Below are 72,089 nucleotides of genomic sequence, written 5' to 3' on the forward strand. Positions count from 1 at the left end.
GAAGCTTTAATATTTAATGGAGGTCTTCGCTTTATTGCATTTTGCTTCGATTATGAAAACAAAAGATTTATTTCTCTTATAATAGGGGCTCATTTTACAGCCTAGTATAAGAGGGATATGAAAATTGATGCGTTTTTTCCGTTCCCCTTAAAATAAAAATAAAAGTTAAAAATAATATTCTAAATAGAAAATAATGCTCATTTTACAGCTATGAGAGGGATGTGAAAGTTTATCGGTTTTTTAGTTCCCCTTGAAAATAAAAATAAAAGTTGAAAATAATGTTCTAAATAAAAAATAATGTTAGCTATAATAATAAAAAAAATATGTTGTAAAGTAATTAGAAATAAAAAAATGTATGAATAAGATGTTTAAATCCTATAATTTGGTTAGTTATAAAATATTTTAATATTAATTAATATTGAAATATACTTAAAAATATGTTAATAATAAAAAATCATTTTAATTTGCGTCATAAAATATACATGTTAGGTAAAAAAATTAATGTCAATTGCGTATACATTATATGTCATTTAAAAAAAAATGCGTTTTTTCCGTTCCCCTTAAAATAAAAATAAAAGTTAAAAATAATATTCTAAATAGAAAATAATGCTCATTTTACGGCTATGAGAGGGATGTGAAAGTTTATCGGTTTTTTCGTTCCCCTTGAAAATAAAAATAAAAGTTGAAAATAATGTTCTAAATAAAAAATAATGTTAGCTATAATAATAAAAAAATATGTTGCAAAGTAATTAGAAATAAAAAAATGTATGAATGAGATGTTTAAATCCTATAATTTGGTTAGTTATAAAATATTTTAATATTAATTAATATTGAAATATACTTAAAAATGTGTTAATAATAAAAAATCATTTTAATTTGCGTCATAAAATATACATGTTAGGTAAAAAAATTAATGTCAATTGCGTATACATTATATGTCATTTTTAAAAAATTATGTTTATATCATTAACAAATTATGTTTTTTTATGGTTAAAAGGTTTATTTGGTTGTATAGATATTTTATTTAGCATTTAAAAATTCAATTTAAACAATGAAAAATAACATATTATATTTTACACTCTAAAGAAGTTTTCATGTGAAGAAATTTGATCCTTCTCCACTCATGTTAGATCTGTACATAAAATAGATTCTATATTAATGATTAAAAATGTCAAGTCACATTAAAAAGTTAATGTACCATTAAAATCACTTCAAATTTTTATATTTGTGGATAATTCTTTATGAAAAAAATTGTGTATATATTTTATTTGGATATGGTCTATGTATTATGTTAATATTTACTCAGAAATTTGTTCTAAGAGGAAAAATAGCTACTTTCGAGCTATATAATATAGTTAAGAAGATATTTCACAAATAGTATTGCCTAAGAAGTTATTCTTTATAGATTAGAAAAACATAGAAGCCCTCCAAGTCTCCTTGTTAATAGTAAAATTATAAGAAATTCGTATGTTAAAATTTTTTGGAATAAATTTTGATGTGAAAATTAAAATGTTAAAGGTATTTGAATAATTTTTAGCCTAAATGATCCATTGATGTTTATAGTTACTGGATTATGAGCATTCGTCTTACTAGTAACTCACATACTTTACTGGAAAAGGGGGAAAAAAGGATCATATGCATATCTTTATAAGCAAGAAAAATGGATTATGTTCATATCTTCTTGTTATTTTAATTCTAATAAATTATTGCCAGTGTAATTGAGTTTTTTTTCTTTGAGTTTTCTCTCTTTTTCCCCTCTCACATCTATTCAACTCAATGGTCTTGTATTTGATCTTAGATAGCAAGCAAGATTTTGTATTCAGACTTTTTTCAAATGGATTTAGCTAAGGGCACTCCACTCTTCTTTTAATGTTTTTTTGTTATTCATTAAGAATAAAAAAAGAGAACATACATATATTGTTTATTGTAAGGTAAATTCAGTCCACAAAATTGTCAAAAACATAAGACAACATTTTTTGGCAAAGTTAAAAATATATTTGTCCAAAAATGAGGAATGTAATTAGCAGGAAATTGTCCATATAGAAAGCTTGATAATAGAAAGCAACATTAAAGGGTTAAAAATACAAAAATAACTTCCATAACTTGAGTGATTCAAAGTAGCAAAGTAAGGTATTCCCAAGATTGAGAGAATCTAATCCAATACATAGATTTTGTTGAAAATATTTGAGTACTAATATTAGTATAAAACCACGGAATGTGCACTTTGAAGAACATTTCCAACATATTATTCATAAACTAAGAAGCTAAGTTTGAGACCTCCAACTTTATCTTTTATAACAACCAATCTATTAGACATTTAGAATCTCCAAAAATTTGTAAACATCTTATATTTTTCAATTTTGCAAGATAAAAAAGAGGCCAACAATAAATCAAGTATGCTTTTGTATTTGTTCCCTTCTCTATACCAATTCTAAACTAAAAAGACTTGTTGCCTATCATTTTAATTATTTTGTCACCTCCACATCTATCCCCTTGTGTAACCCCATCAAGGAAACCCACTAGGTGGCATTGCGATAATCTAGGGAGATTGATCCTTCTTTGATTTTCTCCTTTCTGCTTTAGATTATATTCCCTGAATGTGCCAGAATCCTAGAGGTTTGAATAATTATATTAATACCTAAGTTTTTTAAGATAACCCTATTTCTTAATAACCACATTCCCCAAGTCACAAAGATTGGAAGGGAGAAATGTTTTTTGAACTTATCATTCCAACTATGAAGAGCATCCTTAAACGAGATCTAATCTATCTTCTCTTTAAAGCCTAAAAATTATAATACATAGAGCCATATTTCTTGTGTAATCCTGTAGTAAACGAAATAATGATCCACCAATTGTTCATGGGTCTTGCAAAGGCTACGAAACATAGGGCCTAAGAAACCTCTTTTCTAAAGGCTTTCCTAGGTTAGGATTTTATTTTGTAAAACTAGACATGTGATACATTTCACCTTGCTTGGAATGTTTTATCTCCAAATTGAATTGGTCCACCAAAAAAATCTCTATTCAACGACAGTGTGCTATGGCTTCATAAGCATGTTTTTCTCTCACCTTGCCAAAGGAATTATCCCAGCTCTAGATAAGTGAATCATTTGTGTTAGATAATCTGCTATCATTGTTATATAAATCCTTTATGAAAATATTCAATTCTTCAACCAGATAACTAACTAACCCCAAATCAACAAGAGTCATCCAGTAACTAATTAAGAATTGTGTGAACTCCATTTTATTGATATTGTTTATAAAATGGTAACCTTTAGAGTTTAGGATAACAACTCTCAAGATAATTTATAGCAACTAGCTCCTCCTACAATGAGGTCCTTACCAAGAATCACTTGTTTTCCATCCCCAACTTTCGAGGCTAACCAATTAAAGAGGAAAGGAAAGGAGTCCATAAGGTCCTTCAAAACAATAGAGCCTCTTGAGTCTGGCTTAACAAAAACATTTCTAAGCTAATAAAATAAAAACATATTTATGAAATAATTGTTCCTTATTACTTGACTCCATCAAATTTCACCAAAAAATCCTCTTTGCAATATTTTTAGATCGAAGGCCTTACCAAACCAAACCAAGTTCTTAAAACCCCACCATCCAAGCCTCTTTGGCCTCAATAATAATTCATAGCTGGCAAGGTGAATCCCGTCGTTACTTTTCTTGCTTATCCACAAAAGCTAAACATCCTCTTCCTTAATTTATTCAGAATTGATTTGAGAATCTTAGATAAAGACATCCATAAGACTAGAATATTTTCTAGTACACATTTTACTAATATCATACTTCCTCCCAATGATAGCCAGTTATAACACCCTAAACTTATATAATTCTCAACTTTTCCAAGTAGCCACATCTAGTCTTCTTTTTTATAACCATTTTTCTTAAGGTATAATCCCAAATACTTGAATCCTTTGAATACTTGAAGCAATTTGATTTGCAAATTTCACAACTTCAACTTTATCACCAAGAGGCACCCAAATTGGTATTAGAAAAGGACAAGGACAAGGAAAAAAAGGAATATTAGGTTCCTCCTCTAAAATTAGAGGTGTCTCATGATTTACAAAAGTCAGGGAAGCAAAAACATGAGGGGGTTCAGATTCACCATGAAAAGGGATATTAACCAAGCACTCAAACTTTCCTTTAAATAAATCTCAATTTGTATCTTCCCTAGGAAACTCATAACATAGGTGAAGGAATCGATTAGAAAAATCCTCAATTGATTCATGAGGGTTCATTCTTAGTTGATCCATCCTTTTAAGGACATCCTAGTAATCATGCTTATTGAAGGCTAAATGAAGCTTCTTGATGAAGTGTTCAAAAGAATGAATGCAAGTGGGTGGTAGGGTGTGACTCCATTGGTTAACTTGACATTCAAAGGTGAGGAAGAAAAGTATAAAATAAACATCTTCAAAATTCGCTACATAAAATTCACAAAAATACTGAAGATTACAAATGTGCCGAGCTATGGATATTTCACCCTCGCCATCAAATTTTAATTGAGACAAGTTATAAAGAGGTTCATTGGGGAATAAATTTTTACCATTAGTTCTATTGGAAAAACACCCGTGGAGTATGATTTGTGGATGAGACATTTAAGATATACTAGTACAAAATGGCTAATCAGTTACTAAAAAAATGACTAAAATTTGCACATAAATGACCATTTTGTCAGTCGGTGACCAATAGTAGCTAATTTACAATATCTTATAACGCGACTAACTTTTAGTCATTTTTAGCTCATTCATTAATTAGTTGTTTCAATTTCATCGTTTACTAGTATATTTAGTCATAAAGTTGGTCATTAATTTAGTCATTGATTTAATCATTAATTGGCACAATTAATGAACAAATATATAACAAAATATATTACTATATGGTCACCCGGAAAAACCAATTAATGACCAAAATGTTGGTCGTGTTATAAGATACAGTAAATTAGTTACTAACAGTCATATGTATGCAAATTTTAGTCATAATTTGAAACCAATTAATGACCAAAGAAATATGAATAAATTTTGATTGTGTTATAAAATACTGTAAATTAGCTACTAATAGTCGTATATATGCAAAATTTAGTTGTCATTTGTAATCACAAATTTACCATTTGTAGTAGTCATTTATCTTTTTTCAGTAATTTCATATTCATTATATAAATGACTAATTTAGTAGTTTATATTCATTCCATTTATTTTCATTAATAATTATTGTAAATGACTAATTTAGTTTATATTCATTTTATTTTTGTTCATCATTAATCAACATAAACTACTGATTTAGTAGTTTTCGATTGATTTTATGTGCTCATTATTAATTAACATAAATTACTTAGTATGATTTTGTGACTAACTTAAAAATATGTTATACAATGTGCATCGGTTCATCTAATATGAAAATGCAAAGTTATGTATGTTAATTACAATACTAAACAATATCAAGTGCAACTATAAATAATTTCAACCACATAAATTATATTATATGAAATTTCAAGTATTACAATATGAGTTTACAACTTAATATTGGCTAGACTACAATTTACACATAGAATTTTGTTTCATCACTACAAAACATTTTCGTTCTGTTGCCAAAGAATTGTAAGTGAATTCACCAACTCTGAAGACTTTACCATCAGTCTCTATGTGTGTGTCTTATACGGGATATTGGCTTTAAGGGTATCACTAGACCGGTTCTCTTCTCTCTCCTTTTTCATTTTTCGCCCGAGTGTTATTGGTTTCCTCTTTCTTCAAAACCTGTTGCTGACCATCAATACTGAGTTCCTTTTATGAAAACAAAATAAGATACAATGCAGAGTGTAATACATGAAATACGGTGAACAATAGAATATAAACTAAAGTAGCGTATAAAGGATTTATATGACATATATCTCAACATCAACAATGTTAAAGTCATTTTCCCCCGTAAAAGCAAGAAACTTGAACAAGATTTCTTTGTTGAGTGATAGTGGCCACTATATGGTTAAATGAACTGTATAAACAAAGAAAATAAAATGTCACCATAAACAACAAAACCTTAGTAACTTAGTATTCAACCTTCAAGGAAACCTTACGCACAATCATGCTAACTAAGTTACATTCTAAAAATCTCAAGCTATAAATAACTTTTGAAAACAAATAATATGAGTTGCGATGTCTAATCCTTGTTGTTTTATTTGCAAAAACATCTCATTCTCTAACGCATGAACTTGGTCAAGTATATAAATAACATATGCTCAAATAACAACATGAAAGTAAACTTTTCTAATAGTCATGAAACTATTTCAACATAAAACAATTAACAAAATTTGAATCAATATTGTGTAATACTAGTTTCATCTTCAAGCTCTGGTTGTTGTCTAAATGGACATGATACCAAGTATTTTCAATTTCATAGTTAAAATACAAAGAAAAATCAAAAGTGATGCTTAAAATATAATCAAACAATAAAGAGAGGATATCATGGAATGGAAATTGCAATTATAAAAAAATTGTTTACCTATCAATCGATGTAGTGTCAGACATTCCTAAAACATATGCTTGCCCAAAATAACCATGAGGTGAAAGAATCACGACATTAGAAACATCGATGGACAACCTATGCTCAAATCATTTTTAATTTTGTCACTTCAAAAATAATTGAAACAAGATATAGCACTAATCTCAAACAACTTACAAAAAAATCCTTAGTGGCACAAACTCTCCCAATAATTGTATCAGAGCTTAGAAGAATTTTGTATACTCCTTTTAGGACTATCTGCAATATGCCACTTGTCTTTAGTAAAGTTAAACAACATATTACAGTCTTTAAACAGTTTCAACAAACAGACTAAGAAATTAAGAGTGAAATGCATATGGACACTAATACCATAGAATAGACAATATGTTACCAATAAGAAGATTGTTTTTAAGAACTTAAAGGAGGACCAAATACCAACCCAAGCATGATTTAAGAGCCTTTTGAAGATTTCCATACTTCTTTCTCGCAGACCCTTTCAACATGCATTGGAAAGATCGGGTAACAAAGTAACTTGTTGTTCCATCCATTGAATTAAAATAACAAAATGTTATTTTCAACATCTTTCTCTTGGGAGTGTTTCTTTTACATTGCCCCTATTTCTAAGTGTGTCTCCTCATCATCCAACCTACACAGGGAAAACAAATATATTCAGTTGTTGAATATATTGGAAATCAAATGTAAAATTAACTCAACTTGATCTTTACATGGCATAGGCATAATGAAATGGTACAATAAAAGCATGCCAACTCAGAAAAGGGAGATGATAAAAAAAAAATGATGGAGCCTTGTTTCCTGTCATAGAATTTTCTTTGGCCGCAACAGTTGAAAGGATGTCACATATCAACGTATGCTCCTCATTGGTACATGCATTTCCTTATTCCATGAAATCTTGCACATCTACTACCCTCTTACTAGACATGATCCTCAATCCCAAAGCTTAAGCGCAGTGAGAATAGAGCTTCTGCAAGCATGCATGCAACTTGATATTCATGGTCAAACAAATGAATGTGGCAATGACATTGAGATTTTGCATTCTTGGCTAACATTGTTTTGCCTAGAATAATGTTCTTGGTAAATGGAATTTCTCATTCTCATTCTTGGTACATGTTTCCTGCATTGATCATCATTGACAACTTGATGTCATAAAGTCAAATAGAGATCAAAATTTAATCATAACTCCTATAGTCAAATATTAAGGTCCATCTTGTACAATGAATTTTAAGGAATTTCTCATCATATCCTAGTAAGTTTTTAATTTAATATCCTAATACCATGGACTATAATCAATATGATTAGCCTCACATCTTTCATCGAAAAAATAATTCTCCTTTATAATGACCCAATTTTAAATTAAAATCATATCCTTCAAAGTTGTCATTACAATCATCCATCATTAGCCTCAAATGAGGGCATGTATATTGTGGATTTAAATGACAACTATAATCTAATTGAAGATACAATTTGTGAAGCGTGCATATATATTTGAAGATGTAATCAATGTGAAGTATGTAATTTATACAATATATTTTAAGAATTTAAAATAAAAAATAAATAAATATGTAATTTAAACCACATGTTTTAAAATTTAAAGATATAAAATAAGTAAAAATAAATAGTAATAAGTAAACCAGCATAGATCCATCTTTACTCTAGATCTAGCAAGGGCCTAGAGGGATCAAATAATTTTCCACTCTATACGCTTAGTAGATTGAGAGTAAATATGGATCTATGCTGGTTTAATTCTCCCTTTAAATAGGCTACATTGCATGGGAATACCTTGGGTCAATACCATGGGTCAATACCATGTGCCATCTTTATTTTTATTAATATTAATATTAGGGTTAATAATGTTCTTTTGCATGGTATTAATAATAATTTGGCCCATGGTATTTGGCCCATAAGGTTTTCCTAAATAAAACCTATTTTTTGAGTGTTGATAAATATAAAGTGAATGATGGAGTAAATATAAAAAATATTTCATTTACTTACCATACCTCTCATTTATTTATATATTCATTAATTGACCATTCCTTTTTTATAAATATGGTATTTGTCCCATGGTATTAAAATAGTATTTGTCCCATATGCTTCACCTAAATAAAACCTCTTTTTTGAGTCTTAGTAATATAACGAGGTGTATGGACTAAATATAAAAAGAGGTTTTATTTATTTACCATAGCTCTAATTTATTTATATTTTTATTTATTTACCATACTTTTGGAATATGTGTAAAAAGTGGTTTTACTTTTTTACCATACCTCCACTTTATTTATAATTTTATTTATTTACCATACCTATTTTTTGAGTGTTCATAAACCTTTTTATATTTTAAATTTATATAGTGTTTATATATAATAATAATTAGATTGATTTCTAAATAGGACATACATTAAATTAAAAATGTTAAATTTTTACGTTTACATTTATACATTTGCATTTACATTTTTATGTGAGATCTACCGTTGTAGAGTGCCTGTCTCTCAGCACAATAAATAATAATACATAAAAAGTAAATAATAATAATAAGTAGTAAATAGTAACTAAACAATAATAGTAATAAGTGGATAAATAGTAACAAGTATAAATAATACAAATTTAAATTTTACCCAAAACGTTATACATTACCCATAAATGTTCTTAATATTTATTGAAATCGAAGTGTTATAGGTGTTTGGGAGTCTAAATGGAATTTTAGTAAAATATCAAAAGAAGAAAAAAAAAAAAAAACATTTTAATAAATGCATAATCTAAGTCCAAATGTCTGGGAGTTTGGGATAAAAATAAAGTGACCAATTTACGTAAGTTTGAGTTAGGATAAAAATAAATGATCACTCAAAGAATACCCTTTGGAAGTTCTAGAGCCTAGGGTGCCTGGGCTATGGAACATGTTGAATCCTATGGATATCTGGCTTTAGATGGCTAAAACATTTTTGATGTTCGACATTTTATTTGAAAAACCACTATATAAAATATTTATCAAATGAGAAATAATATTCAGAAATAAATTATACCGAAGAGATGCTTAGATCCATATATATCTAAGATCTCACGTGAAAACAAGCTCGTAATTTGTAAAAAAGCCCGAACTTCAGATCATGTAAGGAGAAAAAATGAAATTTATTAAAGAAATGCATATAAAGTGGATTGAAACCATGCACAGAGAAAAAATGAAATTTATTTAAAAAATGCATATAAAGTGGATAGAAATAGAATGTTATTTTAGAAAAATGCATGGAATCTAGACTTATTCACAAAATATTAAGCCCCGGCTTATGGTGTGCAGTTCCAAGCTCGAACTGTAGTTTCTCCACCTTCCTCATTCTCCACATTAATGTTCAGTGTACTCCTTATTGCCTAGGGATTGGACGTATACACACATAGAGAGGAACAAACCTCATCCTCACTAAAACGTCCTACACTCGAATAGCTACCCACGTGCTGCGTATTCCATGAGTATAGCTAGATGGATGGGAGTCAGCAAGACCTCCTTGAAGCGAACTATGTTGGGAGAAGCAAGACCTCCGATGAGAGTTTCTTATATAAATGTTATAAACAATTTAACATAAAACATATGTTAAACAACAACAAAATAACAACAAAGAACATAAATATACAACACACAACACAAAGATTTGATGAGGAGTTCACCCCTCCTGGGCTACGTCTCCTTGGTCCAGCTTCCAATGCTTGGGCCTCTCTATTATCCTCAAAACTACAAAAAAATTGTTTTTACAATGCTCAAATGCCTCTGAAGCCTGTCTCCATGAGTTCATAATACTCAAAAATGGCTATCTAGACTCTTTTTGTATCCAACTTGAATAAGAACTGAAGAAATTATGACTTCTCCTAGTTATCCCATTATTTGTCCCACAAAATTCTCCAAACTCGACATAATCCCACTAATTCGCTTCAAAATCCACTAGTTGAGCCATAATTTGGTCGTTCCATGAGTTATAACCTATCAACCATATCACAAATCACAATCGATGTAGTCTCGCAGTCTTATGGACAGTGAAATAGGCGGGCAATATGTGATTGCGATACAACAGACTTTCTTGGAGTATTAAACTTAACGTATAAATGATCACATCTAGGAACCCAATCTCAAATCATAATCAGTGCTTTCCATTAGCGAATACCAAAACCCATACCACTGCAGACCCATCTGGATTATCAAACCTAGTTCGTAAAATATCGAGTCTAGAGCCCCATCGCAAATCGTAATCGATGTTTTCCCTCAACAGATATTAAATTCCATACAATTGTGATATCAACAGACCCACCGAGCTATGAAATATAGTGTATAACATATCATGTCCAGGGACCTTTCGCAATTAGCGGAGTACCGAGGGTAACATAAATATCAGCGAGGTTTGGTGCGATATGCAAGTGCGATTATCGCAAATCACAACCCAACCTGCTGAGGGCCAATTCTTATCCTGCGTCCTCTATTTTTCCCAATATTCGACATGTGGGACCCAGTGGAAACCTACCACTTGGCACTTCCCTATTCATTGGGACCTTTTCCATGTCATCCAACCCCACCATGTGTTTAAGTCAAACCTGAAATTTGACTTGCTGTAACTTCTGCATATGAGCTCAGATTTGAGTGTTGTCCACACCGTTGGATTCAGAATGACAAGCTCTTCTATTTGAACTAGATTTCGAAAAAAATATGATACTTAGGTTTTTTTAGCATAAAATTGAGCACCTGATCACTCCTCCCCATTGGAAGCCTTTTAGACCCTAAAATATTATATTCAGTTAGTGAATAGATGAGGGTACTACTCCCTCACCTTCCCCTCTTCAATCCATTTAACCTTTGATGGATTTGTACCTTTGAGACCCACTCGAAGATAATCAAGATTTCCATTTTTTGGTGACTTCGTTCTTCTGTCAAGTATGGTGTTTTATTGAAGCTCATCAAGAAATTCTGGAGAAAAATATTCAATTGATGGAATATTTACACTTTCTTCTCGATCTTCAATCAAATGAGGCTCTTACAATCTCAAATCTTCAACATTAACAATGGAGTAAATTTTCATATATGAAGGCAACTCAAGTTTAAAATCATTATTACCAATATTTTCCATAATTTAAATGGCCATAACGGATTGGTTTTAGCTTTTTACCTTCACCTTGAATCCTTTCCTTGATAATGTGAAGCCAGACTTCATCATCTACTTGAAACTGATGATCCACATGATGCTTATCATGCCTTCCTTATACTTGGCTTAACTCTTTTCTAGTTGTTCTTGAACAATTTGGTGAATCAACTGAATTTCCTCAATGAATTTCTTCACTCTGTCTATGTCGCTATGTCCATATACAACTACATCTTTCTCAAAGATGAAATCCAATGTGATTTAGGCAAATAACCAAGACATTCCTCAAAAGGTGAAGTTAGAGTAGAAGAGTGTTTTGCTTGGTTGTAAGCATGTTGAATATAATGCAACTATTGATCCCATAACTTAGGATTCTTGTTGTAATATCCTCTTAGAAAATGAATAATTTTCCTATTAACCACTTTAGGTTGACCATCTCTTTGCAGATGGAAGGTTGTACTTTTCCTCAACTAGGTGTCCATCAAGTTCCATAAACTTGAACAAAAATTCCCAACAAATAGGGAATCAATATCACTTTCAATATAAGTAGGTAATCCACAATGAACCTATACATTTTGAAAGAAAATTTGAGTTGTTTGTTCAGCTGTGATTTGTTTTCTACAAGGCATTAATATGCACATATTGTTGAATCTATCCACAACTACATACAAATAATCATGACCTTTTATTAATAAAGGCGGACCTCCTACAAAATCCATAGAAACACTCTCCCATGGACATGAAGGCACTAGAAGTGGTGTGTACAATCCTAGTTTCCTATTACTAGGCTTACTGACTGCACACAATGAAAAACCTCTAATAAAACATGACACACTTTCAAGCATATGAGGCCAGTAAAAATACCTCTAAAGATTTTCCACTGTTTTACTTACACCGAAATGTCGAGCAATAAGAGAAGTGTGTGCTTCCCTTGTGACATTTACTCTCTCTCCCTATGGAATAGAAAGTATTCCCAAATTATACAATAGATTATCATGTACATGGTAATCCAGTTCCTCAACTTGGTGGCCTTGACTCAAGTTTGAATATACCTCTTAAAGTCAGCATCATGTGTGTATTTTTCAACATAACTTTCAGGCAAAAGAAAATTATTCTTGAGTAAAATGGTTACATTAACAATCGGTCTAGAAAGGATATCAGAAACTTTGTTATAAATACATTTCTTGTACTTGATTACCAAGTGGAATTGCTCTAAAAATCTCATCCAACAAAAGTGCTTTGATTGTTATAATTGTGTTTGAGATTGCAAAGGTTGATGATTGGTGTGAATAATGGTTTCTTTACCCATCAAGTAATGCCTCTGTTTCTTCACACTTTGCACCAATGTGTAAAGATCTTTATCATATGTAGAATGGTTAATAACAACACCATTAAAAATCTCAAAATGAAATGAAATGGGCTTACCATGATGTAAAATAATTACACCCATGGTGTAGTCACTCACATCTGTTTGTATTTAAAATGGTTGTTTCAAATAAGGAAATGCTAAAATTGGGGCTGAGCTGATCTTTTTTCTTAAAGCATCAAATTCTTTTTGTTGTTTTCCTCTCCACTGGAAGAAAAACTTCACGTTGGTCAAAGCATGTAGTGGATATGCTATGGAAGAGAAATTGGCATTGAACTTCCTCCAGTACTACACTGCTCCCAGAAAACTCCTTACTTTTGTGACTGATTTGGGTATTGGCCAATTCACAATGATCAAAACTTTAGAGGGGTCAATCTTCATCTCACCTCCTCCAACTATATGGCCCAAATACACTAAGGAAGTTTTCCTGAATTCACATTTAGACATCTTCATAAATAACTATTCTTTTCTCAAGACATCCAACACTTTCCTCACATGCTTGACATGCTCTTCTCGTGATTTGTTGAATATCAAAATATCATCTAAATAGACAATTACAAACTCATCAAGAAAGGATATTGAAACATCATTCATAACTCTCATGAATGTAGTTGGAGCATTACAAAGACCGAAAGGCGTAACCTGCCACTCATACAATCCCTATTTGGTTTTAAAAGTAGTCTTCCAATTATCCTCCTCAACTATTCTAACTTGATGATATCCACTTCTTAAGTCTAATTTACTGAAATATTTGGCATTCTTTAACTGATCTAGCAAATCATCTATTATGGGCAGTGAGTATCAATTATTTATGGTAATTTTATTCAAAGCTTGATAATCTACACACATGCGCAAGGTTCCATCTTTCTTGTGTACCAAAACAATTTGTGAACCACATAACGAAGTAGAGAGATGAATTACACCTTTATCTAACAGTTCCTGGACTTGTTTCTTAATTTCTGAACTTTCCAGAATTGACATTCGATACATACTGATCTTTGGGAGTGGACATTGTTGTTGTAGCTGAACTTCATGTTGAATTCCCCTTTGTGGTGGAAATCCCTTTGGGTTCTTGAAACATATCTCCATATTGATTGACCACATCAACCAATTCGGCTTTCAGCTTCATGTTACAACCTAAAAAGGATTCATGCTCTGTGTTATTCTTCTGCTTGATCATAAGGAGCATGAGATTCTTGTTGGAATTGACCAGTCACTTCATTTTCCTTGCGCTTTCTAAAGATAGATTAAGATTCCTGCAATGGGATCTCACAATATACTCCACTTCTTCTTTGAACAAATGATATTTTTTCTCAAATATATGGAAAAGAACTTCCTGTCATACAGATACAGGCTTCCCAACACAATTCTAGAAATATCCAGTGACACTACATATAATTCGACTTCATCAATGAAATTGGTAGTAATAGAAAACAAGAAAACACATTTAGTTGTGACCCGAAAATTTGCATCCTTAGTTATCCAACCCAACGGATATGGTTTATGATGAGGCATGACTTCTAGATTAAATTTCTTGACCAAGTCTTTAGACATTAAATTTTCACGAGAGCCACTATCAAACAACATATCAATCTTGGTGTGTTTGGAAATAACTCGAATATCGGACAACTCAATTATGTTTTCCTCATTTGAAGTGTTATTGGAGTTATTTGTTTCACTGGTACTTTCCACGACTTCCTCTTTGCTTGCTTTCGACACGGGTTTTCCCTTAGTGACTGTGGCTGCAATCTTTGATTCATCACGTGATTCAGAACCCAAGTATTATTGGACATCAACGTTTGTCTTATGTTTCCCTTTATTGTTATATTTATTTGGTCTTAATATAGGATGAAGCTTCTAGCAATGCACTTCATCATGACCCTCTTTGGAACAATTCTTGCACATGGGCTTCTCCCCTTCTTTCTTAACAGAAGCATTTTTCTTTTGCTTTCCCTTAAAATTTTTTCCTTTTCCACCACTCTGGAATGGCTTCTTCTTGTACACTTTTCCCTCTTTCTTGGAGGTGTGTACCACGAACACAGACCTCATCTAGATTCATGGGATTAAACATAAGAATGGTATGTCGAAGATAACTATGCTAACCTCCTATATATTTTAAAAAAGTATCGTATAACTGCAAGTCTACTCCTAGCATAAGAACACTTCTCCTAAACTCTTGACTATACTCTTGCACATTTTGATCTTTTAATTGTCTGGAATTTTTCCAATTCATGATAGCTTTTTAAATATGGGCTATAGGGTAAAATTGTCTTTTTATTTGCTCAATGAAATCAGACCAAGTAATAGAGAGCTTACCATGTTTTTTAATCTCCTCTTGAGTCCTTGCTTCCCACCAAATGAGTGTTGCACCCTCCATTCTCAATGAAGCCAATTGAATTTTGATATCATTCTCTTGAAGGTTTTAAATTCTACAGTATACCTCCAACTGACAAATCTAGTTATCCATGTTTTCTACGTTGACTTCTCCATTGTAAATAGGAAACTCAAATTTAACATCAAGCTTTAGAAAAGGTGATTTACCAGTTCCTTTTGCAGAATGATGATGAGTATGAGTAAGGGTTGTATTAGTGGAAGAGTGTGAAGATGCTTGTGAAGTAGAAGATGAAGAAGATGATGGAGAGGGTGGAGGCTTGTATCCATTCCCATTACCTCCTTTTCCTTTACCTCCTCTTTAAGAGCCTTCTCCTTTGGGAGGTTTGGAACTTTCTTCTTGCAATCTTCTATTCCTCTCTTCATAGAGTACCTTCACCATCTCTGTCATATCAATGAAAGGATTTTTGAAGGCCTTCTCATCTTCTGTCATGATAGGTTCTCTTTCATGAGACATGGTCTCTGAAGACACAACAACTTCTACAACTTGAGGATGTACTGGTGTAGATGACTTTGGAAACCTTTCTCTTCTTCCACTTGACCCAACTTCAGGGCTTCCAACCAGCTTTCCTTCTCCTATTTTGAGTTTTAACATTGTTAGCATGAAAAAATTGCAAACAATTAAATCTTTCTTTCACGAATAAAATTTAGTAAGCAGAAACCAGTGCTCTGATAATAACTTGATCTAAAACGGAGTAGATAAGTAACGTTGTGCTACTTCCCCATTCAAAATATAACCCAAGATGCTTATCATTTAATTATCAAGTGCTTAAGGATTCACCATGCTTTCTTAATTAATTGATTCCCATGAGAGTTACTTATGTAAATGCTATAAAAAATTTAACATAAAACATATGCTGAAGAAAATCAAAATAACAACAAAGAACATCAAAATACAATGCACAACACAGAGATTTGATGAGGAGTTCACCCCTCTTAGGCTATGCCCCTGGGTCCAGCTTCAAATTCTTGGGCCTCTCTATTATGCTCAAATTACAAACAAAGTATGTTTACAATGCTCAAATGTCTTCGAAACCTGTCTCCACGAGTTCAGAATGCTAAAAAATGCCTATCTAGCCTCTTTTTTCATCCAATGTGGATAAGAACTGAAGATTGATTTCTCCTAGTTCTCCCACTATTTATTCCATAATATGCTCCAAAACTGACATAATCCTGCAAATTCACTCCAAAATCCACTAACTAACCAATAGTATGGCCACACTGCAGGCCATAACCTGTCGGTCATATCACAAATCAGAATAGGTGGAGTCTCGTGGCCTTATGGATTGTGAAATAGGCGGGTGATATGCGATTGAGATACAATGGACCTGCTTGGAGTATTAAACTTAACATATAAATTATTGCATCCGGGAACCCAATCACAAATCACAATCGACACTTTCCATCGGTGGATAACAAAATCGATACCACTATGGACCCACCAGGATTATCAAACCTAGTCCATAAAATATCGGGTCCGGAGCCCCATTGAAAATCGCAATCGGGGTTTTCCCTCGACAGATATTAAAGTCCATACAACTGTAATATCAGCAGACCCATCGGGCTATGAAATATAGTGTATAACATATCACATCTGGGGACCTTTCACAATCAACAGAGTACCAGGGGTAACATAAATATCAGCGGGGTTTTGGTGCGATATGCGATTGCAATTATCGCAAATCGCAACCCAACCTGCCAGGGGGCCGATTCTTAACGTGCGTCCTCTGTTTTCCCCCAATATGCGACATGCAAGACCCAATGGCCACCTGCCACTTGGGGATTCCCAATTCGTTGGGACCTTTGCCATGTCATCCAATCCTACCACATGTCCAAGTCAAACCTAAACTTTGATTTAATCTAACTTCTGCATATGAGCTGGTATTTGAGTGTCATTCACACCGTTGGATTCTGAATTATGAGCTCTTTCATCTGAAGTTGAGTTGGATAAAATTTTGACACTTTGATTTTTTGAGCATAAACTTGAGCACCTGACTAGGTGGACTGTGGTTATATGACGACATGTGACTGGAACTTATCACCATGTTTCTGCGCATTACTATTGGCGCTCTACATTGTTTGGTATGTGGTCTAGTGGGTTCTATCTACTGGTGTCGAAACTGTGGTCCAGAGTTAGGCTCGATCCCTTGGCTTCCCTACCTGTGGTCTCATGGGCATGGGGTGACCGAGGATCAAGACTTAACCCAGACCTTGTTCTCCAATACAATTGGTGGAAAAACTTAAATGTGAGCTTGCCACTATACCTGTTAAGAACTACCACACACCCTAGCAGCAAGACACTACACTGTTGGTTTGGAGGTCATGTGGTCGACTCTCTAAGAGACAGTTTGGCCAATAACAAAACTTTAATGCACCATTGGGAGGCCATGTGGCAGCCCTCCATCGGCCCATGCAACCTCCATTCACTGGAGCACTTAAAATCCACTTCGACCAATGAAAAGAAAACACATTCGAACCAACCAGAAAAGGACACTTGGTAGCCATTCATTGGCCCAAATTGGGTAGTCATCCTTCCCAGTCACTTGCCCAATCATTGTACAAACTACCTAGTCAGTAGTCCTACAACCAACCTGCAAATTTTTTACCTATTTGGGAAAAGGATCAGAACGCGATAGCGGGAGCATACGATATTGGTTTTAGACGATTCAAGTTGCATTGGATTTAGGTCATCGAGATCTACACTATGGTGTAGGTTTTGAGAACTTTTGAACACTTTTAATTTTGAGCACTTTATTGATCCCCTGTATCACTCCTCCCCACTATAAGCTTTTGGACCTCCAAAATACTACTTTTAATCAACAAACAGATGAGGGTACAGTTCCCTCACCCTTAAAATTTCAATCCATTTGTATTTTCTTGGATTTGTGCCTTTGAGTCCAACACAAAGGTACTCCTCATTCCCTCGTTTTGAATTTCTTGTTTTTCTGTCAAGGATAATGTCCTGCTACAATTCTTCAAGAATTTCATAAGAGAAATATTCCACAACATGCTCTCCTTGATCATCAATCAAAGGAGGCTCATATAATCTCAAATTCTCAACATTAACAACTGCATGCATTTGCATATATGGAGACAAATCCAACCATAAGGCATTATTAACTATCTTTTCTAAGGTCCATACCTTATTGGTTTCAATTTTTTACCTTCTCCTTTATGCCTCTCCTTCGTAATGTAAAGCCAAACTTCATATCCAACCTTAAAACTGTGGTCAACACGATGCTTATCATGTGTTTTCTTGTACTTGTCTTGGCTCCTTTCCAACTGTTCTTGAACCATCTGATGCACCAATTGAACTTGTTCAATGAATTCGTTGGCCTTATCTTTGTCACTATCACCATCAATAGCAACATCTTTCCCAAAGATGAAATCTAAAGGTGATTTTTGTAATTATCCAAAACATGCCTCAGATGGAGATGTTTGAGTCGATGAATGCTTTGCCCGATTATAAGCTTGTTGAATGAGTTTAAGTGCTCATCCCAAAGCTTAGAACGGTTTATGCAATAACCACAAAGAAGATGTACCACCGTTTTGTTCACCACTTCTGTATGAGCATTGGTTTGTGAATGGAATGTTGTGCTCTTTTTCAACCTGGTGTCCATGAGTCCCCATAAGCTTAACCAAAATTTCCTGACAAATCGAGAATCTCGATAAAAAACAATCGATTTGGGAAACCCAAGATGTACCCATACATGTTGAAAGAAAATTTTTGCAGTCTTTTCAGTTGTAACCTTCTTCTTACAAGGCATCAAAATACACATCTTGTTGAAACGATCCACCACAACATAAATATAATCATTATTTTTTTAGACATAGGCAGTCCTCCTAGAAATTCCATAGAAACACTTTCCCAAGACGAGAATGGACTAGAAGTGGAGTATACAATCCTAAATTTCTATTGTTAGTCTTATTTGTAGCACATAAATAAAATCCTCTCACATATTGTGACACACTTTCATTCATTCAAGGCCAAAAACAATAACTTTCTAATTGTTCCACTGTCTTGCCGACACCAAAATGGGAAACAATAATAGAAGTATGTGCTTCCCTTATGATATTGAATATTTCACTCTACGGAATGCATAGCTTGCCAAGATGATACACAACTTTATCATGAACATGGTAATCCAATTCTTCTACTTGATTTCGTTGACACAAAGTTGCATATACATCTTTAAAATCATCATCTAAGTATATTTTTCAACATAGGTCTCATGCATGATAGAGTTATGCTTAAGAATAACTAAAGCAGTAACAATTGATCTAGAAAGCATGTCAGAAACCGTGTAATAGATACATTTCCTATACCTTACACCAAGTGGAATTTCTACAAGAAACCCATCCATCTGAAATTCCTCGCTTGTTGTATCTTAGTTTGTGATTGGAAGTATTGCAATGATTGATGATCAATGTGAATGATAGTTTATTTTCCCATCGAATAGCGTTTCCACTTTTTCACATTTGGCACCAGTGCATACAATTCCTTGTCATATGTGGGATAGTTAACGAGTGGCCCATTAAATTTTTGAGAATGGTAACATATGGGCTTACCATGTTGCATCAAGACCACTCCAATGGCATAGTCACTTGCATTTGTTTGTATCTTGAATGGTTGTCTTAAATCTAGAAGTGCAACAACTGGATTTGTGATAATTCTCTCCTTCAATGCGTTGAAGGCTTTCTGATGCTTGCCTCCCCACTGAAAAACATACTTCACACTTGTCATGTCATGTAATGGATTTGCAATTGAAGAAATGTTAGAAATTAACTTTCTCCAATATTGGGCTACTCCAAAAAATCTTCTAACCTGAATTACATTATTGGGATTTGGCCAATCTACAATGAATTTGACCTTTGTGGGATCTATCTTGAATTCACCCCCTCCAACAATATGTCCCAAATACACTAATGTGGTCTTTCCAAATTCACATTTAGACATATTTAAAAAAATTTTTTTTTTCTTCAATACATCTAAGACTTTCTTGACATGCCTAGCATGTTCTTCACAAGTTTTACTAAAGATCAAGATGTCATATAAGTAGACAATCACAAAATCATCAAGAAAACTCCTTAAGACATTATTCATAACTCTCATGAATGTTGTAGGAGCATTACAAAGTCCAAATGACATAACCAACCATTCAAAAAAACATTGTTTTTTTTTTTTTTTAAAGTTGTCTTCCATATGTCTCCTTCAGCAATCCTAATATGATGATAGCAACTTATTAATTCCAACTTAGTGAGATACAAAACATCTTTCAGTGGTCAAGTAAATCGTCAATTTGAGGAGGAGGGTAACGATTCTTTACTGTAATCTTGTTCAAGGCTCTAAAATTTACATGTGCACCATGTACCATATTTCTTTGATAATAAAACAAATCATGACCTGCATGGCAATGTGCTTGGTATGATGACCCCTTTATCAAGAAACTCTTCGATTTGTTTCTTGATTTCTGCATTCTCCATAACTAACATCCTGTACATGCCAATGTTTGGAATAGGAAAATCTTTCTGCAATTGGATCTCATGTTTGATTCCTCTTTTAGGAGGCAATCCTTTGGGTTCCTGAAACATCTCATCATAGGTGTTAACAACCTCATACAAATTGGATTTTAATCTTGCATCACATCCTTGGAATGCTTCATTTTCCACATTCTCTTTGTGTTTGATCATCAAAAGTAAAAAGTTTTTACTAGTACTAAGAATCCTCTCCATTTGTCCAATAGCCGCAAGTGATAAATTAAACTTCTTTCTATGTGCTCTAACAACGTACTAAATCCCATCTTTAAACAAGTGATATTTGTTCTCAAGGGAGATGAAAGATGGCACTCCTACCATATAAATATGGGCTTCCCAAAACAATACCATGAATGTCAAGTGGAATAACATCAAGCTATACCTCATCTATAAATTTTACAATGATGGAAAATCTCATTTAACATCTTTTTGTCACATTCAGTGTTTCATTGTCACATATCCAACCTAAAGGATAAGGTTTAGGATGAGGAGTGGTTTCCAAATTCAATTTCTTAACAATTTCTTCTGAAATAATTCTTTCTTGTGATCCACTATCAAACAATGTATCTGTCTTGGTATGTTTTGAAATGACTCTAATGTGGATAAGCTCTATTCTTTCCTTTTCATGTTGAGTTTCATTTAGGCTACTTGAAGAACTATTACTTGCAATAGAGTCCGTACATCTAAATCCCATAGTTGTGATCTGTGTTTCATTCCCAGAATCAGATCCTAAATCATGTTGTGTAGTCACAATAGTATTTTTTTTCCCTTTGTTGTTAAACTTTTTGGGTCTCATTTCAAGATGAAATTTCCAATAGTGGTCTTCATCATGGCCTTCTTTTGAACAATGTTTATATGTGAGTTTTTCTCCCTCCTTTTTTACTAAAACATTCTTCTTCCCTTTTCCTTTGAATTCCCCCTTTCCTTTGTCTCCACTATTGAATGGATTTCTATTGCCCACTTGAGGAACATTATTCCCTCTTCTAAATGAGTTTCCTATACACAAACTTCATCTAGTTTTGTAGGGTTAAACATGAGAATTGTGTGTCCCAAATAACTAGGCAATCCTCCAAAGTATTTGACTAAAGTGTCCTGAGAGGATAAATCTATACCCAAAATCATGTCTCTTTTCCTAAATTATTGAGTGTATCTTTACACATTTTGACCCTTAGCTTGCCTAAAGTTTTTCCAATCCATGATATCTTTTTGCATGTATGCTAATGGATAAAATTGCCTTCTCATTGCAACAACAAAATCATTCAAAGAGGATAGAACCTTACCATGTTTCTTCTTGTCCTCTTTAGTTTTGGGCCCCCACCAAATAAGTGTTGCACCTTCTAACCTAAGAAGAGCAACCTGATTTTTGGTCTCATTATCCCTAATTCTTTCCATCCTGCAATACACTCTAATCTGATGAACCCAATTATCTAATTTCTCAACATTTAGCTCTCCATTGTACCTAGGAAATTCAAACTTTATGTCAAGCTTTAACAAAGGTGTTTTACCATTTCCCATTGGATAATTTGGAAGTCTATGTGGAAGGGTTGAAGAAGTAGAAAAATATAGGGATGAAGATGAAGATGATGGAGGTGAAGGTGGTGGCTTATCACCATTCCCACAATTCCCTTTTGGAGGTTTGTCTCCTTTTCCTCCATCTCCTTTGGAGGTTTTGAGATCTCTCCTTGCAACCTTGAATTAGTCTCCTCATAAAGAAATTTTACCATTTCAAACATCTCAAAGAAAGCTTTTATGAAAGTTCTTTCATCTTCAGATGTCCCTTCAAGACCTTCTTCATGTACCATGACTAGTGAAGCTTGACGTGTGTGTGTTCTCCTTGAAACAATGTGAGACCTTGGCTCCACAAGTTATCCTTCTCCTCTTTTAAGATTCAACCTTGTAAGCATCAGAAAAAACTTACAAACAAAATCAAACCTTCAAAATAACCTTGGGCTTTGATACGAAACAGATTTCTTATGAAAAAATAAAGGTGATGGAAAATTTGCAAGTAAAATTTTATGTATTTTGGGTAGCGGATCACTTTACAAAAAACATAAAAAAATTATTTTTAAAGTTAGTTAACAACAATAACAGAGACCATATACCATATCATAAACACATAACAACAAAAATGATAAACGTGTTCACCCCTCTCGTGGGATACATCTCCTGGTCCAGCTTCCAATGTTGGGACTCTTTCATTAAGTGCTAAAGTTTGTGTTTACATGGATTTACAGTGCTTGGAATGTAAATATTATGTCTCTAATTCCTTTAGAACAGTAAAAAACCACTAGCTAGGATTCTGTTGGGTTCAATTTGGCCAAAACCTGAAGAAGTTATAGTCTCCCTAAGCTTCTTCTGCTAATTGATCTACATACTACACCGGACTGCTAACCATCCTATGAATTTCACCTTTCCTGAGCACACTGAATAATAGTTTCGCTTGGCACCGACGAGATTCACATTGAAATTGGTGCATTTTGTCACTTGGTTTAATTTTCCTGTAAGGCACATAGGCGGAAAAATATGGCCACATGGGGCCATGCATCCAGGGGTTGGGGCTAACCGCCCACCCCCTTGGCATAGACCCCAAATTCTCAGCGAGCGGTTCCATGCTACAATAAGAGTGGGGCTTATCCCAAAGCTTACATGCCCAAACCCAGACTCAGCACTCACCCCTTTGTTGTGGTGGAGTGTGGTTATATGGTGGCATGTGACTAGGGCAGGTCCCCATGTTTATGCCCTTTACTGTTCATGCTCTGCGCTATTTGGTATGTGGTCTTGTGGGTGTTATATGTTAGTGTTGGAACTATGAGGAGGGGCTATGCCCAAGCCCTCAGCTTCCCTGCCTACGGTCTAGTGGGCATGGTTTGATTAAGGATCGGTGCTTAAGAACTACCACACACCCTAGCGGTAAGGCACTGCACTGTTTGTTTGGAGGCCATGTGTTCGACTCTCCCAGAGGCAATTTTACTAATAACAAAATTTTAATGAACTGTTGGGAGGCCACGTGGCATCCCTCCACTGGCCTGCATGGCCTCCATTCATTGGACCACTTAAAATCCATTTCGACCAATGAAAACACAACAAATTCGAACCAATCGGAAAATGAAACTTGGCAGCCATTCATTGGCCCAAATTATACATTCATCCTACCCATTCACCTTGCCCAATCATCATATGGACTGCCCAGTCAACAGCCCTACAACCAACCTACAAATTTTTTACCTGTTTGGGAAAATGATCAGAAAGCGACATCAAGAGCATACGATATCAATTTTGGGTGATTTAAGTCTCATTGGATCTAGGTCATCAAGATCTATGCTCTAGTATAGGTTTGAGCACTTTTGAACACTTTGAATTTTGAGAACTTCACTGATCCCTTGGATCAAAAATACTCCCAAACTCTTCCTAAGCCTAAGCCTAGCCAAAAGCTTTGCTCTCGAAAATCCCTCTACATGAGTTATGAGGTTCTATTTATAACAAGAGGGGGTGACTCTTCAACTCCCCTTTGTGGCCTTTGGACTACCCTCATGACTCTTCAACTTACTTACAAAATGAGAAATTACATTACATGATGAATCTTCATATTGCAATATTGGCACTTGGAATTTCACTTAAAACATAATTCCAAATAATATTAAATTTTACCCTCATACCCATATAGGATGAAATAAAGTAGAGACATCTTGAAATCCTAACAAGGAAGACACTATTATTCTTGAGTGAACACTTTAGATCAAGACCTTCCATTTGATGCTTCTCGGTCACATATGATGCCAAGCTTGGTACTATGTGATGATTGTGTCATGATGGACAGACTCTAGCCTCCATAGCATCCAGGTACAATGATTTGGAACCAATCTTAACTTCTTTCTCGAGCAAGAGCAACATGGTTTTGATCGGGATAGGACCATTGATGTAGTTATGTATATATTGTTTGTTGAGCACTAAATCCTCCTTGGTGGCAACCTGTCTCAGCTACTCCAAGTACTCCTTAATCTCCTGCCTGACTTAGTATTTGTGTTTAGCTTCGGTGAGTGAGCTAACCGATGGGATATTGTGGGTTCCCACCATGAAATCCAAATTGTTTTACAACCGTACATATGAGGCCTGAATGTTTCCAATGAACAAGGTGAGCTGATTTTTGTTCTGAATCAACATTAGAACTCTTGATCTCTCCAGCTATGCTTGCGGCTTCATCTTCTTTACAAAATTAAGTGGTGCACCTTTGTATCACATTGTCCATTCTTGCGCGACAATGATCTCAGTTTGTACATTCCTAAGAGTCTTGAAAAATTCCTTGCTCTGTTGTTGCAATCTATCCAAGCGGACAATTGCCTCATGTATGATCATGAGCTCCTCATATAGGTTCCGTGTGGTTTCTTCAAGTGTTGATACCTCATGAAGTATCACTGCTCTCATTTGCCCTAATAAAACCTATGCGGGGGCTGCATTATGCGCTAATCCAAGGAGTTGTTCTATCGCTTGCTATGAAATGTGTAAATTTTGTATCAATTGCTTACTCTCGACCATTAAATACTGAGTGTTTGATCTCATCGCACCCACGAAGACCAAGTTGGCTTCAGCAATGGAATTTGGATTCCTACTGGTGTCCTCCACTATCAGCCTTTCTCTAATGAATGCAGGTGATGCATGACCATCTGAAAAATTCTCTCTTTCTGCTTGTACAATCTTCTTTTGAAGTTCATTATATGACATATTCTACACATCCATTACTAGATCATCATTAAGAATAATTATTTCCCCTTCCTTGATCAGGGATAAATCTGTGGTTGGAGGTTGTGGAGACTGAATGATGACTTGTGGTGCACTGGGCATTTGGTCAACATCATCATCCTATGGTTCTAGTTCCAACTCCATGTCCACAAATTTAATCAATTTTTCAATCCTTTGAGAAAGCTCTTGATCCTACATATGTTCACTCTCCTCTTCTATTTTTGGTTGTTTTTTTCCTTTCTCTTCAACTTGAACCGAATCATATGAAACATTTTGCAGGGTGGTTGTACCCACTACAACATTGGCGACACACTGGTAGGAATCTAGCTCTCTCTATGTACCTTGTCTCATGCAAAAAAGGTCTAACTCTACTGGAATTATTATTCAGTTCTTTCAATATCATAGCTTCTTCACTTAGCTTGAGTTAGAGATATAGTCCCTACCATTCTCCTTATTGGTAGCACACATACCAAGCCAAGTCAAAATAGCTTGTTTTGATTGGGGATGAGGAGTATATAGATGCACAAGTAAAAGAAACTGTCATAGTCTTAGTTTTCATCTTTGGTGTTGCTCCGTTGCCAGTAGGCCTAGACAGTACCATGATAGAGTCACTTCAGGAACGTGAGCATTGCTCTACTATCAGCAAGTGTTGACAATACCCTGACGAAGTTTCTTGCTCCACCTCTCTCCACAAGAAGCCTATCTCTCCTTTCACACTTTAGTTCATTTTTCATTTTTTCATTTTTTATTTGTTCAAAGAACTGTGCATAGGCACTTATTTATTTCATGGGGCAGAAGAGGGATCCCGACTTATTAAGGGTAGAAGAGGTTGTCCTTTTAGAGAAGGATATTTATGTATACCTCTAACATACTTGTTAAGGTTTTCCTCCTCTCTTTACTCTACTCAACTTAGTTGACAAGGGTTAACCGAAAATAGAAGACCGATTAGGGTAGGAGGTTCTAGTTAAAAGTGCAAGCGTGATGATTTCACTATGACCCTCTCTAAAAGGAAAATGTTTTCCATCAGAGTATCATTGACTAAAAGAAATGCAAGATTCACATAAAGAGAGGGAATATATAGATAACCAAGCATTGATATCATTACAACTTCCTCTTGGATTTCACTGAGCTTATCTAAGAAGCCAAACATGGTCTCATGTAGAAGCTAACCCATCACTAAAAAGAGAACAAACAAAAGAAAGAAGTGGAGTGAAAGCGAAAGAAATTAAAGAAAATAAAAGGAAAATAAACAAAATAAAAACTACTCCTACTCCTAACCTAAACAAAGCATAGGCCAAACTCATGTGAATGATACTTCCAATGCAGCCATCGGTGCATTAGTTGTCCTATGTGGGAGAGGGAATGCATGTCAAGAAAGATATACAAGAAAATTAGTAAACAAGAAATATAGGAAAATGCAAACCAAAATGTTAAAAGTTTGAATATATACGCAAAAAAGTAACAACGAAAAGCGCATGAAAGAATTTTGTGATTATATCATGGTGTCTCGACACACTGCAAGTTACAGACATGCAAGCACAAACTTTCGAACTGTGAAGGAAACAAAACATGAAGAAGGAAGGAACTTTTCATTTTGCAATAGTTACCCCATGTACGAGTCCTCCAATGACTAAGTAATAAGATCGTGTAATACAGATGGAGGGTACAATAATTTTATGAAAAATTGATTTCAATATGTGTGATAGAGTGATGAGGAGCCTCAAAAGGTTCAACATTGTTCTGATTGGAAGCGGAACTAACCTCAAGACTATGAGAACCTGACATAACCATCAGCTAGGGTTGAAGTTCCGTGATAGCTTGAGGAAGTTTCAACTCATCAGAAGGTAGATTGTCACAGATCAGTGGCTGGGAAAGATTAGCAACAGAAAAATCTGAATCATGACTAAATTAATCAATGAAGAGGTCACAATAGCAATGATTATAAAGTTCAAGATCACAGATGAAGGAATCCTCATGATATGATGAATTTCAAAGAGGGGAAGATGAAAAACAAAAAATTTCACCCTCTAAGTTCTTGGAAAGGTAAGATGAGAGATTGGGGGATCAGGGAAGGCAATTTTTTCCTCTTCACGTTCAAATGAAAAATTGGCATTCCACGTGTTCTATGAGTGATCGAAATTATTAATATCAAAAACTAAGTTTTTACAAGTTTGAATAGAAATGACATAATTGTTGAAAATGTTAGGATAATCTGAAAGAGGTGCAGAAGGAAGTGGGTCCTTCTTCACGACATATTATTATTCGAACTCCCACACATGCTCATAAAAAATGATACCACTGGTTGGTTGTTCAACACCAAATCCAACTAGAATTTGATCCTCATGAACATCAAAAGATAGATCTGATACAGGTTAACACAACACATTGAAATCTAGAGGATCAGAGGGACCAAATGATGGAGGAAAAGGAGATAAAACTTCATCAGAACCATTGGAGTCACATTCCAAATTTGTGTTGCAATTTTGAGTATGTGGGGTAAGAGGAGATGGTGTTAGATCAACAGGTGAACTCGCAAATTCCCCCACCTTAACCTGTTGAAATAGAGTTGTTTGATGAGAAGGGGATGGAGGGTCACTTGGAACAACAATATTGTCCGTCACATATTTAGAAGCTCTAATACCGAGGTATTTTGGGATAGGTTCAAAAGATTATAACTCGTGTGGATTTTCTGATATGTAAACAAGATATAAAAATATATCAACCAATAAATACCAATCAACTTTATCTTCAGGAAATTTAAAGCAGTAATGGATAAAACAACTGTGAAAATCCTGAATGGATTTGTAAAGTGATTTTCACAATTTCAAAATTTTCTTATTAAGAGATTTACAATCATATAGATCGAAAGCATGACATGAATCTATGAAAAGATGTTTGAAAGAGTGAATGGAGCCATTAGGCAATGTGCTACACCGTTATCACACATGCTCTTTGAACGTGAGAATGAACAACCTACATCCAACATCCTCACAGTGGATGTTGTGCTTTGTGCATAAATCAATAAACTATGTGGTATGTTGAAATAAGATTTTTTCACCCTCGTCATTGAATTTTAGATTGGGAAAGTCATCTATAATTCTCGTCGTCACTTTCAGATTATGGATTTAGAAAAACATGTCAGGGTTATGATTTGGTGAGAAGTCATGAAATAAGTGTGTAAATTCAAAACAAACTTCAAGGGCTAAACTTGTCATCTATCCCTCCTTCTAGCGCCAGAAATGTTGACGGTGTTGTATCCAACCACATTCAAGGGATTTCCCTGATATGAACTCGCAACTAGACCTCACACCATTTGGAGTAGGAGTCCTAGTAGTGGGTGGTAATGTTATTCCTTGACCACAGAAACATGTAGAGGGAAGTATCATAACTTTGGTTGAGAGAAAGTTTCTGACCCTACGGAGAGTCAAGTGTGATGCATGAAGGTTCCAACACACGAAGGGAAAAGGAAGTGCACCCCTTGCAAGCCTGTAATAGTATGCAGCTTGAAAGGAACACATGAGATTTTCCTGCATCTTCACCTTCTTTACTGAAGTAAGCAATGCCCCTTTGTACCAAATTATCCATTCATGCACAACAGTGATGGAAGTTTGTATATTCCTAAGAGTCTTAACATATTCCTTACTTTGTTGTTACAAGCTATGAAATTGGACAACTTGCTCATGTACAGTTATGAACTCCTCATAGATGTCCTGCATGGTCTCTTCAAGTGCTAATACTTCACCAAGTATCGTTGTTCTCATTTCCCCTGAGTAGACATATGTGGGAGGTGCATTATGCGTTGCTACATGAAGGTGTTCTATCTCTTGTCAAGAAACATGTAAATTTTGTATCAAGTGCTTACCATTAGCCATCAAATACTGAGTGTTTGATCTCGTCTCACCCCAGGAAGGCCAAGTTGGCTTCGACATTGGCATCTAGATTCCTACTGGTGTCCATCACTATCACCCTTTCTCTAATGAATGCAAGTGATGCATGGCCATCCCAAAAATTCTCTCTTCACACTTGTACAATCCTCGTATGAAGTTCCTTATATGATAGATTGTATAGATCCATTACTGGATCATAGCCAAATTTTCAAGGTGACTAGACAAACAAGGTGGAGAGTGAAGCATAAGTGGAAACATTAGACTGAAGCTTAGGAGAGATTGCACAAAGGTTCTCTAGTGCAAGAATGATGGCTCCACCGAGGAAATGAAACCCTAATAGGTTGGCCTTCATAATTCCCAAGTGCGCTGAAGTTCAAAATTCTTAGGGATAGGACTAGCAGGATGATGTGGCATGCAGGTAGCAGAATGGACCAATCCAATCTCACAAGAGAGTGTGCAAAGGTGCTTTAGCACAAGACTGGTGGCCCCACGATAACATGTGACCCTTACTATTATTTCTTGGCATCTTTCAAGAGTGACCCAAGTCTCGGTATCATGGTGATGTGTGAGTGGGATGTGTTGTTAATCTAAAGTGTTAGGTATAATAGTAACAATGGCAAAGATTTAGTGGAGATTGTAGACCCACAAAATCAAATAACACTAGTGTTTTAATCCTAGAAGTTACAAGCAGAGGTCATGTTTTAAATTATAGGGAGAGAAGTATGGGACAAAAATGTTTGTAACAATTGTTAGAAAGTGGTTTCAATGAAGAATTCATGTCCATAGACCGAAATTTTTATAACATAAAAAACATAAGTCTTGGACCCCTCCTTTCTTCGTACTGGTGACAACATGGACTAATGGTATAAGAATAAGTGGCACAATCTCATTGGATGACCCATATTACATGGAGCATAGGTGGCAAATACAGTAGAAGTTAAAGTAAGCCTCACAATGGCCTGGGGTGACATCAACAACCCAAAGTCCCAAGACACATGGCACTCCATGATGATGACATGTGGCTTATATATATAACACTTTCATATGGCCAAGTGGGTTGAAAACGGGTGACACGTGGTAGTTGGTACAGGTGGAAGGTAGTTGGTAGAGAAGTGACGAGGGTGTGATGCCACCACACCTTGACGTCTTTGAATGGAGGAACCCCAAAGGATTTTTGAAAGAGTTCAAAATGAAAAAGGTGAGGGAGATAAGACTTGGGGTAACATGGTTCTTTATGAAGTGACATGTGGTAGTGGGCAGACATTGTGGCATACACATTGTCCTGACATTTATATGTAGGTAATTTTTGGAGGGGCTCTAATTAAAAAATCAGGGGTAACAAGTATCATATAGAAAATCCATTTTCCTTAGTCGTTTCCATCAAAGCTTGAAAGGCATGCCAAATAATGTATTGTGTGAAGGTTTCAATTGTTAAGAGCCTTTGTGTTTTTGGGCATAACAAAGCAAAATTGGCACTCGATTAATAGGTAAGTGTCTTGGGCCTTAGGGCTTGTGGAGAGAACTGAAGGGTGCATGAACTAGTCAGCTAGTTCATAGGTCAACAACACAACAGTGTGGGTGTATGTTTAAAAGCATGAATGGGTCAACAATTGATTTGGGACTATGTGTTATATTTGATGGTTCACCCAAAATTGGCGTTTCTCTACAATTGTATCGCATGGCTTGAACGGGTCAGTAGTTGGTCTAACATAAAACACCATATATGGGAATTTTCCACCCTTGGAGTTAAAAGGAGATTAAACGGGTCGACAACTGATTTTCCCTAACAACTATATTTGGCTGAATTTGCCAAAGTTTGAAATGCACCACATTTGGAAAGTATGGCTTTAACAGGTCCACAACCTTTTGACAGTTTATTAAAGATTGAGATGCAAACTCTATGATTGACTCCAATATATATATATATATATATATATATATATATATATATATATATATATATATATATATATATATATATATATATATATTTTCATGGCTTTATCAAAATTATCCATACCTGAGTTTCCCTCACACGATGAAGAATTCACTAGAATAGAAAACTAGGGGTTGGATATTTGACCAAAAATCAGTGAGCCATGTTGGAGTACCTTTATGACACCATGATCAATTAATAATCATGGAGAGCCATATTCTAATATTAATATCATTTATAGTGTGTTGCAGTTGTTGGAATAAAGAATGGAATAATAGAATGGTAAGCCATGTTGGATTATCCTCTCGGGAAGTGTGTGAATGATAGCAAGGACTACAAATTTCCCCATGTAGGAGAGGAAAAAAACTTTAGAATGTAGAGCTAGATAGTGGGGGATTGCAATAGTGTGTTTTAGGTGCAGTGTTGTGAGAACAATATGTTGAGTGACGATGAGTGTGACTATTTGAACAAGGCCAAGTTTTATTTCCTTACATACTGCATGAGGGATGAATGTTGAATGGAGTATGTAGCTTTAGAGGAGTTGACTGAGTGTTGTGTGGGTTTAGTGAAGTGAATGATGATGATGATAACATAGAGCTAAAAGGGTTGAGGATAGAGGGCCAAGTTATTTAACACAAAGTTGAAATTAGGCCAAGTGGGTTCCATATAAGAGAAAAAATAATTTCCTTATTGAGTGTGGGTTGGAGCCTACAAAAAAAGGAGTTGGAGCTTCCATGTAGTGGGTGTCTGAAAATAGCTTGGAGGTTGGTGCCTCCTACAAGTGGGTGTTTGCATAAATCCATGAAATTGGTTCTTCATGGTAAGTTTATCAAGTGTCTAGAAAGAAGGGAATTGGGGCTTCCTACTAGTGGGTGATAGCAAACAATTTAAGGGAGGTGGTTCTTCATGTGATTGGTGGCTCATCAAGTGAGATGATGTAACAAAATAGGAGCTCAGATTACATCATAATAACAAATATTGATGGTTTCTTACCTTTTGGGTTTCCACATCAAATTATTTGTGTTCCATGTGTTTACTACTCATGTTTTTATTATGTATGTTTATGAGATGGTTCCATTTGCTGCATGTGTTATGATGGTGGTTGTTCACATAATGATTACCAAGAATGAATCATAAATATAAATTGGCATCAAAGTTGAAATTAGTTTGAATACTGATTCACAACCCCTTTCAATATTAAATATTCTTTAGATGGCCAAATAACTATTCAAATGGTTGACGTGAACCAATCAAAGAGCACCATGTGGTAGGCCCAAATGGATTATGGTGGTTTGCAAAAAAACCAGTCGAAAGGTTCGAACCCTCGACCTTCATGAGTAATTTCAATTGGCTTGACCATAACACCAGCCATCCATTGTTACAAACCTCCTAAAAGAATGATCTATAAAGTTTTTGAACAACCTATATGTTAAAATGGCGTTAGTGGGCATTTGCAGTCTTGGTCGTATAACCTCCATGCCACAAATTCAATTGACTAGCCATTATGTCGTTGTATTACTTAGAATAGTGGAAATAGAGCTATAATATTTGAATTGTAAATGTTCCAATTATCTAAAATATCACAATGATATATGGGTTTGGACCTAAAACCCCCACCATATAAGCCAATGATTTTTCCACTGCTCCACATGGAGTTTTGTTGTGAGGATTGTGAAGCTAAAGTAGTTTTATGCTGTTCATACTATGTGTACTTTGAAGAAAGGAGGTTTCGGACCTCGTTTTTACTGTTCGAGAGCAAGAAAGTGGCTTTCTAGATATCATGACCTCTATCGAGAAGTTGGGAATGAGTATTGTTGCAAATTGGAGACCTATTGAATATAAACATCACTTTTACATCACTTAATAAAATGATTACTCATTGGATGTTGGCTCAAAGACATAACCCACCAATGATGAACTCCATTAACAACCTAAGTTTTACATTATAGAATTACTAATCACAAATTATTAAAAATGCTTAAAAGAAATACCAACCATTATATATATATATATATATAACTGTATCATTTTGTTTTGTCAATTTAATTTTGTAAATTCTTAGAGATCTATCTTCCAAATCCATGACATAAATCTTTTAGATTGTTGACACTTTTTGAACCTACTAATGTGGTTCATCTTCAAGGCAATTAGATGAAAATAATTTGATCCAATGGTGGGAATAAATTGGGGGGAATTCCTACAAGCTCAAATAGTAGGTTAAAGGTCAAAGAATCTAATATTTGAGCTTGTAAGAATCCTCCCCACTTTTTATTCCCCATGTTGGATCATATTCTCTTCATCTTATCGTCATGAATATGAATCATATTAACTGGTTCTAAACACGCAGGCAATCTAAAGGATTTATGTGATGGATCTCGAAGATAAGTCTCTAAATAACTCTAATCATAAAAGGCTTCATCTAGATATTTCTAAATATTATTCCAATATGGATTGATTTTAGTTGTATATGAAAATTAGAAATTAAATATTGATTAATTCATTGAAGGTGTTCTTATATTGGAACAAGCATTCAACATTTTATGTGTTTTAATTAAAAAAAGAAATAGGCATATAGGTGAGACTGATTGAGAAGTATATGTTCTTCATTCTATTCATATATCGAGGGTTGAGAATAAAAATTGAAACTTTTAAAATATGATCGACAACTTCTAAAATCTAATTGATTCATTCCACCATTTGTCCATCCAATTGATAGCTTGCTTTAGTCACTGAATTAAATTGAGAGGTGCAACTTACTTCAACCGTGGGAGAGAATTGAGGGGGTAAGTTCAAATCAAGAGGCATAATTCTTAGCTATTGGTTAAGATAATGAAAATATCATAATCCACTCAAGAGAGCCAACCTATAAGAATTGTAGCACCCTTGAGGAAGAACATTTGTTAGGTTAAGCCAATTTCAGGCCCAATACATGTAGTAGGCAATGTATGTACTCAATGGGAGCCCTAATCCAATAACTAACAACGAAGGCAACATATTCAAAGCACTGATGACACCAATGCCATGGAGACGTAGAACCCAACTTTGTCTTCTTGATTCAGAGCAAATTCATAGCAATCTTGACTAATTATTTACATGTTCATGTTTGTTTTTCAAAGTAGAATTTGGCACTGAAACCCCAAATGAGTTACATGTAACCAAAAGGCTAGATGTAGCGGTTTAGGAATGTATACAGCGGAATGGGAGACTACGAGATCATATCTTTTTATTATCCTCCAAGATCAGTACATCTACCTTTTATTCCGGTATAGAAAATTGCATTCAATTAAAGCTGCAGAACGATGGCTTCTAATGCTATCATGAGAATCACCATTAGATGCTCATGCTGCCTAGTTTTATTTTCTTGTTCTTATGTACATATTAACATAATATTTCATGGTGAAATTTGCCTTTGACTTTTCATTTGTTTATGCTAATTAATTTCCATGAATCTATCTTTGCAAGTGTTTAAAGAATTCAGGTGAAATTTAATTAATGGATTCAATGAAACTTGTTGGAAATTTAATGATAACTATTTATCAATAAATGAAAATCTTGTTTTTCTTTAAGTGTTATTGTCTTTAATGAACTTCTTTTTTAACATAATAGCAAACTTATTATTGATTTCCTTCACAATTGGGTTTAAGTATGTAGTATGGATGTTTTAATAACTACCTATTCAAATTGTTCTGTTGCATATTTGTTTGAAAAGTTTGTAAATCATATAAACTAGTTCTATGATTTGCAAGCTTATCTTAATCTTAGATCCAATCTCGGTCCTTATCCCCTCTATATACCTTTCTCTTGATTGGGACAATGATCTATATTTTGTCCTAATCAAGATGAATTCATTTTATTTTACCATTTGCACTTTATATTAGTTCTATAATTGCATTTAGAACATTTTTAACAAAGTCTCCTTGCCCAGGAGAAAAACCTAACATCCTTTATTAAACCTTTGTTTCAGCAAAATATTACCTTCTTCAAACATCGACAAAAAAATAATTAACAAAATACATAGAAAATAAAATAATTAACAAAATACATAGAAAATAAAAACTTATGTATATATTTTTTTATTATAAGAAACATCAAATTGAAACCTATTTACTTCAACTCCAACTCCATGACTGCTTCACTAATGTAATCACAATTCTACCATATTTATTATATGCATGCCTTCTTGTTGTCAAAATGAGTTAAATCATAGAAATTATACATTATATTTATTACTAAGTTTTAGTATGCTTTTCCCGTTCGAGGTTTTTCATGGGTCTATTCTTCTCGACAATACATTGACGTTTATAGACTTTTGAGAGGTTTTGAGTTCATTGAAGAGAAATGTGTAGAGACATTTTTATCTTGATTGTATTGTGAGATATTATCCGTAAAGTTAAACATTTAATCCAATAAAAGTCAAAGCATTTTTATCTAATAACAATAAAATTCAAACAATCACTTGGATTTGAACGGTTACTCAAAATTCTAATTAATAAATTTTTATCGTATATTAATAAATAATTTAACAACGGTTACTCAAAATTCTATTGTAACCATTAATTCATACGTTACATATATTTTTCCCAAAAGAACATTCACTAGTATATAATATATCAAAGTCTATCCATCAGTTTTCTCCGAGATTTTATGCAACCTATGACCTGTCAAACTTTACCCTAAATTGAATGAACTTTACCCTAAATTGAATGATTATAAAGGTTATGATATGGTGAGTAAGGATGGACTTTGAGGATAATCTGCATGTTAAATACAATACTCTGTCACTGAAAGTGATATCGAATTTTAACCATAAAAATGATCATAATTGAAATTTTGGTTTATTTATTTTTAAAAATATTACTTTATTATAATGATTTATTATATTATTAGATTTTATTGGGTTGGAAAGTGTTTTTTAATTTAATAATAAACATTAATATTTAATTTTTTACAGTAATATGCTGATTTCTAATCTAATATATATATATATATATATATATAGATAATTTAATTATCATTAAAAAATTATATGTTAGTAATGTGTTTTACAATTACTAATGAAGATTAAGAAAAAGTATTGTTATAAAGTGAAGAAATAAATATGTTTTTAACAATTAAGATATAGAATGTACATTATTATAAGATAAAATGTACATTATTATAAGATGAAGTAGAACATTTGTTTAGTTTCAAGACAAAATATAATGAATAGGAATTATTAATGTTCAATTTTATTTATATAATATTATATTTTTTTTATTAAAGTAATCAACTTTTTGTTAAGATTATTTTCAATTTTTTATTTTATTTTTAGTCTTTTGTGAAATAAAAGCACTTTGGACCATTTAAGTTATCCAAATATTAAGAAAATGTAAAATCATATGAATCAATCTTTATATAAATATATATCATAAAAGGGTTATGAGATAGATAACACTAAGTAAAGGAAACAATTTTCAATCCAGAATAAGAACAAGAGGCAATGTTTTGATGCATAATCATACATCATTTAATGAAACAAGATATTAAAATGTGGAAAAACAAATAACCATGGAAATTAATAATGTATTAGCACATTAATAAAACATTAGCAATACATTAATTTACACATTAACACATTGTTGACATATTATTTTTACATTATCATGTGTCAACTATGGCTAAAATGGTCAACCATAGTCAGTATAGGTGCCATGGTGAATCAAAATCACCATAGGCAACAAGGTGAACACTGGCAATATAAAGTAAACCATACCCAACCATACTCAACTTCATTGAGTGTTGTTTTCTATGGTTGACTATGGTTACCATGGTCAACCATGGCCAATGTAGGCATCATGTCCAACATACCCATAGGCATCATGTTCAACATGTCCATAGGCAATTGTAGCAAATAATGTCAACCATAGTCAACATAGACATCGTGTTCCTGTTCAACATGACAATGGTCAACCATATGCATCATGCCTAGTGTGCCCATAGTCAACTATAAACGCATGCCTATAATTAGCATGTGCATAGACATTACTGTTGACACCTAATCCGAAACGGATGAGGTGAAGCCGGACAGTCATCTAGAAGATGAACTGATCCGTTTCTTGTGTATATATAAATAATAGTTGTCTAATGAGAAATAATCAGTTCTGTCTTGCACTCATAAATTGCTGGAGTTACCCTGGCCTGACATGGTATCAGAGCCCAGGTCCCAGTCCCTAAAATAGTGTAACTCCTGCTGAGCGCTGCATCATCCTCAGAGATTCCTGACACTGCTGAAGACTGCGCCCTCTGTCCTGACATGGAGACTGCGCCCTCTGTCCGCGGAACTATGCGTTGATGCGTTTTCTGCTGTTGGTAAAAAAAAAAAAACCCTATCTCACTCATTCCATTCAAACAAGGTTATTGATGCGCTTCTGCTGTTGACTGCTACTGCGTTGCTTGTATGGTGGCTGCGTTCTCATTTTAATAAAACCTGCGTTTGTCTTTGTAATGGAAACGCTACTGTATTAAAACCTGCGTTGTATTATTTTAAAGCTATTACGGTTGTGGAGGAAGATTAAAGCTTGGACTGCGTTTTTTTTTATTGAAGCCTGACTGTATACATTGTAATAGACTGCGTTTCCCACTTCAGAACCCAAACTTTGGGCATGAGATTTGGCACGATATCTGAATGACAGAACGCTGAACGCTGCATCAACTGGAACGCTGCATCAACTGGAACGCTGGAACGCTGCATCGGTTGTTGCCTTGGTATGGTGACTGCGTTTTTTATTAACGCTGTGGGTATATGGGAGACTGCGTTTTTGGTAAAGAACTGTGGTTTCGTTAATTGAAGATTGGGACTGCGTATTTTATTTGAAGCGATTTCTGACATGGATAGAATGTGTTGATTGGGGTTATTTTTCTTGTAATTAAGATAGGCTTTGGCTCGAGACCCTAATGGCGTAAAGACATGTGCCAATACCCACATCTTTGTGTAAAAGAAATCATTCCTATTTCATTGCATGGTGATTTCATCGATAATATCATAAAGTTGGGCAACGGATTCTCGTTGAGATAAGTGTTTCAACCAAATGACTGTGTGAATGATTTGTGAACGAAAACACGACAGCTCTCTGAGGTTCGAGAGCATATGACAATGAACCACCCTGTTACACATAGTGTCACAAAGAATCAATCTGCATAAAGCGATTTGGGACTGATTTTTTTTTACAGAACAGCAGAGTTTATAGTATACTTGGAGCAAAGTTTTAATCTTGTTAAACAAATACAAATGCCTGGACCATCTCAGATTTTTATTACGCTGTCCTCTTGAACAGTTTTTGCATTAATGATATATATTGAAGTGATATATATTTGAGCGCCCTCTCTTTTTTCAAAACAGTCATATATGTTGAGCAGTAATATATGTTGAACAGTGATATATATTTGAGCGCCCTCGTTTTTAAAAAAAATAATATTATGGAAGTGATGGTGATATAAGAAATGCTCATGATATGCTGATGAAGAAGAATAAAATGCATAAGGCTATGATATAAAGTTTTTTTTTACAGAAGTTTTTGGCAGAGATATTTTTTTTCAGAAGAATTTTGTTTACATAAGTTTTTGGCAGAGATATTTTTTTTACAGAATGCATTCAATCATTTCTATGGTCGGAATAGTTCTCACTGGCAAGGAGAACTATTTTGAATGGTCCCGGATGGTAAAACACACCCTTATCTACAATGAACTGTGGAAAGGAGTGTGTGTCGGAGAAGAAGACAGAGACCCTGTGCAGCCCACATCAGACAAAGAACTCGCCATTTGGGAAAACAAGAACAGCAAAGCCTTTGCATTGATCGCAGCATCTGTAAATGAGGAAGTAAGTCGTCATATTTCATCCTATTCCACTGCCTTTGAAGCTTTACAAAAGCTGAAAGAACTCTATGATACACATTCTGCACTTGAAGTTGTTCAGCTCATGATTAAACTCTTCACTCTTGAACTGAAAAATAATGATCCTCTTACTCTTGCATCTGAAATAAAGTCTATAGTGCATGATATTAAATCCACTAAGGTTGAGTTGGATATCTCTCTTATTGCCTTTCTCAAACCACTCTATCCTACCTACTCTAACTATCTTGAGTCTTTACAAGCAAATGGAAATCTTAAAGATATAACCTTTGACACTCTTGTGAAAAAGTTTGCTGAAAGAGAGAAAGCCTTTGGAAAGAAAACTGTCCCTGAATCTTCTGAAGAGACTGTTTGCCTTGCTCACAAAGAAAAGAATCCTGCTCAAGATTCTACAAGAGGAAGAGGTGGACGAAGAGGAAGAGGAAGATACTTCAGAGGCAGGGGGGGCAGACATCCTCAAGCAGAAAAGGCAGATCTGCATTGCATTCGCTGCAAACGAAATGGATCGCATGATGCTTCTACATGCAAGCTACCATGGGACAAAGTTGAGCAGAGAAGAAATCAGCAGAAAGGTAAAACTGATGACACAGACAAAGGTAAAGCACCTGAATCCGCTCACTATATTGAGGCACAATGTAACATTGGAGTAAATGAAGATTTGTTTAATGCTTCACTTGCTTCTTCGAAAAATGACTGGTTGCTTGATTCAGGAGCAACCTGTCATATGACTTATAGGAAAGAATTTTTTGAAGATTTCACTGACAATGTTGATGGAGCAGTATACTTTGCAGATCAGTCAAAAATCAAGCCATCAGGGCTTGGCACAATCAGGCTTAAACTGCCTGGTCTTCTAGACTTTCTTCTAGATCATGTTCTATATCTCCCACAGCTGAAGAGAAACTTGCTGTCCCTGGTCCACATCCGCCGGCAAGGTCACTCCATTCACATGTTTGATGGCAAGCTTGAGGTAAGAAAGGCATCTGACCACTCACTTGTCATGAGGGGTATAGAAGAAGAAAGACTCCTTAAACTGCAAGGAACCTCTGCTCATGCACAACATTTTTCATATGTTTCTCATCATGATGAAAGTACACTTCCATCAAGTTTATTATGGCATGCTAGATTTGGACATTTAAACTATGATATTCTCCGCTTGTTGAAGAAAAATGGTGTTGTTGGTTTGCCTACAATTCCTAGAAAACATAAACAATGTGATGCTTGCATTCTAGGAAAGCATAGCAAACAGTCTTTTCATGATTCACATTCAAGAGCACATAGGAAGCTTGAACTTATTCATTCAGATTTATGTGGTCCAATGCATGTTCCTTCTGCAAATGGAAATAAATATATCATGACATTTATTGATGATTACACCAGAATGTGTTGGGTTTACTTATTGAAGAAAAAATCTGATGCTTTTCAAACATTTAAGAATTTTCATAAGTGGATTGAAAATGATGCACAATCTCATATTGGGTCTATTCGCACTGATAATGGAAAAGAATATACATCAAATGAATTTGAACACTATCTTCGCCAACATGGGATTAAACATCAAACAACTGTGCCTTATAATCCTCAACAGAATGGTGTAGCTGAAAGAATGAACAGAACAATTTTGAATATGGTACGATCCATGCTTTTCTTCAAAAATGTAAAGACAATGTTTTGGGCTGATGCTGTTCTATGTGCTGCATATATAAAGAATAGATGTCCATCTAGTGCTATAAGAAACAAGACTCCTTATGAATTGTGGTATGGACATGTTCCTTCGGTAAAACATCTCAGGATATTTGGTTCCACCTGTTATGCTTTAATACCAAAGGTACATAGAAACAAACTTGGTGCTAGAAGTCGTAAGTGTATCTTCCTGGGGTATTCAAACACATCTAAAGCATACCGCCTTTATGATGAAGTAAATAAAAAGTTTGTTTTATCTAGAGATGTCATTTTTCTTGAATCATCCAAATTTGACAGTGTTGTTGAGCGGCAACTTGATCGCTTGGATAGATTCACAAAACCGAAATCATTTCAAGAGTTTGATAATCAGATTCCACATCTTGAAGGGGGGATTCCTATACTAGATCAACATGTGGAATCTTCTTCTGAAGAACAACCTCCCCTGCATGACACTCCAACAACGGATGATGCTTTAAGTGATGTAATTGATAGAATTGGGAGACTCAATCTTGATTCAGACCCAACTCAATCAACAGAACAGCCTGGACCATCTCAGAAGGGTCCTCCAAAGTGGCTGACAAAGACACTTGAAAGTGTTCATCCTGATGAAATTGGAAAAACAGGAACCCGAAATTCAAACCGACAAGATGGAGGTGATGTAGATAACTCTAATTCACCTGTTGATATGGATGTTACTTATGATTGTGAATTGAACTTGTCTACAGATTTTGAACCAACTTCCTTCAAAGAAGCTGCTTCTCATGATGAATGGAAAGAAGCGATGCAGAAGGAGTATGATGCCCTCATAAAGAATGGCACTTGGAAGCTGGTTGATCCTCCATTTGGAACCAAACCAATTGGCTGCAAGTGGGTCTACAAGAACAAGTACAAAGCTGATGGCTCACTTGACAAGCACAAAGCTAGGCTTGTGGCAAAAGGTTTTGCACAGAAGGAAGGGGTCGATTATGAGGAAACTTTTGCTCCCACAGCAAAATGGGCCACCATCCGGACACTCTTTGCACTAGCTGCTCAGAACGGTTGGAAAGTCCATCAAATGGATGTAAAAACTGCATTCTTGAATGGAGATCTAAAAGAGAATGTTTTTATGTCCCAACCTGAAGGATTTGCTGTGAAAGGACATGAACACAAAGTATGCAAACTTGTGAAGTCCTTGTATCGCCTCAAACAAGCACCACGAGCCTGGTATGAAAAACTAACTGAGCATCTTCTGAAACTCAACTTCAAACATTTTGATCTTGATGATGCAACTTTATTTGTCAAGAAAGTTGGCAAAACAGTTGTATATCTTGTGGTATATGTAGATGATCTTTTAATGACAGGGAACAATGAAAGCTATATTGCATCCATAAAGAAAGAATTAGGAAAAAATTTTGAAATGACTGATTTGGGCTATGTTCATTACTATCTTGGCATTGAAGTAACCCAACATCCAAAGTCCATATTTCTTTCTCAAAAGAAATACATTGGAGATTTGTTATACAGATTTGGCATGACAGAGTGCAATCCCCTTTCTACTCCAATGGAACAAAACTTGAAGCTCACATCTACTGAAGGAAAGGAATTTGAGGATGCAACAAGGTATAGACAACTTGTAGGAAGTCTCATCTACCTCACTACTACCAGACCAGACATTTCATTTGCTGTTGGAATCCTCTCCAGGTTTATGCAAAAGCCTTGTGAGGGACATTGGTCTGCTGCAAAAAGAGTTCTAAGGTACTTGAAGGGAACTCAAGACCTTGGAATCAAGTATACACAGGTGGACGACTTCAACTTGATTGGATACTCTGATTCAGACTTCGATGGAGACAAAGAAACTGGGGTATCTACTTCAGGATATGCTATGAGTCTTGGATCAGGAGCTGTCTCCTGGAGATCACGCAAACAATCAGTACCAGCAGATTCCACAACAGAAGCAGAATACGTGGCAGCAGCTGAAGCAACGAAAGAAATTGTGTGGCTCAGGAAAATTCTTGAAGATTTGCAAGTAAAACAAATACAATCTACTCCACTCATGATTGATAACACATCTGCAATAAAGTTGGCCAAGAATCCAAAGTTCCATGATCGTACTAAGCACATCAATACTAAATATCATCTGATCCGACATCATGTTGAGGCCAAAACAATCCATCTCCGTCATTGTTCCACAAACGAACAAATTGCAGACATCTTCACCAAAGCGCTTGGAAGAGAAAAGCTTGAAAGATTCAGAACGATGCTTGGACTCACCAACATCCCTTCAGATTAAGGGGGGGAATGTTGACACCTAATCCGAAACGGATGAGGTGAAGCCGGACAGTCATCTAGAAGATGAACTGATCCGTTTCTTGTGTATATATAAATAATAGTTGTCTAATGAGAAATAATCAGTTCTGTCTTGCACTCATAAATTGCTGGAGTTACCCTGGCCTGACAATTACTATAATCATTAAAATGTATAACTTTATATGATATATTTAATACACAATATTAAATATAATTTCTTACTATTTCAACTTGTTAATATTTAGTTTTTAATATAACTTGTAACATTAATAATTGTTTTAGCACTAAACATTGTATTATAACTTAGTAATATAACTTTAATATCACTTCAAGTTTATATTGTCCAAAATATGATTTCAATATTATTCCTAAACTCATAAAGAACAAACAAAGTTGTAATGTGATGAACAACAAACAACCTTGCAATGTAATAAACAACAAACAATGTCGTGATGTGATGAACAACAAACAACGTCACAATTTGATAGAACAATGGCATCATGATGTGATGATAAAAACTAACAAACAAAAGTCAACATTGTAATTTGATGAACTAAAATCGACATCATAATATGAAGGATAGTAATCAATGTCACAATGTGATGAACAAAAGTTGACTTGCAATGTGATTAACAAATATTAATGACATAATGTGATACAAAAAATTCAACATTAAAATCTGATAAACAAATATTAATGTCAAAATATGATGAACAAATATCAACATCACAATGTGTCAAACAAAAATTGTCACCAATGCATGTGATAAACTAAAATCAACATCACAATATGATGAACAAAAATCATTATTAAATGTGATGAACAAAAACTAAGATTGAAATGTGATGAAAAAAACATCTCATGTGATGTACAATAACTAAATTCACATTATGAAAAACATTAACCAATGTCATAACGTAGCAAACAAAAATCAATATTGCAACATGACAAACAAAAATGAACATTGCAACGTGATGGATATCAAAAACATGGACTACTACATGAAAAGCTCAATATCATTGCTAGTCAATTATAGTCATCTTGGTTAACTATGGTCAACCATGTTCACCCAAGGTTTACCAAGGCCAAACTTGGCCAACATGTTCATACATGGTCGACCATAATCAACCATAGACAACAAGGTAAACCATGATGAAATTGGTCAAACAAGCTTACCAATGGACAACATAAGCAACATAAGCAACCCTTTTCATACATGGTTAAGTGGTCTATATGATCAACCATGGTAAAGGATGATGAACCATAACTAACATGGTGAACCATAGTCATATACATTTAAACATTAACATCGATGTTAATCTATAGTAAACCATAGGTGACCATAGTCAACCATGGTCAAATAAACTTAGCATGGTCAAACATGATCAACAACTTCAAACATAGTCAACAAGTTCAATGATAATCAACAATTAACAAACTAGCACAACTATAGTCAACCATGGTCACTATGATCAAACATACTTTAGTTGGGCAACCATGGCCAGCCATGATTAAATATGGTTAAACATGATCAACGTGTTCATCCACTATCAACCATAAGTAACCATATGTGATTAGTCAACCACAATGAATTTGGTTAAATGATGTTTGGTTGTGGTCAACATGGCTAACATAATTAACCATCTTCAACAATAGTTCATCATAGTTAATATCTTCAAAACAATTTCAACCATAGCCAAACAAGCTCAACCATAGTCATAATGGTCAAACATCGTCACCATGTTCAACCATAATTGACCATGTTCAACCATAGTCAAAATAGTTAAACAATGGTCAGTAAGGGTGACCATGCTCATCTTTGGCCAACCTTAGTAAGTTGTCAAATTATACCTATCCATGGCCAATGAAGACAAACCATGGCCAACATGGGCATCCATGGTTGTGCTTAGCCCACCATAATCTATCCTCTTCATCCCTAGTCAACCATGATAATCATTGTCAACCATGGTTGGCCATGGTCAATTAAGGTCAATGATGGTGAACCAAGTCAAACATAACCAACCATGCTTAACCAATGTCGACAATAATATATCTTTCTAGTACTTGGTCAATCATGACAATCACGTTCAATTAATGTAGGCCATGGGCAACATTAGTCAACTAAGGCCTACCTCAATCAACCAAAGTTAACCTAGTCAACCATGGTCAATCTCATTGACAGTGTTCAATTTATCAATCCTCTTCAATCATTAATATAACCATCATTATAACATTAATGTAACATCAACCATCTTCAACCATGGTCAACCATCATAAACCATCAACAACCCTTAACAATCATACTCAAACCCTCGTCAATAATTTTTAACAATATTCAATCAACATGAACCTTACTCAACAATGGTCAATGAATTTGCCTCGCGCACATCAACTATCAACTAGCAAAACTACATCAGTAAATGTGGTTGATATGTCGTTCATTATCATTTCCCACTTTTTATATACTAATTAATGTATAAAAAACAACCATCAACATACATGAACTACATTTATTTATTGATTATGTTAATGATATAAAAAATTAATTTAAACTAAAGATTTTGATTAGGTTAATGATATAAAAAAATAATTTAAACTAAAGATTGCACACGCCTGATCTAAATATTTCGGATATTAGACCCACATATTAGACCCATTTTTAGCTGTAAAATAATGATTGCTCATATATGAATTTGAATCCCAGAATAACTCCAGGCCTCGCTTTTGTTATAAACAATGGTCAGAATTTGGATTAGTTTAATATTATATTTGTTTTAAACCCTTTTACTTTAATAATGATTTGTCTTTTTTAATATAATATATATGGCTAAATCGGAACAGATCTAGCACACTCCATTTTTACAATGATATTGTTGGCCATATATGTCGAGTATACCCTCAAAAAGAATTCAACTTCTCATGTGTTTTTAACGAGTGGGGGCTTCATTCGCACGCAAACCAGTACACGACTAATCTCAATCGCTGGCCAGTGGATGCTATCTTTTGCTTTTCTAGTTAAAAGCGAAAAAGCAAGATCTTCCTTGGACGCTCCATTCATATTCACACGAAAACGAGTATCGTAGGGCAACAAATATTTACGAACCATTAATTCTTAGGGTTACATGCTTACGGTAAGCAAGTATATTATCCATATATAATTTTCTCTCATTAATAAGTCAATATTAACGTAAATATAAGTTAGCCAATTACCTTATCATAATAATAACATAAATATTAGTTACCTAGTTACCTTCTCATAATACCCACAAGAAGATGAAGAAAGGAATAATAATTAATATAAATATGAAGTAAAGAGTGCGTTGAACTCTGAGCAGTGATGGATTGCTGATCATGTACATGAAAAGAAGATCGTTGATAAAAGAAAATGCTTTTGTTCACATGCAAACCAACGGCATGTGATCCCCGACCCGCAATAAGATAAAGACCAAGACGAAGAGAGCTTTCTTGTAATGCGTGTTCATCTTTTAAGGGTTCAATGAATTCATCTCTTGCTTTTCTCCTGAAAGTGAAAGCAGAAGATCAACTTGACACATCAACATCAAAGTTTAATTGGCAATCAAACCAACCAGCACAGTGATGAGAATATCATCTGGAAAAAAAGATGGCATCATAAGGACTTCGATCGCTTTTAACCCGAGAGGGATAGCTTGCATATCAAGATCCAAAAAAGAAGGATGAATACAGGAAAAAAATGTTTGAAAAAATGAGAGATGGCTTCCTTTGTGGTAAAGAAATGTGACGAAGAGTATTAAACAGAGCAGGGGGAGAGAGATTAACAGAGCGAGCTATCTAAGGAGAGAACCAGTAGCGTATTGAACAGAGCATGCCATGGGTGGAGAAAGTACGTCAAGGGACGAAACAGAATTAATTTTGATTAACATTTTATTAACCTTCAACTCTGCCTTGGCCTATGGCAGTTTTGAAGGTCACATCGATTGGGGCGTCATACAAGGCGTAGTCAGCTGGTTGCTGCGACCATTAGGACTCCCCTAGCCTATTCTCAGCTGCAACATTCGCAAGTTATTTACAGTGTTGCAGCCGAGAATAAAATGAGAAGAGTCGAAAGCGTGGGAACAACCAGCAGATTACGCTTTGTATGAGCGCCCCAACTGGTGTGAGCTTCGGGAATTGCCATATGCCAAGCCAGACTTGCATGCTAATAAAACATTATTCGAAATTAATTCCGTTTTGTTGGTTGACATACTTCCTCCACCAATGACACGCTCAGTTCAATTTGCTGATGGTTCGCTATCTCCTTCTTGGATAGCCCATACCGCAAATCTCTTCTTTGGATAGTTTACACTGCAAATTTGTTTCTTATTTTTGTTTGTGTATGATTTTCTAGGTTTTAAGAGCAATCACTACATTTTGTCTGGGTCACATTAGTTTTAACTGATTGGATTTGTTTAGTATGTCTCTCTTAGTATAAGACACAACCACTCATTAAAATTTGATATAAGGGGTTTTACAGAAAAGGCTTATTCTCAACCAATTATATTAGTAAAACTAGATTAAATCTTTCTTCTATTTTTAATAACCTTTATTATTTTTTTGTTTAACCCTCATCACTATTTTTGTCTAACCAAAAAGTGTTTTTTTAATTGTGTGGGCATATTTTCCTTTCCATGTGGATCTTGATATACATGCCATCCCTCACCGGTTCAAAGCCATTGAAGTCCTTATGCTGCATCTTTTCCTTATTATTATCCATATATTGGTTGTTTTGTTTCTTAATTAAGGTTTGATGTTATGCCTTACGTTTATCTCCGACTTTCACAATTGGAGCAAAAGCAAAAGATGATTTCCTGATGTGTAGGAAATCCTTTGATGAACACACGGTAGAGTAACGCCGCCTTCTTCATCTTACTGCGCGTTGAAGATAAGATATATTGGAAATGGGGTGCGATGTATTCGTAGAAGTTAAATTCTTCCCACGACAAAGCTGAAATGTATGGCGAAGATTATTGGAATATTATTCTACTGCGTTGAAGATTATGATTATGTAACATTGAGAATTGAAAAATTAAATATATAATTCAATTTTTTCTTTTTATTATGGGAGTATTTTTGGGTTTGTTTTTTAATTGGAATATGATGATGATGTAAAGTTTGGTACTTGAAAAATTGATTTCATTTAAAAGGGTGGTCACAATTAATGAATTAGAAACTGAAAATTTGGTTCATCGCGGAAAGGATGAAGGCTGTGTTAAATTTATTTATTACAACTCACCAACATGCCTTTCTCAAAGACAGAGGTGACATTTTTTTTAAATTCCAATCGGCATCGGGTCTGGTGATAAATAAGGTTAAGTCTATGTTGTATCATAATGATTTTGATATGGACACAGTTTTATGGATTGCTGATTTATTTGGCATATCACAGTCATCTATTAGGGGTGGATTCAAATATCTTGGTTTCTCATTGGAAGCCAAAGGATATGGTAAATGTGATTGGTGCTGGCTAATTGACAGATTCTTCAAAAAAATCTCTGGTTGGGAAGCGAGAATTTTATCTCTGGCTGGAAGACTCATATTGGTTCAGGCCGTTTTAACCCAATTATCGGTCTATTGGGCCCATTTGTTTCATCTTGCGGCCTCCACTGTTAAAAAAATGTGTTCCATAGCAGGTAACTTCTTGTACCAGTCAAAGATTAACCTCGTAAAAATGGAATCCATATCCAGGCCGAAGAAAAATGGAGGCTGGGGACTCATCAACATGAAAATTTTTGGAAAGGCATTACTTTGTAAATGGCTCTACGGGGGTATTTTTGGTTCCGGTCCTTGGAGCAAGATTATCCAAAATCGATACCTAAAAGGACGCAGCCTAGAGTACTAGTATCGTAGATCCTCCATTGGTATTAAAACAGGTTCTGCTATATGGAACTCCATTGGTATTAAAACAGGTTCTGCTATATGGAACAGTTACAGGAAAATTCTGCCTTTCTTTCTTGAGAACCTTCGATGGAGCTTTTATTCGGGATCCTGCATTTATATTGGTATTGATCCAATTGTCAATGGTCTGGAATTGATGATCCCAAGATGTCTTATACCCTTCCTCCAATCAAAAGGCATATTCACATGGGATAGGTTGATAAAACAATGGACATTCTCATCTCCTGTTTGGATGGACGATGAAGACTTATCGTTGCCCCCTCACATGAGACCAATATGGGCCTTGGTGATCCAGAACCTATCAAGCAAAGTTCAGCGTTCGGGTAATAAATATAAACTGGTATGGTCCATATCGAAATCAATCCGGGTCAAGGACATTTACATTGCAATGATAGATGGTCTCCCTGCTGCCACAACTTCAATGTTTCCGATGCCACTATGGGAAGTGACATGCCCGCTCAAAATTACTCTTTTTTCATGGTTGGTCTTCTCCAACAGGAACCTCTCTTGGGAGGTTCTTCAAAAGAAGGGGTGGAATGGTCCTGGTCGTTGTTCTATGTGCCTCTCGGATCACGAGACTAATGTTCACATGTTTTTTCAATGTGACCACACTCTGCAAATCTGGTATGAATTGTCTTTATCCTTTTGTTTCCCTTACCGCGTTTTTGCTTCTGTACAGGAGGGCTACAGGTGGTGGAGTGAGCAAAGCATCTCTCTTCGCTCCATGTTTGTTTCGGTTATCTGGCTCTTATGGAAGTGGAGAAATGATTGTATTTTCCAAGATCTCAGAACTCCTCTTGTATCCATCTTGCTGCGGATATCTGATTTCTCTATCGCTCCTGATGTGTAGGGATCTCTCTCCTACAGGTTCTGATGTTGACTTTTTTGTATACTTTTCCAGCCGCGGTCTTCGCTGGGTCGATATGCTTATGGTGCTCTCGCTATTTCTGTTTCCTTTCTCATTAGGACCAATGATCTCATTTTGCCTCATGCTGGCACGGGACTTTCTCCGCATAGTCAATCTATATCTGTATATCTGTATATTTTCCATTCTCGGTTTTTTTCTGTTCTGCCGTGGTTGTCTCCAGGCAATATGGAATATTTGACTGTTGTATCAAAGTTTCATTATATTCTCTTAATATAATCTATCTGGTTTTTTTCTTCGGAAAAAAAAGTTTTGATTTATTTAAAAGGTTAATTGCAAAGTTAAAATCGCATGTTTCCACTGAGAAATTTTTGTAGGAGTGAATGAAATGTTCCAATCTCTTATTGTACTTTCCCATCAACCTTAATCAACTACAATTTAAATTATTATATACTAACCCACTTATTGCTTGCTTATATGTGCATTTTCTTTTGTCAGAGATCTTCTTGTTTTCCTTTGCATCTCAAGCATCAGCTATTCATCACTGTTAAAATTCAGCGCAGTCTCCATTTCAATTACGCAAGCATCTTCTTTACTTCATATAATATTACCTCTTATGCTTTTCTTCTATATTTCATATAAGATTACCTCTTATTCTTTTCTTCTTCTTGCGGGTTCTACATGAGATTCTACATGTATTGAAGCTTTAATGTTTAATGGAGGTCTTCGCTTTTGGAATTTCGCTTCGATTACGAAAGCAAAAGATATATTCCCTCTCAGAAAATAAAGTTTTTAAAAAAAAATTAGATTCCGTAGTTTGTTAAGCTGATAGGCTTATTTTACAGCTTAGTGTCAGAAAGAGAACCAGAAAGATGTGCAAGTTTGTTTGTCATTCAATTCTCTTTTCAAATAAAAATTTGAATGTGTTGTAAAGTAATTAGAAGTAAAAAAATTATGTGAATAAAATGTTTAAATCTTATAATTTAGTTATTGGTAAAATATTTTAATACCAATTAATATTGATATATACTTAAAAATATAACATTACTAGTATGAACACCATTGATCACATGTAATACTAGTATCAAACAAAACTAACTCAATACATTAGGGAAAGGTACATGAATAATAGGTGATGAAACTAGATATGATGGTTATGTATATAAAATGTATATGTTATGTCAAAAAAATTAATGTCAATTACGATATACATTATATATCATTTAAAAAAATTTATGTTTATATCATTAACAAATTATGTTTTTATGGTTAAAATAATTATTTATTTCTATATATATTTTATTTAGCATTTAAAAATCAATTTAATTATGAAAAATAATATATTGTATTTTACACTCATGTGAAAACATTTGATCAGATTTATACTTAAAATGGATTCTATGTTGGTGACTAAAATTGTAAAATCATATTAAGAAGTTAATGTATAATTAAAATCACTTTAGATATTTATATATGTGTATAATTCTTTACCAAAAAAATTGTGTATATATTTTATGTAGATATGGTCTGATGCACTTTATCTATCTATTACGTAAAAATTTACTCTGAAATTTGTTCTCCTAAGAAAAGTAGCTACTTTCAAGCTATATAGTATAGTTAAGAAGATATTTCACAAATACTATTTCTTAAGAAATTATTCTTTATTGGTTAGACAAAAATAGAAGCCCTCCAAGTCTCCTTGTTAATGGTAAAATTATAAGAAGTTTGTATGCCAAAATTTTTTGAAATAAATTTAGATGTGAAAATAAAAATGTTAAATGTATTTGAATAATTCTTAGCCTCAACTATCCATTGATTTTTATAGCTACTGGATTATGAGCATTGGTCCTAATAGTAACTCAACATACTCTACTGGTAAAGGGGCAAAAAGGATCATATGCATATCTTCATAAGCAAGAAAAATGGATTATGTTCATGATCTTCTTGTTATTTTAATAGTAATAAATTACTGTCAATGTAATTGAGAATTTTTTCTTCGATTTTTCTCTCTAGTTGCCCTCACACATCTATTCAATTCAATGGTCTCATATTTGATCTTAGATAGCAAAGAAGCTTTTGTATTCATATTTTTTTTTCAAATGGCTTTAGCTAAGGGAACTCCACTCTTTTTTTAATGTTTCTTTGTTATTAACTAGGAATAAAAAAATAAGACAATATTTTTTGGCACAATTAAAAATAGATTTGTCCAAAAATGACGAATGTAATTAGCAGGAAATTGTCCATATAGAAAGCAACATTAAAGGGTTGAAAAATACCAAAAAAAACTTCCATAACTTGAGTGATTCAAAGTAGCGAAGTAAGGAATTCCCAACATTGAGAGAATCTAATCCAAGACATAGATTTTGTTGAAAATAGTTGAGTAATCATATTAGTATAAAACCACAGAATGTGTACTTTGAAGAACATTTCCAACATATTATTCATAAACTAAGAAGCTAATTTTATGACCTCCAACTTTACTTTTTCTAACAACCAATCTATTAGATATTTGGAATCAAAAAATTTTAAACATCTTTTATTTTTCAATTTTGCAAGATACAAAAGAGGCCAACAATAAATCAATTATGCTTTTGTACTTGTTCCCTTCTCTATATCAATTCTAAACTAGAAATACTTGTTTCCTATCATTTTAATTATTTTTTCACCTCCACATATATCCCCTTGTGCAACACCATCAAAGAAACCCACTACATGGCATTGAGATAATCTAGGGAGATTGATCCTTCTTTGATTTTCTCCTTTGTACTTCAGACTACATTCCCTTAAATGTGCTACAATCCTAGAGGTTTGAATAATTATATTAATACGTGAGTTTTTTAAGTTAACACTATTTCTTAATAACCACATCCCCCAAGCCACAAAGATTGGAAGGGAGCAATGTTTCTTGAACTTATCATTCGAACTATGAAGAGCATCCTTAAAGGAGATCTCCTCCACCTTCTCTTTAAAGCATAAAAATTGTAATACTTAGTGCCATGCTTCTTGTATAATCTTGTAGTAGACAAAATGATGATCCACCAATTCTTCATGGTTATTGCAAACGCTACAAAAATTAGGTATCGATAAACCTATTTTCTAAAGTTTTTCCTAGGTTAGGCTTTTATTTTGTAAAACTAGACATGTGATACATTTCAACTTGCTTGGAATGTTTTATATCCAAATTGAATTGGTCCACCAAAAAACTGTCTATTCAAAAATAGTGTGTGCTATGGATTCATAATCAAGTTTTTCTCTCACCTAGCCAAAAGAATTATCCTAGCTCTAGACAAGTGAATCAAATGTGTTAGATAATCTGTTACCATCATTATATAAATCCTTTATGAAAATATTCCATTCTTCAACCAGATAACTAACTAACCCGAAATCAACATGAGCCATCCAGTAATGAATTAAGAAATGTGTGAACTCCATTTTATTGATATTTCTTATAAAAAGTAACCTTTAGAGTTTAGGATAACAACTCTTGAGATAATTTATAGCAACTAGCTCCTCCTATAATGGGGTCCTTACAAAGAATCCCTTGTTTTCCATCCCCAAATTTCCAGGCTAACCAATTAAAGAGGAAAGGAAAGGAGTCCATAAGGGCCTTTAAAGCAATAGAGCCTCTAGATACGGGCTTAAAAATCATATTTCTAAGCTAATCAAATACAAATATATTTATGAGATAATTGGTCCTTATTACTTGATTCCATAAACTTTCACCAAAAAATCCTCTTGACAATTTTTTTAGAGCCAAGGCCTTACCAAACCAAACCAAGGTCTTAAAATCCCACCCTCCAAGCCTCTTTGGCCTCAATAATAATTCCTAGCTGACAAGGTGTATCCCCTCATTACGTTTCTTACTTGTCCGCAAAAAACTAAACATCCTTTTCCTTAATTTATTCAAAATTGATTTGTGAATCTTAGATAAAGACATCCATAAGACTAGAATATTTTGTAGTACACATTTTACTAATATCATCCTTCCTCCTAGTGATAGCCAGTTATAACACTGTAAAGTTATATACTTCTCAACTTTTCCAAGTAGCCACATCTAGTCTTCTTTTTTATAACCATTTGGCTTAAGGTAGTGTTATGAAACCAGCTCACAAAAGGATAGAAAAGATAGATCAACGCCTTATAAATAAGCCTCTTCGAGGGGGAAACCTCCTTTACATTACACAAATGAACAATTCTTAGATGATACAAATGACAAGACCTCTTTTCTAGATATAGGAGTCTAAGGGGTCATAATATAATCAGAGACGACATAACAATAATAATGTAAGGGCACAATAATAACAATAGTGGCTTCTATGGGGCACAATAATAACAATATGGGGACTACATGGGCATAACAATATAGTAAGGGGGTTGTACTAATAACCATAAGGAGTCACACTAGTAGTATAAGGACCTAACATGCCCCTCTACTTCAAAAAGTGTTGTCATCAATGCTTGAGTAGTTCTTGATGCTTCTGTATAAAATTCTTGTCCTTCCATGTGGAATATTCAGCGGGTAAGTTCTTCCACTTGATGAGATACTCTGAAATTGATCAATTTCGTAGCTGTCAGGTTCTTATTTCTGTGACTGCTCCAAGTTCCAATATGATTTTTCCTTCCTCGTCAAGTTCTCACAATATTGTTTGAACTGGGATCTTCTGCAACTTTTGAATGAGTCGCCACACTTCTTCGTCCTTCTTCCATTCATCCCGTGCTTCATTTATCCAATCTTGTTAGATAATAGAAATAGCATAAAACAATGCTTCCACATCCTCATCCTTTCTTGAGAGTGCATCTGCAACAACATTTTGCTTCCCTTTTTGGTAGATTATTTCAAAGTCATAACCCAACATATTTGTGACCCATTTTTTATTTTCTTCTAAAGATAATCTTGTTCTAAAAAGTATTTAAGACTATCATGATCCATTTTTACCTTGAAGTGTCTTCCCATTAGGTAAGGTTTCCATTTCTTAAGTGCATGTAGTATTGCCAACATTTCTTTCTCATAAATATCTTGCTTGAGATGTAGTCGTAAAAATACCCAATCACCTACATCAAAACGTCTTTCACTACGATGTTTATATGCTTGTTGTTTCATTCGATTCTACACCAAAGTGGCGTTATCCTTTAAAAGTTGGAGAACTTGTTGTTGATGCTCGATGTGATCTTTCACTGCTTGAATATTTTTCTTCTTGATATGTCCTTCTATCTTGAGAGTTTGAGAGTGGTAATTTCTTCCAATGCATTACAAGATATGGTCGAATTAATTTCTTGATGCTCAATGTGATGTTTCACTTCTCAAACATTTTTATTCTTGATATGTCCTTCTATCTTGATAGTTTTAGGAGTGTTAATTCTTGCCAATGCATTACAAGATATGGTCAGATTCATTTCTTCTTTTTCAATGTGATCTTTCACTTCTTGAACCTTTTTCTTCTTGATATGTCCTTCTATCTTCAGAGTTTGAGGAGTGGTAATTCTTTCCAATGCTTTACAAGATATGGTTGAATTCATTTCTTCTTTCTCTAGGGTTGGTTCCTGGTGTATATCCTCTTCTTTTGATGTTTCTTGATCCTTTTCTTCCTCCTCTTCACAATCTATGTAAAATAATTTCTTCTCAGCACACTTATGACCTTTAGTGTATTTGTTATCACAACTGTAACAAAGCCCTTTTGCTCTTTTTTCTTCCAATTGTTGTGGTGTCAACCTTGTAGGTTGTGGAAGGCTAGGAGAAACAACACTTCCATCTTTATAGTTGTGAGGGGTAGACTTCCTTGTTGCCATAATTTTTCTTTCCACTTTTCTTGCCAACCTAAATGCCTTCTCCAATGAATCAGGTTCCCAAAGATGAACCTCATGTTGAATGTTATCCTTTAAAGTCCTTATGGATACATCAATCCTCTACTTCTCTGGAATGTCATTTTCAATTGGCTAAAGAAGATTTTTCTCTTTCTATGCTCATAATATGCTATCATTTCCCCCGTGAAAATTGACCACATAACACGTGGTTTACAAGAAAAAAGCCCTTTATACCATAAAAATTGATCCAGTTCTAAATATGAAGATGCAATATGTACCTTTTGTAATAGTTTCACCTCATGTAGATCAAAATATTTCTCCATCTGTAGTATCCAATTTACCGATCCTTGCCATCAAACATCCTCATACCACCTTTTCTTGATTTTAGGAGCTCTATCTTGAAACGACTATAACCCTGTAATTTCAGATTTCCAAGTTATGAACTTACGTCTAGCAGTAGCCCTTTGCATTATCTTTCTAACGCCACAATTCTGATCAATATTGGATTCTGCAAGGAAGAGTTATGTCAAATCTCCCACGATGACCTTATTATAGACTAGTTCAGTAGAGCGCACTTGTATGAAGAGCCACGTGCCACTGTTTCAGCCCTAGGATCTAAAAAATACACACAAAAGACTAAAGTCCATCCTCTTTCTATAACTACTTATGAAATTTCAATCTGATTCTCATAGAGAAGGTTATGACGATTTTCCCAAGGTCACATGTTTGGAATGTAGGTTTGTAAAAACCCTAACTTGCTCATATTATATCTCTAAAAATATAGCGAGACAAAATCTGAAATTTGGGCCCAAGGTTCAGACCAATTCTGTAACAAATGGGTTTGTTTTTTAGCTTCTGAAACTTTGTAGCGAAAAAGTTATAGCAAAAATTCCACGATGAACTATTTCAGGCAGCAAAACCCTAGAATCCAAAGCTCTGATACCAAATGTTATGAAACTAGCTCACAAAAAAATAGAAAAGAGAGATCAACACCTTATAATGAGCCTCTTTGAGGGGACAACCTCGTTTACATTACACAAATGAACAATTCTTAGATGATACAAGTGATAAGACCTCCTTTCTATATATAGGAGTCTAAGGGGTCATAATATAATCAGAGCCTACATAACAATAATAATGTAAGGGCATAATAATAACAATAGTGGCTTCTATGGGGCACAATAATAACAATATGGGGACTGCATGAGCACAAAAATATATAAGGGGAATGTACTAATAACAATAAAGGGTTACACTAGTAATATAGGGACCTAACAGGTAGAATCCCAAATACTTGAATCCTTTAAATACTTGAATACTTAAATCCATTTGATTTGAAAATTTCCCAACCTCAACATTATCACCAAGAGTCACCCAAATTGGTATTGGGAAAGGAGAAGGACAAAGAACAAAAGGAATATTAGGTTCCTCCTCTAAAATTAGAGGTGTCTCATGATTTACAAAAGTCGGGGAAACAAAAACATCAAGGGGTTCAGATTCACCATGAAAAGATATATGAACCAAGCACTCAAACTTTCCTTCAAAATAAATGTCAATTTGTATCTTCCCTATGAAACTCATAACATAGGTGAGGTAATATATTAGAAAAATCCTCAATTGATTCATCAGGTTTCATTCTTAGCTCATCCATCCTTTTAAGGACATATTGGTAATCATACTTATCAAAGGCTAAATGAAGCTCCTTGGTGAAGTGTTCAAACTAATGAATGCAAGTGGGTGGTAGGGTGTGACTCCATCGGTTCACTCGAGATTCAAGGGTGAGGAAGAAAAGTATAAGAGAAACATATTAAGAATCAATTACATACAATTCACAGAAGTAGAGAAGATTATAAATGTGCCCAACTATGGATATTTCAACCTCACCATCAAATTTTAATTGAGACAAGTTATAGAGAGGTTCGTCGGGGATTAAAATTTTAACATTGGTTCTATTGGAAAAACACCCCTGGAGTATGATTTGGGCATGAGACATTTAAGATAAGATGTTAAAAATAGACTCAATAAGAACAACATTTGATCTATCCCTCCTTCTAGCACCAACTGTTAACAGTGCTGGAACTTTGTCAACCAAAGGGGTCATCCAATGTGAAGTACCAATTAGATATCACAACATTTTGAATAAGATCCCCATCTGAAGTATCGACCTGATGACCATAATTCTAAGGTTTTTCCTTAGCTATAATAGATAGCGTAAGAGAGTACGCACATAACCTTTGAAATCAGCAAGTTGACACTGTGAAACACTGATCACAGAGTAAAATGAGACTTTCACGAGAGGGAAGTAAGAGTGAGTCTCTATAAGGAATGTAATAGTACTATCCTAAGATAGGCACACAAGAGAAAGGAAAGATTCATTAGTTATCTAGTGAAATAGTTCACATAGACAAAACAAACATTAAAACAAATACAACACACATTCAACAAGATAAGTACCAAAGCCAATGAAGTAGTTCAATTTCCTTAGTACATATGAATAAAACATATACTACAAACACCTAAAGAATAGCCTTACAATATTCACGATACATGCATGAAAATGTGTTGCCTCAACAAGCTTCTAATTATTAGGTGAAATATCGAATAACACAGTTACAATGGCGAGCCCCTAGCTCTAATAGTGGAACATTGAGCCACTACTTGCTTCTACAAAGAATTGCATTCATTTAAAGCTACAGAAAGATGGCTTCTAATGCTATCATGAGAATCACCATTAAATGCTCATGTTGTCTAGTTTATTTTCTTTTGCTTATGTACAAATGAACATAATATTTTATGCTGAAATTTGTCCTCAATGTTTCATCTATTTATTCTAATTAGTTTTCGTTAAGCTATATTTGGAGGTGTTGAAAGAATTAAGGTGAAATTTAATTAATGGATTCAATGAAACGTGTTAGCAATTTAATGATAACTATTTATTAGTAAATTGCAATCTTGTTTTTCTTTAACTGCTATTGTGTTTAATGAACTTCTTCTTTAACATAATATCAAACTTATTATTGAATTCATTCATGATTGGATTTAAGTATATATTATGGTTGTTTTAATAACTACCTATTCAAATTATTCCGTTTCATATTTGTTTGAAATGTTTGCAAACCATATGGATTACTTCTATGATTTGCAAGCTTAATCATAGACCCAATCTCAGTCCTTATCTCTTCTATTTACCTTGCACTTGATTGGGAGAATGATCTATATTCTATCCTAATCGAGATAAATTAAATTTATTTTATATTTGCCTCTTAGATTAGTTAATTTATATTTGCATTTAGAAAATTTTTAACAAATTCTCCTTTAAGTAGGAGAAAAACCTAACATAACTTTGTTGAACCCTTGTTTTAGCAAAAGATTACATTCTTCAAACAAAAGAAAAAAGGTAATCCTCCTCTTCAGTGCCTTGATAACAATAATTAACAAATTGATAACAATAATTAACATGACACATAGCAAATAAAAGATTATATATATATATATATATATATTATAAAATTATATATATATAAAAAAAATTGAACTAGAGCATTTCTGCTTCAACCTCAACTCGATAATTACTTCATTAATATAATTGAATTAAATCATAAAAATTATACATTATATTTATTACTAAATTTTAGCATTATTTTCCCACTTCATGATTACTTCATTAATGTAATCAAAATTCTACCTTATTATATGCATGTCTTCTCGTTGTCGAAATGAATTAAATCATTGAAATTATAAATTATATTTATTACTAAATTTTAGCATGCTTTTCCCTTGCAAGTTTTTGATGGGTCTATTCTTCTGCACAATACGTTGACTTTTATAGGTTTTTGAGAGGTTTGGAGTTCATTGAAGAGAAATTTGAAGAGACATAATTTTAACATGTTTTTCCCCTTCAGGTTTTTGATGGGTCTATTCTTCTGGATAATACGTTGACTTTTATAGGGTTTTGAGAGGTTTTGAGTTCATTGAAGAGATATTTGGAGAGATATTTTTTTATCTGGATTAAATTGTGAGATATTTATGGAATTCCATGAATAGTTATCCATAAAATTAATAAAAATCAAAAATTAAAAGTCAAAGAATTTTTATGTCATAACAAGTATTTGATGATCACTTTGATTTCAGAATATCCTCAAACCTATAATTTAAATAAAAACTTAAAGATAAAAACTTCTAATAAATCCTTATCGTATATTAATAAATAATTTAACAATGGTCACTCAATTTTTTTAACCATAATTTCATAGCTTCTATTGTAACCATAAATTCATAGGGTAGATATATTTTTCGCAAAGGAACATTCACTCATATATAATGTATCAAAGTCTATCCATCATAAATTCATAGCGTAGATATATTTTTCTCAAAGAAAGTGTTGGACACCTAATCCTCTATGGGCTGGTGTAGAATGTGAACAACCATGAGCATCCAAGAGACCTTGGGATGTGGAACCCACCAGTCACACAAATGTACTATAAATGCATATCCTTTTCAATAATAGATACACACTCATGTTTATCATTCATCTTTTTTGTTTGTCATGTATGTGTCTTAATATGGTATGAGAGTGGGTGTTTTCCTGCCCTGCTTCATTTTGAGCCACTTGTTTTGTGGCCTTTCTGTGCATGTCAGTTATGCATTTCATGAATGTTTTCTTAGTTAAACTCTAGCTATGATCTCTTCCATGTAACTGCCATTTTCTCTGCTCCTGCAAACCAATAGAAGTTGTGTGATCTTTCTCCATTACTCATTCAAACATTAGCTCCATATTTTAGTTGTGTGTTAATTCCAAGTCCATCCCAAGAAATGCGTTGAAGCCTCACCGACTGTAATGTTGATTGTAACATTCTTCCACTAAAATTGAAATGGTTGCTTGACCATAATCACACACATGTGGAAGCCTCATTGATTTCTTTGTTGGTCAAACCACTCGGCATGTGTGCTTTTGTCTCGCAACTATTTCGTAGGTTTTCCCCTCTCTAGAAACTATTGCAGAGGCGCGGCTATGTCTTGCAATGATTCCATAATTGTGACTATCTTTTGCAATACTCTGTCTTGCAACTGCCGCATAGTGGCTATGTCGCTAGTTATGTGAGGCAACTACTCCACAGGAACAGTTGTGTCTGCATCGAATACCCATATCAATCCCACTCCTAATTTTTACAATGTGTTGAATAATATTCTGCTCACAATACATTGAATCTGCTCCTCCCTTTTGGTTATGTTTTCTATCCTTTACTGCACGACAATGCTCTGGCACAATCCCTTCGATTTGTAGATCCTCATTTCTTAGACGGATCTTCAGATACTTTACCAATATTCTTAAAACGGACAAAAAATGTTCAGCTTGTCTAATATTCCCAGGTAGAAGAGGATTAACAATCCATGTGTCCGAGATAGGAAAATCTGAGCGTTGAGCTAATCCCTCCACAATCCTATTATATTCTGCTTGTAGTCTGTTTACATCTAATGCCTTGAACCTTATTCTCAACAATTTTCATCATCTTTGTAATGTTTTGGGTGGCTGCAATAAGTATTTGGTGATTCGTCTTGTTGAAGCTGAGTGAATCAATGCATGTCTAGTCAATACATATAACACATAACGTGGCCTGACAACTCTCGTCCTCTCGACTTCGCTCTATCAATCCAGTGGTATCTAGTTTTATATCTAATTACCCAATTGCTCAATACATACGTTGTTTTGGTGGCACAATGCTCATGGGTCCCTGACTATTTTGGATTACCACTCTCCGCTCCTCTGTTTCCTGTATAACGTATACCACATAGCTAATACCACACAATCAATACGAGTGGTATCCCACCATACCAATTATACCGCACAATCATACATTGAAGCGGAAGCGTGGTGGCCCATGCGTAGTGGAAGTGTGTGAAAACTACCCTTCGTGGCTCTCCATATGTTTTGAAAGGCCATGAATGCATGAATAGAATTGGTTGTTTTGTTCTATACTCTTGTGTTGACCATCGAGAGGACATATAGAATTGGATGGTGTGTTAGACTGAGGATGGTGTAGGACTAGCATTCAAGCTTAGCCAGGTTTATCTCATCAGTGGAGTTGAGATTGACGGGCGCATATACACAACAGGAAGAAATTGGGGAATATGGTTGTAAACCAAGGCCTACCACTCAAGGGCAGTTGTAGAGATCACTGCAGATTTGGGAGCTTCCAGTGTCATACATATAGTTTGTGGGATTGTAAAGGTAGGAGGAAAGACAGTAGTTGAGGATGGTGTGTTGGTGATTTCATATTTTTTGTTGAAGGTTGAGGTATGTACATGTGCATTGGTCATTGTATATGGCATGTTAAATTATTATGGTTTGGTTATGGTGGGTACGAAAACCTTCATACTCCTTATATGGCGTTGATTAATATATATATTTATGTTATTTCGTATGTGTTGAGTGCGAAGCATGTATGGTTAATATGTAATGGAATATGAAGCTTATATATGTTGAGGGATAACTTGCCATTGCTTATCTATTGGAACAAATGGTGTTGGTTGAAATCTTGACATGAAACCAAACACAACTGAAATCGAGAGCCATCACTATTTTTGAAGACAATTGCAACCTTTTGTAAAATCCAATTGCAGTGACATTGTATTGCGAGTGAGTGTTGATTATTCTCTACAAGCTCATAGTTGTGATTAGTTTTAAGTGTAACTTTGACAATGTATAAAATAACCAGAATTGGTGAAATATTGGAGTTCTTAAAAACTATGACACATTCCTTTGATCATGGTACAGTAAGAATCAACAAATATTCTCTTGTTGACATTAGAACCTATTTACATAATGTACAAGAGAATATTGATTTTTTGTAGCTTGAGACAAAGCCATAGCAAGAGGAGTTACAACATAAAAGACATCCTTATGAACTTGTTCAGAACAATCCCTTATTTGACTTTAAAATAGGATCCTATCAACTACCAACAAGTCATCAAGCCATTAATGTTGAGTTTGATCCCCATCAAGTGTCAATTTCAAGCGTAGTTTCGCATAAAGATGCAGAAATTCAGTCTGCACTTCCCAATTTAGTCATCAGACCTTGGGAAGAGTTTGTCCACAACAAGCACAGAACTGGTCTTGGATATGACAAGGATTTTTCCTTTCATATTCTAGATTACTCAAAGCCCATTCAGTTTCAGAGTGTTGGATTCCTTCACGACAGTCCACATTCAGCTGTTCAAGATTCTGCTCCTTCACATTCGTAGTAAAAAGTTGTTAAATGCGAACATTGTGACTGAGTTGTTCATCTGAAAGATCATTGTTTTGATCTTCATCCATGTAAGCACTGTCATAAAACCAGTCATTCTTCAAACAAATTCTTCAGAAACAAAACTCTTGCAAGAACAAAGATTCATTTTGGATGGATTTGTTCTTGGAAATGGCTTCAACAGCTAAGAAGATATTTCGCTCATACAACATGATTTATTCTCGAATATTGAAAAGTCTTGCAGTTGAGATCTCTTCATCTTCTCATCTTGTATCTGACAAGGGGGAAATGATGGTCATCTACAAGCTTCAAAGCCACATCAAGCGAGCCTAAGCCACAACCTACCATACCAGATTTAGAGTTGTAGCAAGAGACAAATATGCCCCTGAGAATGTCTTCAGTCAGTGATATCTCTTCAAAGAATTGGGGACACTTCCTCTGTCAAAAGACTTCAGCTTCTTTCCAGTTTTGTAAGAGTTCAAGGAATTTCATTAAGCATTCCAAAGTTGTTGGTCATACTTAAACCATCACAGGTTGAGACCTTCCTTTTTAGGTTGAGGATCTCCCTTTTATGCGGTGTGTGACCTCCCTTTATTGGTTGAAGGTTTCCCTCTTCAAAACATCAGGAGCACTTCCTCTAGCAGAAGACCTGAGCTTCATGCTAGAGTTAGAAGAGTTCTGGGAACTGCACTAGGCATTACAGTGTTGGTGGTCATCCTTAAACCACCTACCTTATACCAACATTTTAGAGAGCACATTCAGCCTAGTGTTGCCATGCATTTTTGCACGTTTTGTATTACAGCTCTCTTCTTGGACTCATACATAACCATTTAGATTAAGGCGGGGAATGTTGGACACCTAATCCTCTATGGGTTGGTGTAGAATGTGAACAGCCATGAGAGTCCAAGATACCTTGGGATGTGGAACCCAACGGACACACAAATGTACTATAAATGCATATCCTTGTCAATAATAGATACACACTGATGTTTATCATTCATCTTTTGTGTTTGCCATGTATGTGTCTTAACATAAACATTCACTCGTATTTAATGTATCAAAGTCGATCCATCACTTTTCAGGCTTTCCCCGAGATGTTATGCAAGCAAACTCATTGTTTTTAATATTTTGCAACCTATGCCCTCTCAAAGTTTATCCTAAATTGAAAGATTATAATACAGTGACCAAATATTATGATATGGTGACTACGGATGGAATTTGAGGATAATTTGCATGTTAAATACAATACTTTGTCAATGAAAGTGATATCGAATTTTATTGAAAGATTATAAAGATTATGATACAGTGACCAAAGATTATGATATGGTGACTACAGATGGAATTTGAGGATAATCTGCATGTTAAATACAATACTCTGTCAATGAAAGTGATATGAAATTTTAACAATAAAAGTAATCATAATTGAAATTTTTGGTTCATTTGTTTTTAAAAAATATTATTTTATGATAATGATTTTATTATATTTGAAACTATTTATAATTTAATAAAAAAATGCGGGTATGGAGTATGTCTTAAAATTATTTCTTTTTGGTTAATATCTCATTTTTTTCGGATGTAAAGAAACAAGTTAACGACCCAAGACCCAAAGGCATATGGCAGGAGTGAAAGCTTGCCCTCTTATGAACCACCAACGGGTTATTCTAGGTGGTGTGGTTTTCCTTGAATAACGATGATGAGTGAGCTTGCATTCGAGGATAACAACCAGAGATGGTTGTCTTCACTGCTAGTTTGACAACTGAGTTATAATAGATTTTCCCACCCTATAGAAAAAATTAATAAAAAATATTAACATTTAATTTTCAGACAATTTTTAATGTAATAAACAAAAAAAATGTATATTTGTCATAATTTAATATAATATTATATATTTATATATAAAGAACTATTATACATAACTTTATTTTAAAATTTTAATTTTATAATAGGTTAATATATATATATATATATATGTATTAAAATTTTATATGTTAGTAATGTATTTTACAATTACTAATGAAGATTTAAAAAGAGTATTGTTATAAAGATAAGAAATAAATATGTGTTTAAAAATTAAGATATGAAATGTGCATTACTATAGAATGAAGTAGAACATTTTTTAGGCTTAAGAGAAAATCTAGTGAATAGGAATTATTAATGTTCAATTTTATTTATATAATATTGGATTTTTTTTATTGGAGTAATCAATTTTTTTGTCAGGATTGTTTTTAAATTTTTATTTTTATTTTTATTTTCTTAGTTTTTTGTGAAATAAAAAGACTTTAGAATCTTTGAAGTTATCCAAATATTAGGAAAATTTAAAATCATATGTATCAAACTTTATGTAAATAAAAAGGTCATGAGATAGATAACACTAAGTAAAGAAAATGATTTTCAATCTAGAAGAAGAACCAGAGGCAATTTTTTGATGCATAATCATACATTATTTAATGAAACTAGATATTAAAATGTGGAAAAACAAATAACAATGAAAAATAATAGTGCATTAATCTATAACTTAATTTACATTAAAAACACATTAGCACAATAATAAGATATTAGCAATACATTAATTTACACATTAATACATTCATGACATATTAATTGTACATTAACACATGTCAAATATGGTTAAAATGGTCAACCTTAGTTAGCATAGGTGTCATGGTGAACCACAATCACCATAGGCAACAAGGTAAACACTTACAATGTAAAGTCAATCATAGTCAACTTCATTGAGTGTTGTTGACTATGGTTGACTATCGTTAACATGATCAACCATGACCAATGTGTGGGTCATGTTCAACCATAGTTAATTACATGCATCATGTTTAACATGCCCATAATAAACCATAGGCATCATGTCCAACATACCCATAGGCATCATGCCCAACATACCCATAGGCATCATGCCCAACATGTGCATAGACATCTGTAGTCAATAATGTCGACCATAGTCAACATAGGCATCATGTTCATGTTCAACATGCCCATGGTCAACCATATGCATCATGTCTAATATGCCCATAATAAACTATAAGCTCATACCTATAATTAGCATAGGCATAGATATTACTATAGTCATTAAAGTGTGTAAATTTATATGATATATTTAATACTCAATATTAAATATATTTTTTTACTATTTAACTTGTTAATGTTTAATCTTTAATATAACTTATAACATTAATAGTTTTCGTAACACTAATCATTGTATTGTAACTTAGTAATATGAATTTGATATCACTTAAGTTTATATTGTTCAAAATATGATTTCAATATTATTCTTAATGTTATAAAGATAAAACAAAGTTGTAATGTGATGAACAACAAACAATGTTGTAATGTAATGAACAATAAACAATGTTGAGATGTGATGAACAACAAATAACGTCACAATTTGACAAAACAATGGCATCACGATGTGATGATAAAAAATAACATCACAACTTTACAAACAAAAAATGAACAAAAGTCAACATTGTAATTTGATGAACTAAAAATAACATTGTAATGTGAAGAACAATATTCATTGTCACAATCTGATGAACAAAAGTTGACTTGCAATGTAATTAACAAATATTGATGATCTAATGTGATACAAAAAAGTCAACATTACAATATGATAAACAAATATTAATGTCAAAATATGATGAAAAAAATATCAACATCACAATGTGTCAAACAAAAAGTGCATGTGATCAACTAAAATCAACATCACAATATGATGAGAAAAACTCATTATCACAATGTGATGAACAAAAACTGAGATTGAAATGTAACGAAAAAAATGGCATCGCATGTGATGTGCAATAATTGAATTCACATTATGACAAATAATAACCAATGTCATAATGTAACAAACAAAAATTAGTATCGCAATATGGAAAACAAAAATCAACATTGCATTGTGATGGATATCGAAAACATGCACTACCACATGAAAAACTCAATATCCTTGTTGGTCAATTATAGTCATCTTGGTTAACTATGCTCAACGATGTTTACCCACGGTTTACCATGACCAAACTTGGTCAACATGTTTATCCATGGTCTGCCATAATCAACTATAGACATCAAGGTCAACCATGATGAACTTGGCGAAACAAGCCTACCAATGGATAACACAAGCAACATAATCAACCCCTATCAAACTTTATTAAGTGGTCTATATGATCAACCATGGTAAAGCATGATGAATCATAACTAATATGGTTAACCATATTAATATATAGTTAAACATTAACAACAATGTTAATCAATAGTAAACCATAGGTGACCATAGTCAACCATGGTCAAATAATCTTAGCCATGGTCAAACATGATAAACATGTTCAGACATAGTCAACAAGTTCAATGATAATCAACCATTATCAAACTAGCACAACTATAGTTAACCATGGTCACTATGACCATACATACTTTAGTTGGTCAACTATGGTTAGTCATGATTGACTATGGTTAAACATGATCAATGTGTTCATCCACTATCAACCATAAATAACCATTTTTGACTAGTCAACCACAATGAATTTGGTCAAATGAAATATGGTTTGCGCTTTAATTTTTATTCAGAAACTCCAACTTATACACGTGTTACAATGATAACCTTAATAACAACCAGAGAAATGGCCATTTGAGTATGTATCCTTAGTTATCAATGAAATTAACTTTAGTTGTTTTGAATTGTCAATTGTATGGCTAATTCTTCAAGTTTGTTTCACAGTAAAGGATTCAAAGAAATCCAAATCATTGGCCAATTCTTCAAGTTTGTTGTAGAGTAAAGGATTCAGAGAAATACAAATCATTTCTTTAGCGCAAAAATTCTTATCATTTGAAAGCACGATCTATGATAATTGCATTCAAATCCAAATTATTACCTTAATACCCAATTCAGGCTCTGAAGAGAGGATTGACACATTAGAGAAGTGGCACCTTACGGAGAAGCCCTGCAGAAAATAAGAAGTAATTCAAGGTTGCAAAAACAAAGAAACTATGTCGGCATGAGAGCAGGTCGCAAATTATGTACCATTAACAGCTCGAGTTTCTCATTTCCTTGTATCTGCATCCCCAGGCTCTCAGCTAGTAGCTACTGCCCTATCGGTTATGTTCACAGTCTCCAAATTCCAATTCAAGTTCCAAATTATAGTCATTTTAACCATCATAGTTTGGGAAAAGATTGCAGACCACTCACACAGTTTGAGAACATGAATTTGTTCGGTTGTCCTCCAGTTCAAGTTCCAAATTCTAGCCATTTAGCCATCACAGTTTGAGAAAAGATTGCAGACCACTCGCACATTTTGAGAAAAAAAATCTGTTTGGTTGTCTTTAAGCTTCTTGTCGGTAGATTTCGCGCCACAGGTAAGTGGTTTCTGCGCACGATTCTTTTGTGTTTTTGTCTAAAAATTCTTCTGAGTTTTTGTTTGAAATTTTTGAATTAGTAACTCCATTGAATATATTTACATTCTTGATCAAACATGATTTTAATATATGAACATAATCTTATGGTGCTTGTTCTTGCCAGACTTTTTCTCTATTCACATGGATTATTAAAAAAAATTATTTACAATTGTAACAAATGAAAGACTATTGATTAGAAGTAAAAATCAATTTATAAAATTCAAGGTCTTATCGATGAGTGGGAAAAATTAACTTGTCTGGTTGGCTTTCTATTCAAAGAGAATTCTTTTGTACATTTTATTTCGGTAAATAATGGTTTTTTCCAATTCATATATTAGGAATTATGCATTCATCACCCAAAAAATAAACTTCTTTGCCACTTAAAACAATCAAGAACGCAATTCTGAAATACAACTTTCTTAAACCCAATTCAGAAATACAACTTTCTGAAACTAATTTTAATTAGAAACCTACAATAGTAATCAATACATCAGATTAAAATGACATGGTAGTTTCAGAATGGTAACTAATATGCCATAATTTATGATCCATCAAAAGCTAAAAAGCAATACAACCGATTACAATAGAAAAGGGTAAAAATGGCCATTTGTTTCACTATTTCCACAATTATAAGTTTTCAACCATTTACATTTAGGACTACCTAGTACCACATCTTTGCCACAAGGGTTTTAGCCTCTACAGTACCATCTCAAAACCCAAACAAGGCTGTAGATACATATTTTCCATTTATTTTCTCACTATTTCCATCTTAAAGAAAAAAAGGCTAAACATTTTAACTATATGGAAAAATCACAGAAATATCATCAACAAGACTCAAATGAAAGTGTAGCAATGACACTTGAGTTGATTGGTACAACACAACATGGAAATTTTGCAACAATTATAAATACAATTTGCAGAAATTAAATGAAAATTGTACAAATAAATATCACAAGTCATGTGATGGGCAATTTAAAAGTAAAACCGTCATAAAATAATCCTCTGATGGGTAGGGGCACCCGTCAAATTTAACCCTTGGGTTAGAGTTGGATTTACACAAGAGTCATCACTATAGACAGAAAGTGGTCCTTCAATGTTGTAGGTAGTTATCGTCTTTGTATATTTTGTTTGGCATTTTTGTTATGGGTTTTTATTAATAAATTTTATTTAGGGGTTAATATTTTAAAGGTGGATTAATTTTTTATGATTTTTTCAAAAATAAATTGTCAATTTTAATTTTTATAAAAATGATTTATCTAAATTTTATCAAATTATTTTACCTTAAAAATAGCCAACATTATATAGAGTACATAAAAAAATCATTATATATTTAAATAATTTTAAAAATACATCAATAAACATTTTATAGTTTCCATATTAGAAACTAGTGAGATTGCCTAATGTTTTTACATTTCAAAATAATTTTCCATCTTTAAATTTTTCCCCGAACTTATAAATGAATAAAATGTTCCAATCTCTTATTATACTTACTATCAACCTTAATCAGCTACAAGTTAAATAATTGTATACTAATCCACTTATTGCTCGCTTACATGTGCATTTTCTTTCCTCAGACATTTCTGGTTTTCCTTTGCATCTCAAGCATCTTCTTTACTTCATATAATGTTACCTATTATTATTTTCTTCTTTATTTCATATAATATTACCAGTTATTCTTTTCTTCTTCTTCTTGCAGGTTCTAGATGAGTTTCTAGATGTACTGAAGCTTTAATGTTTAATGGAGGTCTTCCCTTTTGGCATTTCGCTTTGATTAGGAAAACAAAAGGTTTATTTCCCTCAGAGAAAAACATATGAGAAACTGAGCTCCTCTTCAAGACATACTTATCATATATGCCTAATGTTATTATTTTAAAAATGGAGTTTTTAAATGTTTTTTGATTTGGCAGTTTGTTGAGTTGAGATGTTCATTCTATAACTTATTATGAGAGAGATGTGTAAGTTTGTCAGTCTCTCAGTTTTCCTTGAAAATAAAAACAAAAGTTACAAATTATGTTCTAAATAGAAAAATGATATCAGCGATAATAAACAAAATGAATATGTTGTAAAGTAATTAGAAGTAAAAAATTGTTTGAATAAGATGTTTAAATCTTATAATTTGGTTATTGATAAATTATTTTAATACTAATTAATATTGAAATATACTTAAAAATATGTTAATAATAAAATATCATTTTAATTTGCGTCATAAAATGTACATGTTATGTAAAAAATTTTGATGTCAATTGGGTATACATTATATATAATTTAAAAAAAATATGTTTATATCATTAACAAATTATGTTTTTATGGTTAAAACGTTTGCTTGGTGCTATATATAATTTATTTAGTATTTAAAAATTCAATTTAAACAATGAAAAATAACACATTGTATTTTACACTCTAAAGAAGTTTACATGTGAAGAAATTTGATCCCTCTCGACTCATATTAGATTTGTACTTAAAATAGAGTCTATGCTAGTGATTAAAAATGTCAAATCATATTAAGAAATTAATATATGATTAAAATCACTTTGGATTTTTATATATGTAAATAATTCTTTATGAAAAAATTGTACATATATTTTATGTGGATATGGTTCAATGCACTTTATCTATCTATTACATGAAAATTTACTCAGAAATTTTTTCTCAGAAGAAAAGTAGCTACTTTCGAGCTATATAATATAGTTAAGAAGATATTTCACAAATACTATTGCTTAAGAAGTTATTCTTTATATATTAGAGAAACATAGAAGCCCTCTAAGTCTTTTTGTGCTATTTTTTTTTTAATAAATTTTTATGTGAAAATTAAAAGGTTAAAGGTATTTGAATAACTTTTAGCTTCAATTATCTATTGATGTTTATAACTATTGGATTATAGTTACTGGATTATTGATGTTTATAGGTAATGGATTATGTTCATATCTTCTTGTTATTTTAATACTAATAAATTATTGTTAGTGTAATTGAGTTTTTTTTCTTCGAGTTCTCTCTCTTGTTTCCCTCACACGTCTGTTCAACTCAATGGTCTCATATTTGATCTTAGATAGCGAGGAGGATTTTGTATTCATACTTTTTTTCAAATGGATTTAACTAAGGGCACACCACTCTTCTATTAAAGTTTCTTTGTTATTCAGTAGGAATAAAAAAAGAGAACATACATATATTGTTTATTCTGAGGAGGTAAATTCATTATAGAAAATTTTCAAAAACATAAGACAACATTTTCAGGAAAAGTTAAAAATAGATTTTTCAAAAAATTAGGAATGTAATTAGCAGGAAATTGTCCATATAGAAAGCTTGATAATAGAAAGCTACATTAAAGGGTTGAAAAATAGAAAAATAACTTCCATAACTTGAGTGATTCAAAGTAGCAAAGTAAGGTATTCACAACATTGAGAGAATATAATCCAAGACATAGATTTTGTTGAAAATAGTTGAGTACTCATATTAGTATAAAACCACAGAATGGCCACTTTGAAGAACATTTCCAACATATTATTCATAAACTAATAAGCTAAGTTTAAGACCTCCAACTT

This window comes from Pinus tabuliformis, chromosome 7, assembly GCF_031772625.1.
Source record: "Pinus tabuliformis cultivar Carrire ecotype Pingquan chromosome 7, CPIR1, whole genome shotgun sequence".
NCBI classification, from domain to species: Eukaryota; Viridiplantae; Streptophyta; class Pinopsida; order Pinales; family Pinaceae; genus Pinus; species Pinus tabuliformis.